Below are 72089 nucleotides of genomic sequence, written 5' to 3' on the forward strand. Positions count from 1 at the left end.
CCTCCAATTACTCTTTGAGAACATGCACTTTTATTTCTCCATTTTCTACAACAGGTATACATATTATCTATTTCAATATCAAAACTCTATTATCAGAATCCAACAGTTAATTCCTTTAAAGGATATGGAACCAAGAAAAACAAAGGTATTAAAATCAGAAGTTCAATTAGAAAATTTAACATGAAAAAATCATAATTTTGAGAATAAGAGATTTAATTAGATTTAATTCTCTTAAGATTTAATTAGAATTGATTCTGTACATGTTATTTAATTAAAACAATAGCATATGACAATTACAAAAAAGCATATGTACTCAGTGTTCATAATAATCAGAAAATTAGTAGACTTAGTAATTTTTAAAATTTTATTGTCAATCTCATTTTTTATTCCTTTAATAAGAGACCTCTATGTTGCCTGAGGACTGCTAATATTTTTAAAGATTGTTCTCTGAAATTTGAAAAAGGCTTAAATTTTGTTTACTCAAATTCAATTAAACCTTTATTTCTAAGTACTGTAGCACTTGCAGACTTAGTTGTAAAGTCTTAAAAACTCAAATTTAACTCCTATATTTATTAGGCACATCATCTTCTACAGTATCTATTGATTTAAAGAAATCCTTATAGTGAAAATGAAATGTTGACAAACACACTCTCTGATACTGATGATCACTGTTGAACATCGGCTAATTGATACTCTTAGTCAGCAACAAAAACACATTTATATGAGGATTCTTAAAATATCACAGCTACCAAAATAATGAGTGCATTTGACCTTTTTTTTTAGTCTGCATGTATTTTATTTTCATTTCATTCTCACAAAAGTCTTATAAAATGAGTAGAACAGGTAGTTGAAAGTTGAGTTTACCAAATAAACAATCAAGATCCAGATAATTTAAATCCCTCTAGTCAAAGCTAGTAAAGTGAGGAGTCCTATATTCAAACCTAGAGTTTCTAATAATGGGACCAGTCGGTCTCAGAGTATGGCACTCAACTAACAGAATCTGGGACTTTTTTTTTCCAGTATGAGTGCATTTGATCTTTAAGAAACATTTTAAATGACATTTCTAAATTAAGTATTAAAGTAGAAGAAGTCTTAAAGGCAAGTAAATTGGATATGCCTGAAAATTTACCCACTATGCACTTAAAGCAGGTACTCCCAAATCAAAAACAAACAACTGAACATAAAAATATTTTGAATAAAACTGATAATTATTACTTCTATGGATATTAAACCTTTACTTCAAACTAGACCACTTAACATTAAATTTGTCTTTACAATGGAGGCCAATTTAATAAACAAAATAGTAACAAAATATTAAGCTTTTACATAAAAAGTAAGAGTGAGACACAATTAGAAACAAAGAATATACCACAGCCTTGTATTGTTTGTAGTGTCTGGAGCTTTCAAAGCATATCATCAGTCATTATAACTTAGAAATGCAAAAATAAAAAGTTACTTGGATTTTGTTTGTTCAAAGCATGCTTTGTTAAAGCTACAGATTATCTTTTCAATACGTTGGTGTTACAATAGTATATGTGAATGATTAATTAGAAGTTCAATACCTGATTACAAAGAAAGAAAAACACAGCTTTAAAAAAAATTGAAAAAAAGACACTATGGGATTAGAAACGATGGTAGAGGGGCTGGGGTTGTGGCACAGTGGTAGAGCACTCGCCTCACATGTGCGAAGCCCTGGGTTCGATCCTCAGCACCACACATAAATAAATAAATTAAATAAAGACACTGTGTCCAACTATAACCAAAAAAATAAATATTTACAAAAAAAGAAAAAGAAACAATGGTAGAATGATTTGGCCATTACTAATGCATGGGCCCATATGATTACATGATTTTTGTAAATCTGCTTCATGGACAACCAGATGAAGGAGAAATTACACTTCACTGATTTGGGATGTGTCAAAGCGCATTCCACTGTCATGTGCAACTGATCAGAACAAATGAAGAATATATTTGAACAAATTAAAAAGCAGAAAGCAAGCTTACCAAAGTTCTGGGGCTGGTGTAAGTAGCAGATGCTCCTCTGCTGTCTGCATGTGTGGAAATTCTGGCTGGTGCGTGGGTCCTGGTCACAGGCGCTTGTGTCTTGATGCCAACAGCAATCCTTGTGAGCATGCAGGCATGTATGTGAACACGGACAGCAGCTTCCACTTCGAGGGTCCTGAGGGCCATAGGGCACCTTGCTGGGAGATGTGCATCAACGAGTGTCATTCAGAGCCCTACCAGATATATGTTCCCCATGATAAACAAAAACTAAATAATTTACAACTAGAATGCCCACACCACACAACATTCTCAACAAAATATTTCATGAGGATGAATTAAAAAAAAAAACAGGAAAGGGAGGATCTACACTAAATACATAGTCAACCAAACTAGAAACTAAGTCACATTAATAACCAGATATAAGTCAAAATGAGTAGGAACCCAGATCATATCTCAATAATAAACTTGAATATTAACAGCCTGAACTCATCAATCAGAATATGCAGACTGGTAGATTCATTTCATGGGGAAAGACATCCACAGGCTGAGGGTGAAAGGATGGGAAAAAAACATCACATTAATTGTGTAAACAAGCTGGGGTTTCCATGCTCATCTCAGATAAAGTAGACTTCAAGCCAAATTTAATTGGAAGAGACACAGAAGGATATTTCATACTTCTTAAAGGAAGTATATATGAGGAGGACATAACAATTATAAACATTTGTGTCCCAAACAATGGACGTCTGCATGTATCAAACAAATCCTTCTCAATTTCAATAGTAAAATAGACCATAACACAATAATACTGGGTGACTTTAACACACCTCTCTCACTACTAGACAGTCGTTCTAAAGAAAAACTCAATGAAAAAACTATAGAGGGGCTTGGGTTGTGGCTCCATGGTAGAGTACTTGCCTAGCATGTATGAGGCACTGGGATCAATTCTCAGCACAGCATATAAAATAAAAAAAATAAAGTTCTAAGAAGTAAAAATAAATATTTTTTAAAAAATAAACCATACAATAATACAATCAATAATTTATACTTAATAGAAATATATAGAATATTTCATCCATTAATGAGTAAATATACTTTCTTTTCAGCAGCACTTGTCTTCTTCTCTAAAATAGATCATATCTTACACCGCAAAACAATTCTTAGTAAATACAAAAAAAGCAAAGAAATTACCCTGCATTCTATCATATTAAAATGGAAGAAATTAGAAATCAGCGCTCAAGTAAAAAACAGAAGCTACTCTACCAAAGGGAGACTACATTATACATTAATTAATGAGGAATGGATAGTCAAATAAATCAAGGATGAAATAAAAAAATTGTTAGAGGTAAATGAGAATACTGATACAACATATCAAACTCTCTCGGACACTAGGAAGGCAGTACTAAGAGGAAAGTTTACTGCACTGTGCACGAATAAAGGACCTAACACTACATCTCAAAGCCTGAGAAAAAGAAGAATAAATCAATACCAAAAGCAATAGAAGACAGAAACTAATGAAAATCAGGAAAGGCAGCAGAATACAACAGACACTAGTATGGAAGTATGTAAAACGTGGATGTATAACCAATGTGATCCTGCAATCTGTACAAATGGTAAAAATAAGAATTCACAACCCACTTGAATCCAATGTATGAAATATGATAAGTCAAGATCATTGTAGTGTTTTGAGCAACCAATAAAAAAAAAAAAACCAGAGCCGAAATCAATGAACTCTAAAGGAAAAAAATTGAAAAATTGACAAAACAAAAAGTTGGTTCCTTGAAACAATAAATAAAATACATAAACCCTTGGCCATGCTAACAAAGAGAAAAAGAAAACTAAGATTACTGAAAAAGAAGATGAAGCAAGTAATATCACAACGGACAAGTCTAAAATGCAGAAGGAAATTAGAAACGACTTTGACAATTTGTACTCTAAAAAAATAGAAAATATAGAATACATAAACAAATTCCTAGAGTCATAAGACCTACTCAAACTGAATGAGGAGGTCATACACAATTTAAATAGATTAATTGCAAGTAATAAAATAGAAAACACCACCTAAAGCCTACCAATCAGTCTGGGGTTGTGTGGTAGAGTGCTTTCCTGGCATGTGTGAGGCACTGGGTTTGATTATCAGCATCACATAAAAAATAAACTAAAGGCATTGTGCCTATCTAAAACTAATAAAAATATATTAAAAAAAGCCTACCAACCAAGAAAAGTCCAGTACCAGACAGATTCTCTGCTAAATTCAACGAGACTTCCAAAGAAGAGTTAATACCATACTTCTCATAGTATTCCATGAAACAAGAGGGAAGCCTTCTAAACTCATTCTATGAGACTAACATCACCCTGATACCAAAACCAGACAAAGACCCTTTAAGAAAACAAAACTTCAGACCAATATCCCTGATGAACATACATGTAAAAATTCTCAATAAAATTCTGACAAATTGCATACAAAAAATATTAAAAACCTAGTTCACCATGATCAAGTGGGGTTCATTCCAAGGACCCAAGGTTGTTTTAACATGGAGAAATCAATAAATGTAAATCATCATATGAATAGACTTGAAAACAAGAATAATATAATCTCAATACATGCATTTGACACTTCTGTGAAGTGTCTTTTCATTCCTTTCCAATTTGTTGATTTTTTTGTTTTGGGTGTGGCTGACTTTCCAGCTTTCTCACCACACGTCAAGACTAGTTATGATAAAGACATAGGGATTTGCTAAGGGGATACATTCTAGATCTGAATAAGATTATTGTCGGTAGAATTATTTCTCAAATCAGAGCCAAAAGACAATATAATACTTCTGTTCAACTAAGAAATGTCATAATGCCCTTTTTAAGTAGTTGGCCAACTCTGTGTTAGTTTTTATGATGGGAAATATACCTTCTCTGGCACATAAATTCTATTCACCAGTTCAGAAAGTGAGTTTAAGCAAAACCAATTTAGAGATCACTGAAGCTATCTGATATTTTGGGGCACTGATTAAGCATAACTATCATTTAAGTAGATGATATTTAAAATGCTTACTAACAAATTACAGCATTGGAGGCATATTAAAAACAATTTAACTTTAAAAATGAGTACCTAAAAGAATAAGAAAACCCAGTTGCAGGTGCCCTCTGCTCTTTTTTGTAATACAAAGAACTTTGAACTTCTCAATGCAAGAAATTTGAAACAAAAACAGTATCAGAGTTTATATTTTCTTCAAGGACTAGAATTGTCAGAGAAATACCTGGATTTTTAATAGAAAAAATAAGGTTAAAGACTGGGCAGGGGAGTGGGTGTTCTTGGAATGAGTTTTTAGCAGGTAATTCTACCTCACTTACCTTTAAGACAAATCAGAAGGAACCACTCTACATTTTCTAATCCCTATGTGCTTTCTAATGTACGTGATTTTGTTTCTCATCCTTCCTTCCTCTCCAGATTATTTCAATCTTCTGAAAAACAGCAAGATGAATGAAATGAAAATGTTCTCTGTGGTTTACATAGACAGCAGAAAAGGAAAAAGGGTCATATCTATGTGGCATTTTGCAGCCAACAGAGGGAAAGTCAAACCCCCATAAAAGGTGGGGTGAGGGGCTGCTAAGAAGTCAACAGGCAGAATTCTATCAGATTTAGTCACTATCAAGCTCTCATATTACCTCACATGAGATAAAATATTGCATCCACCCAGGTGCAGAGAGTGATTCAAGTACTAAGGGACAAAAAGACTGACCTGATACCTCCAGAGCTCTCCAATGTCATCAGTCCTTTCAAAGCAAACAGGTTTTCCAAGACTTCATCCAGGCAGCCATTGACAAAACAGAGCCTACAGGCTCCACCCAATCACAGGGATTCTTTTCTTGTTCATGGTCTTCAAGGATCTTCACCTGGCTAGCGCAATGTCACTTGTCCTAAAGAAAGAGCAAGAGACAGAAAGCACAAACCTGTCAACAGTTCTTAAGAATGACAGCTGCCATAACACTCAAATAAATGCTGTAACAAGAGCTGACTGGGGAAGCCAGATTCGGTTGCCCTCTTTAGAAGAAATCCTCTGCACAGGATGGGGAAGCCCTGTGCCTGCAAGACCCAGAGCTGAGGAGCACCCTGGTGTCATCTTACTCTCTTTCCAGAAGCACCCATCTGATCCTTCAGCTGCAATATGGAAGTTACTCTGACTTTCTGCTGTAATAAAAGATAGATAAACTACAAAATATAAACAAAGACCCAGGCTTTGTAAGCTTAGGGTATGAGATGGCTTGGGGTTCTCATCAACACAGTGGAAGTGGACGGTCACAGAGAGTTCCTAAGGTTTCAATGTAGGTTGAATCATGAGGAACATTTTGGGTTCGTACAATTTCATTATTGAGCTAACCTACTCCCTATGTGAAAATCTGTCAGAAAAGCTAAATTCCAGCACTTGTAAACTCAAAAGCTCCAGGAACTAGCGAGGTTGATTATATAAAAGTTTTCAGGAGGGACAGAGAACAAAAGGTAAAACTGCAGTGACTAATTTGCAAAAGTATTCAATTACAAAGTAAAATTAAAAAAAAAAAAAAACCTGGGCACAATGGCACATGCTTGTTATCACAGCTACTAAAGAAGCTAATGCAAGAGGATCATGAATTTAAGCCCAGCTTTGGCAAATTAAACACATTAACCCCTACTCAATAAAGTAGAATAAAATAATATATAAAGGGATGGGGATGTAGCTCAGTAAGAGAGTGCTTGCCTAATATGTGCAAGATGTTGAGTTCACTCCCAGTAAGTATCACAAATGAACAAAAAAGGAAAACAAGAACTGCTCTGTCAAACAAGACACACAGGCAAATTTCAGGGCAGAGCCATCTACGATCTCTGACCTGTGTCCTCAAAGATTTATTTGAAAATATTTTATTGTGTGACCTTACCTTTAGTATTGAAAGGAAATGACAATTCTCAGAGGTGACTGGGCAAGAGTGCTGTAAAACACTTCTTGTGGTACTTGAATGTACACTCTCCTTGGTATATCTTCTCAGGCTCTTGGGTTCTCTGGGTTTTATATTTATTATGTAAATTTAATGCCTCAGAAATATAATTACATCATAGTCAAATGTAGTTTTTGGTTCTTGGAAAATAAAAACCCAAATTGCTTTCAACTCAGTGGAGGGCACTGACTTAATCCTAACCTTAGCCCAAAGGTTTAAGTTTATGTATGCAAGAAGAGTTCTCTACACATTTTCCCTTATGGTCACATCTTTTACTCAAGCTTCATATCTGACTCAGTAGATGCTGCCAGCTAGTATTCTATCGTAACCCAGTAAACCAAAGATATAGTGGATTCCACACATAATCTGTTCACTAAACTGTCCTTCAATCATGCTTGTTTGGCTTGGGGTTGAAGATGCTAAGAACTATCAAAGGCATGATTTGATTACTGTTAATGTTACTGAGTTGCTGTTGTTAGAGGACTTACCCTTTTGTTGAGGAATAAAACAGAATTAATGAAAGCATCATGATTGTATAACCTAAGCAAGGAATGAACAGAGTTGAGCTAGACTTCATTCTGGAAGTTAATGCTGATTCACTAGAAAATGTTGAACAAGTTTCCTAAATGTTCTGTGCCTTAGTTTGCTCATTGTTAAATGTCCTCTCTTTTCCCCAAGGTTTTAACAATCACAGGTCCTAGATTTTCAAAATGCTCCAAAAGGCCCTCAAACATTTAACAATACTTTTTTGTTTGTTTGTTTGTTTTGGTACTGAGGATTGAATCCAGGGGAGCTCAATCACTGACTCACATCTCCAGTATATTTTGTTTATTTGTTTTTATTTTTTTTGAGGAGCCTCATAGTATTTCCATAACTGCTCTATTAATTTACATAAACATAAGCACATTAATCATTTAAGGAATATTTGTCTACAACTGATAAATTACTTCCTTCAAGGCTGAAGACATCAAGGTCAGAAAAACTAAGATATTTTCTACAGACCGATTTCTTTTACTATGTCCTGTTCCAGGAACCTGGAGTGGTGCCCAGAAGTCTTCAGTCTTTACCCTACTTTTAGTACAGTTAGTCTGGGAGGTAGATCAACCCTGAAGAGATTGCCTTCTCTCAGCAGAAGCAATATAGGCCCATGGGAACTGAATAGGACATCCAGAATCACAGATCTAATAGATAAGTATCCTATGAAGCAAGTGGAAATTGCACAGGCGGCAGGGTCCCTTGGAGATTCTTCAGTTCCTCTACTTCCATGGTACCTTCCACGCTGCCTGGAGAGACATGCTGCACGCCCTAGGGAACACAGCCCTGTTCAGTGTCTCCTCTGAATGCCCAAACCACATGCAAGGATGCTACCAGTAAAAATGCATCTGGTGGAAGACAACCACAAGTCCAACATGGGCTCCTGGTTCATGGAAGCCATGGAGTAGGACTGTGCGGTGAAGGACTACTGCGGTCCAGGGATGGCGCACTGCTAGGAGGGCATCCTGTGCTCTGCTACCATCTGCTTGGCTTAGCAGATGATGAAGGAGCAGCTGAGGCTGGAGAAGGCCTTGAGCTGCATGGAGCAGCTGTCCCAGGTGCTGGCCACATCCTGCCCCTCCAGGCCTGCCAGCCCTTCAGGCCCCTTAGGGGTACTGCAAGTCCATCCCCATCCTTACCTCACAGTTTGTCTTCAGCTTCCCTATCTCCCTGGGTGTGCACTTGGCCCCCAGCAGACTGCAGGACCAGCACAACCCCAACCTTACCTCCCCCAGAACTCAGAGCCACTCACCTAACCCCTGGAACGAAGGTTGCTGCCAGCAAGGGATGTGAGAGCCTCTGTGGGACTGAACAATATATAAATTTGTATCAAGAGTATATAATGAGTCTAATGTCTACTATGGTAGATGTCTTTTTCTCCATTTATCATACCTTCTCCTACTGCATAGACTGATAACATATAAGTGCAGTTTCCCAGTCTCATCTGGAGTAAGGGTTCCAATTGGCATTGATTCTTCAATGAGATGAATTCATGTGAGACAAACTTACATGTGCATATGGATGATTCAGGGTAGGAATGGCATGTAGAAAATTTATGTTCTTGCGAAGACAGTGAGTATCCTGATCAAGCTCTGGAGTTGGGTTCCTGGCAGCAAGGTGTTAAGTGGCACAAGTTGGGGAGTAGTGTCCACTAGAATATTTCTGTGCTGTGTTTGGACCTTCCTCCTGGCTCCATTTTTTTCTAGCTGTGCAGCATCCAAACAGAGGTCTCTATCCTTCCTAGAAATTTTATAAATTATGGAAATATCTTGAATATATCCCTTAATGTAATATAATTGCATTTTATTATATATGTAATTAATTATGTAATATAATTACTAGAGTGAATTCTCCTCTCTACATATAAGGCCTTATTTGTGAAGATTGAGTTGATAGACCTAAAACACAACATAGCTATGTTAATGAGCTTTGATGAAAAATACCTGAAAGAATAACTTTTAGAGGAGAGATTTATTTTGGTTCACAATTTCAGAGTGTTCAGATCATCATTGGCTGGCTCCAAGGCAGAAATATTATGGTGGAAGGATATGATGGTGGAAAGCTGCTCAGCATATGGGAGCTGGGGAGCAGAGAGAGGGGAAGGGACCAGTACATATAGAACCCAAGGTCATGCTCCCTATGACCTTCTTCCTCCCATGATGACTCACCTGCTTACAGTTACCAACCAAGAGTTCATTCAAATTTTTAATTATCAAATGGATCAATGCAGTTGTTGTAATCCAACTGTTCCACCTTTGAACATGGTTGCCTTGTTTAACACTTGAGTACTTTAGGGGACATTTCTAGGTCCTTACTATAACAATTGACTTGCCCATGGTTAATGTTCAGTATATTTTTTCTATTATTATCACTACTGCTACACATACAGCAACTATCACAAGATGTGAAGGAAGAAAGGATCCATTCGTAATAGCAACAACAAAACAAATACTTAGACAAAAACATTAGATTAGACAAAAAACATTAGAAAGCTGTGCAAGATCTATTGGAAGGATAATTTAAAATGCTGTTATGCAGAAAAAGAGACTTGAATTGATTTTTCTTAGAAAGACTCAACATCATTCATTTTCGCTTCTGCCTACAAGATTCATAAGGGACTATAATTTCAACAGAAATAACATGATTTCTTCAATTTTAGAACAAGACAAGCTGATTTTAAAAAATCAGATTGACAAAGATTTGAAGAAAAAGCAAATTTACTTACTAATGACAATGTAAGACAAATTCATATTTAAAAGAATTGATACACAAAAGTGAATGAAAATGACAACCATACAATCAAAACCTTTGGTGGACTACCAATTTATAGGATGAAACATAAAATAACGTTTCATCAAGGAAAATTGTGTTTTTCCCCTTTTTTAAACAGCTTTTTAGTAGTAGATGGACACAATAGCTTTATTTTACTTATTTATTTTTATGTGTTGCTGAGGATCAAACCAGGGTCTCACACATGTCAGGCAAGCTCTCCACCACAGAGTCACAACCCCAGCCCCAAAGGATAATTACCTTTAGTTTAGTCAATATAGAGTGATATTATTGATAGTGAGTGTCACAATTGGTTTATTTAGAACACTATATATATGTGTGTGTGTGTGTGTGTGTGTGTGTGTGTGTGTGTGTATAAAGTTTTCTAAGTAGATTACACTATTTTCCTAAAGAAAATAGCAGTCACTGATATTGTCGAGTAAAGCAAAGGTAATTATCCTAAAGATACACTGTTTAGAATAGAACCTGATGTTACAGAATACATAGGGGTACCTTTTATATTTTTACATCTCTTTGATTTGGTTTTACTTTCACCTTGGGTGTCTTTTTTGCTTTCAGTATGGGGTGTTTTTTTTTTTTTTTTTTTTTTTTGGTTTTCTGATCTTTACTTATTGAAGATATTTTTCTATCCTTACCATTAAAAATACAAGGATTGCAGATAACAGCAAGAGAAGGAAACCAATAGAAGAATGAGGGGCACTGCTCTTTCTTGGACAGGTCCTCTCATCTCTCCTGCAGGCCCACTTGGACACTTCCTGAAAATGCCTGCTCCCCACAGAAAGGAGGACCCAGTCAATAGAAAAGTGGCAGTTTTTTTCTTATTGCAAATGCCTTGGCAGTTGCCCTTCTCAGCCGACTGTTAATTTAGAGCTCTGACTTCAACTCATCCCCAACACATATCAAGTCTACTACAAGAAGCACCACTTCCCACCTGCCCAAATCTGGAAATCCACAGGCTGTCAAGGACTCATGATACTCTGCCCCAGCACAGAACAGTTTTCTGCTTTCCAGTAACATGACCAGGCATGTCAGGATTGACCTAGACATCGACACACTGCATACTTCCATCTAAAGTATTTTCAGTTTTACTCATAGGAATGCAATAGGCATGATTTCAATGAACATTCAGGTAGTGGAACATGGGGAGGTTCCTGGAGAGTGGCATTCCTGGAGAGGGCAGGAAGCTCTGCACCTCTTCTCCCTTACCTGTGCTCTCTTTCATCTGGCTTCCCATCAATCTCCTCTGTAATATATTTTGTTGATAGACCAATAAATTTACAAACACAAGTGTATACCTGAGCTGCTCTAGAAAATTAAAGAAACCTAAGGAGGGGACTAGAATCCCCAATTTATAGCCTACCAGCTGTGTGTGTGTGTGTGTGTGTGTATAATAAAATATTGATTTATATTATATTACATATATTTCTTTTATAAGATGTTTATTTTATAAATAAACATTTTATAAAATAAAATGTAAATATACATAAATACACACACACACACACACTACATATATAGAAGCACAGGTCCTCTTTGGTGAACTACAAATTTATAGGAGTACCCCCTAAAATAAGGTTCTAGGCTTGCGTTTGGCATCCAAAGTGGACTGCAGCCTCATAAGATTCACCCTCAAACTGTGGAATCTAACCCTATTTTCTAGGAAGTGTCAGGATACCCCCAGAGGTATCTACTAGGGAACTGACTGACTGTTAGAGGATCAAATATCCACACACATTTTGGTAAACAAATGCAATTTTTTGTTTACTATAAGAAAAGAGAAAATACACTTTTTTCTATATTTTAGAGATGTTTGTCTGTATACATAGAGACTCTGCCTCTGCCAACTCAGATCTTAGGGACCAGCCATGAAAATAGTAACATAAATAAACAGCAACAGTGAAATGTGCAGTTGGTGATTTCTCAATTTGACACATGGGGAAAAGAACAGTTGGAGCCTTGGCCAGTTCATATTTCCCTTTTATATGGTTTGAAATGCTTTCTGCAGTAATAAAAATTGCCTTGGGTAACACAGTTTTCCTACACAATAATTTGTTACTATTTTCTCCAATATCTTGCAATTTTTTTCAGCATCACGTGAAACTTTAAGAGATTAATAATAACATACATTACCTCATGCTTTTATTTTATGCACCTCTTTTAAAAAATTGCTGTCAAATCCACAGTTATATTATTAGTAATTTTATAACATAATAAGATCTTACTTTGTATTTTTCATGATGTACTACTATTGTGAATTCCTCTGTAATTTTGTGGAGAATCTACACTTTCTGTTTTTACTCTGGTTATGGAACACTTTAAATTTAAACACTTTAAATTTCCACTGGGGTATGCCTTAGTGTGTGTGTGTGTGCGTGCGTGTGTGTGTGTGTGAGTGTGTGTATGTGTGTGTGTGTTTGTGTGTGTACATGTATGTGTGGTTTAAACTTTTCTTTAATGTTGTATATGTCTTTGGATCTGAAGACAAGCCAGGATATTTTTCTTATGTTTATGTTATTTTTTCATATCTGTGCTCCTCTAATGAGTTCTTTGTTTTTTGTTTGTTTTTGTTCTAGAAATCATATTGGAACTCATTTATCTTAGCTTCTCTTTTATACTTCTTTATCTTCTTGTTATAGATGCTGTTACCCCCTTGTTCTCTATTTAGAGAAAGACTTCAGCTTGGTCTCTTGGTGTGCTAATTCATTGTTTCTGCATTAGAAATAAAAGCTGCTCTAACCTTGGAGAAGAAAACTAAGATGAAAAAAATTCTGGCCTTGAATTTTTATGTTGGCAATGATTTCTTGTATTTGAGACAAAGAGGACAAACTATTAACGTAAAAAAGAGATAAATTAAACATTATTTGAATCTTAAACTTCTGCTGTTTGAAAGATTCCATCAAGAAAAAGAAAATGAAAAGATAAGTCACATATAATATTTATAATATTAATAATAATAATATATTTTATAGATTAACAGTATTCAGATATCTGACAAGATTTATGGTCATTGGAAATCTTCAAACTTGGCAATAGTCAGACAAACAAATTAAAGAAGGATCAAATATTTCACAAGATACTACACAAAGAAGAGAATGTAAACATCAATGAACAACTGCAAATTTGCTCAAGAGCATGAGCCATTAGGAAAACAAGAATGAAGACCAACTCACATCCATCACAATGTCTAAAATTCAAATGACTATGCCAAGTGTTGGCAAGGATTTAGAACAACTGCAGCTCCATCCTCTGTTATTGAGAGGAGTTCATGTTACAATCACTTTGAAAAACATTTTGGTAGCTGCTTATGAAGATAAGAATACACTTGTCATGTGACCTGTCAATGCTGTCACCAGACATAAAAGCACAAAACTAGAAAACTACATGTTCCCATGAACTTCAGAACTGCTATGCTCAGAGTAGTGCCCAAATGGAAGCAATCAAAATGTCCATGAACAAGTGCCTGGATAAAACAAGTTATCATAATCCTTGAAATGGAATAGTACTCAGCAATAAAAACATAAACTACTGATATGAGTAACAGCATGAAACAATCTTAGAAGTATTATGCTGAGCAAAAGGAGTCAGATAGCAAAGAATGTGTGACAAACTGTTCCATTTATATTTGGCTGCACAGGCACTTTCCTTCCTCTAAGGTGTTCTTGCTAGGTATTTTGGTCACAGTGACATAAAGCTGACTAAAACAATTCTATTCCTTCAATTTGAAAAATAGGATGATATTGGCATATAAACAAATAAGCTAATGATATATCAAGTCAGTGGAGAAAATGGTAACTTTTAAAAAAATAATCTCTTCTGGCCCAATTAGGTGTCCACCTAGAAAGAAATAATGCTGGAGCACTGACTCATCAGACAAAAAAAAAAAATTCTAAATGAATGTAAGCCCAAAATTTTTTTAAAAAAAAATTAACTTAAACACTAATTTCATGATAATTTTAAGAAGTATTTGTATAACATTGGCCTTGGAGAGAAGTTTTCAACTAACACTGGAAACTTAGCAGATGTAAAGAGAAGAATAACTTATTTGATAACATTAAAGTCTTCCAATTCTTCTCTGTGCAGGGTCTCTTCCTTTGTCAACACTTTTGTGTGTTTGTTCATTAACTTTTAATCCTATGACCCTGTCAATATCACAAAATAATAATAGCAATTTGAAGAAGATTTTTTAGGACTTTTTTTTCAAATGAAGGCAGTTTCTTATTTTCTTTTTTTTTTTTTTAAGAGAGAGAGAATTTTTTTTAATATTTATTTTTTTTAGTTTGTTTTCAGCGGACACAACATCTTTGTTTGTATGTGGTGCTGAGGTTCGAACCCGAGCCACATGCATGCCAGGCGAGCACACTACTGCTTGAGCCACATCCCCAGCCCAGCAGTTTCTTATTTTCATTTCCACACTTATTGCTCTCAGCTTGTCCTTATTTTTCCTTATTTTGTGGACTAAGATGTCCAGCATTAGAGTAAGTGAACATGGAGAGATATCCTCACCTTGTTCCTGAAGTTAGGTGGGAAACATTCAGCATTTCACTACTAAATGTATCAGTTGTTTGTTCTTCATAGACACATGTGTCAGGTGAGAAAAATTTCCTCCTATTCCTAGTTTTCCAAACAAACAAAAAAAATTGTTTCCCATTTCTACACCAGTCCCTAGAACAAGTGTTAAGAATAGAAAATAAAATAAGCCAAACCCCCAAAATGAAAGACATAATGTTTTCTCTGATAAGCAGATGCTGATCTATAAAGCGGGGTGGGGGAATGAAGGAACCTTGGATTGGACAGAGGGGAGGGAGGTAAAGAGAGGGGTGTGGAGGTGTGAAGGATTGTGTGCCTCCCACATAGCACTAGCATTTCCTCTTACCTCTTCTTGCCTCCCCCACCCCCATCTGCCTCTCCTCTCACACCAGACACAGCCATCTCCTGTCTGTGGCAGTCCTTCCTTCTCAAGGAGGCAGAGTGGAAGTTAGCCCCTTCCCAGCAGGCCCTGCGGTGGGAAATCAGATTCCTCCACCAGGCGCAGCTCCTGGAAACCTTGACCACTGCCATCCACATGCTATGGTCCTGCCAGGTTGCCCAACAGCTCTGCTCCAGCCCATTTTGTTCCTGGAATAAATGGTGGGAACTGGACCTGCCTGCCTAATGCCTCCAAGGAATTCCCTGAGGAGCCTCTGCTGCAGTTGGTAGTTTCAGAGTCAAGACTTCGCTTTGGTAGGCAGAGAGAGCTCAGAAATGCTGAGATTACTAAGGTCCCTTCTCGGCTTACAGATCAGAAAATTGAGGTTTTGAAGGGTTGGGTGGTCTTGCGATGCCAAATGGAATTTTCTGGCTCCTGCATTACGGTGGAATCCCTTTCTCTTCCTTTACAATTCCATCTCACTTGTATACATTGAGCATTTACTAAATACAGGGCCAGGGTTCAGTGCTACAGGGGGCCTCCACAGAAACAAGCCTGGTGGGTGGCAGTGCAGAGCAGAGGGGCCTGGGCTCCCGTGGAACCCAGGAACACAGTGAGGATGAGGTTAGGGAGGACCCTGTTCTGCTGAAGATATAAGGTGACCCCCAAAAGCTCATGTGTGAGACAATGCAAGAAGGTTTCGAGGAGAAACAGTTATGAGACCCAATCAGTGAACTAATCTCCTGAGAGGGATCAACTGAGTGGTGAGTGGGTGTGCCTGGAGGAGGTGGGCATTAGGGGCATGCTGTGGGAGGCTAAGCATCCTCTCTCAGCCTTGAGTGCGGGTGTGCTGGTTTGGCATTGCATGCTGTAGGCTGCATGATGCAGGTGACCTCCACCTTCGCTCGGCAAAGAGGTTTGTTCTAGCTCTGGACTTGGGTTCGACCCAATGGAATCCATGATGCCCCTTGAAACCTTATCCCCTGCCTTATTTGGTGAAGAACATTCTGTCGAAAATCCTTTGTCTCCTTTTTCCTATAAATAAAGGGCACTTGCTCTCTTCCCTTCCAGCGTGGAAGAGGACCCTTGAGGTTGCAGAGCAGTCCCACCCTCGATATGAAAATGACTTCTGTGTCCTGGGAAGCCAGCTCTTTTGAACCCAGTGTATCTCGTCAGTGCGGGTCGCTGGCAAGAGTGTGCCTTTGGTAGATACTTTGTATCTGGTGAGTGGAATGGACTCTCTCTGCTGCCTGATCATCATGTGAGCTGCTTCCCTCCATCACATTCTTCCACCACGATGTTCTGCCTCCCCTCCAGCCCTGAGGAATGGAGCTGGCTGACTATGGACTGAGACCTCTGAAACTGTGAGCCCCCCAATAAAGCTTTCCTCCTCTACTGTTGTTCTAGTCAGGTCTTTCAGTCACAGCAGTGAAAATCTGACTCAAACAGATCCTGAAAATGTGATTCAAAAGCAGACGCGGTGGCACAAGCCTGTAATCCCAGCCACTAAGGAGGCTGAGGTAGGAGGACCACAAGGCCAGCCTCAGGAACTTAGTGAGACCCTGTCTCAAAATAAAAGATCAAAAAAGGGCTGGGAATGTAGTAAAGTGTATCTGGTTTAATCTCCAGTATCAGAAAAAAAAAAAAAAATAACGGTGTCTCTCTCCCTGGGGCCATGAATGGTCTGGACCCAGGGCTTAGTGAGGAGGACCTGGCTAGCTGAGACCCAGTCCCATGTCACAGAAAAGACACTCAGTTGCATGGTGCAAAGGAGGTACTGATGCTGCACTGACGGGGGAGGGGGGATGGAGCTCTGCCAAACCTTGCACTTCTCATGCTGAAGGCAGGGTTTAGTTGAACCTGTCCCTCTACTATGCTCACTAGGGAGCCCAGCTGCAGAAGAGGGTTAGGTGATGACTCTAGGGCTCACCCGGTTAGGTCGTTAGTCCCCTGTGAGATCACAGGGCTCTGCAGAATTTTGTTTTTATTTTGTTTTGAGTGAGTGAGATCAGAGACCAGGGATTGAACTCAGGGGCACTTGACCACTGAGCCACATCCCCAGCCCTGTTTTGTATTTTATTTAGAGACAGGGTCTCACTGAGTTGCTTAGTGCCTTGCTTTTGCTGAGGCTGGCTTTGAACTCGCATCCTCGTGCCTCAGCCTCCGGAGCCACTGGGATTACAGGTGTGCTCCAGAGAGTCTTCAGGATGTCTCAATCACATCATCTGAGAGGAGACCGATGACCCTTCCCACTCCTAACATCTCAGGGAACCCAAAGCTTCACTGAGGGTAAATGGGCAGGGGTCATGTCCTCTGTGAGAGTCTGACCTGGGGCCCATCAGACCTCTGAGCCTCACTCACTGCCTGCCCCCAGCCAGCACACCTCCCGATCTTCTTCCCTCTATTCTCCACGCCACATCCTTCCCTTCTTTCCAGGATTCTTCCAGAACCACTTAATCCTGGAAAATTCCAGGCCTAACCCAGCCAATGCACCAACCCCAGTCCAGAGTAGATTCCTGTCCCCGTGGCATTCATATGACTTTCTAAGCAACAGACGTTCTCTGGGTATTATCAAAATGTTAATCATGGTGTCCTGGGGACAGTGGGCATTTCTTTTTCTTTTTTTTTTTTTAAATATCTGTATTTTCTAAAATATCTAAAACAAAAGTGTAATAGTTTGCCTTGAGGCAAAGCAGGTAGAGTGATACAGCATTTTGAAAAACTGCCCTGTTTGGGTTCTCTGCTCTATTACTTTAAAACCATGTGACTCCAGGGAATTTCCCTAGCTTTCCTCATCTATAAAATGGAAATACTGACTTCTTACTGTATTGATAAGGTTAAATGAGATAATCTACTTGGAAAATTATCTATAAACACATTAGGTATTGGAGCAATAGACTGTGGCAGGAACCCAGGTAGTTCCTTGGTCTTGTTGAGATTTTATTGTGTCCTAATCACCACCCTGCCATGGAGATTATTTTTCATATGTGACTACTGAGGAAACAGAGAGGTGATGTGATTTTCTGGGGTCACACCAAGGGGCAGGCTTCAAGCCCTGGTCTCCTGTCTCCAAACCCTGCCTCCCTGCAGGCTTCTAGAGGGCTGGCCCCGAGTCTGTCCCAAACCCAACTGCTCTGCTGGCCTCCTGGATGCTGACCGACAGCCTGGCTGAATGTGGGACACTGAACAGTTCTACCCCTTATCGGTGTCTCATCTTCCCCATGAGTGAGACAGAGATCACTGTCATCCTTCTTTTTCCAACACAATCCAAGGTGACACAGTTTCAAACTTATAACCATCCTTCTAAGTATTAATAAGCTGCATAGTCTTCAGAGTGCAAGATCTTCTCTTCCAAATGCAGTTTCTTATGAGAACCAAAAAGTGTCCCTCTGGGGTGGGGAGGGGGGCGGTGCAGCTGGAGTCCTCTGGCGGGGGAGGAAGGAGTGACAGAAAGACAAGTCAAACAGGGTAGAATTGGAGCAAGGTCCTCCCAGCTCCCCGGGGTGTGCCGGAACTGGCGTGTGTGCTGTGTGCGTGAGTGCGCTCATGTACCCACACGCCTGGGACTGCCAGGGGTCTGGCTCCAGCTGGCTGGACTCCAGGTGGACAGCAGGGACGGTGCTGAGATTCTCCTTTCCTATCTCATGCAAGAGGAAAGAGTTGAGCCAGAGTGACTCTGGCAAAGATTTCCCAAATAGGGTCGGGGGGTGGGGGGATATTTTTCCTTAGGGAACACTCACTCTCTTTAGAGAGTTGGGTATGTGCTCAGGCTTGGATGGGATTTGTAAAAAAAAAAAAAAAAAAGCCCTGTCAGCAGGACTTGGAATTATGAAGGCCTTCTCTCCTCCTTTTCCCCTGGCCTCTTTTTCTCCTCCAACCTATCAAAAAAGCCCAGAAACAGAAACAAGAACGTTAAGTCCTGGTGATTTCCTATTAAAGCCTCTGCAGAGCCCTGACCCTTCAGAATGGCCTGCCCTCCCAGGAGGCTACGGGCTCTGCACGCTCCTCACCTGAGTTTGCCTTTCTCCAGGGACCTCTGCGTGCTCAGTCCTGGGTCATCCTGGGCCCCTTGGCTCCTGCTCTGGCATTAATCTGACGTTTTGATCCTGGTGAGGGGCTGGGCGGGGCTCCTTACAGGATCTCTCTGAGAGGACTTTCAGGAGTGACTCAGCCGGGAGACACTTTGTGACAACGTGGAGGAGGCATTTTCAAGCGAGTGCCTCAAGTCACAAAGCCAGCTCTGTCCCCAGCTTCTCAAGGGAAAAGCATCTCACAGCTTTGTCAGGACACGTCACAGAGCTGCCTTCCTCTCTGGAAGTCGGACCACTCCTAGCACGGGCCCAGTGTGTCACCTGGATGAGTCCATCGAAGGCTCCCCGAAGGAGTGGGTTCTGTCTGCCCCACAGGGAAGGAGCCCCAAGCCAGTGCTCTGGCAGGCCTTCCTGGGGGCAGCAAGAGGCTCCAGAGAAGGCTGACCTGGTGGGGAGCCCCGTCTCTCCCCATGGGTTCCCCCCCGTAGGGTTTCCTCCTTGGTTTTGGCTTCCCTTCCATCCTGCCCTGCACCCTTAGTCAAACGTCGACGCTAGGGTGGACCCAACTCTTCCTCTAGGTTCCCCTCGCACCTCTGAAACAGCCTGGCAATGTAAATACCTCCTCTAAATACTACTGGTGACCCGGGGAATTGTACCAGGTGCCAGTCATGTAGCGGGGGCACCTTCACAGGCCCCTCCCTGGTTCTTCCGGGGGAGACTCTCTGCCCATTTCTGGGGAAGGGCACCCTTTCTTTCCCTGCATTGGAAAGCCTGTCTCCTTCCTGACAGAGACCCCACCCAGTCCTCCCACCTGGCAGGGGTCCCCTTGGCCTTATTCTGGTAGAAAGGACGGGTTCATTCCCAGCCGGCTGGAAGAACAGGGAGGTCACGGTGGAAAGCAGCTTCTTCCTTTTCCTCTGGGGGGGCAGCCCCCCAACATTTCCCCTGAAGAGAGGCCCTCCCTGCATATGCAGGGAGATGGCGCTTTATAGCACCACAGAATGACAATGGCCCCGCAAATTTTAGATAAGAGAAGACAAGTGTCATTAAACACCACAATTGCCTTCTACTGAGGGTAGAGGATGGACAGACAAGACAGTCCCCACTCCACTGCCCCTGAGGAAGATGGCCAGTTATTCTCCGAACACCTTGTGGCATTTGAATATGGAGGATGGGGCTGGAACTAAGCCTGGGCTGGGGCCAGAGAGAACTAAATGACCCTGAGCAATTTAAAGAGTGGCCTTGTATGTTTATTTGTTTGGTCTTGAGGTCTGGGCCTTGGGAAGGTGGAGAAGAGCCAACAGGGTAATGGAGGGGGCACTCTCTAGGGCCAGAGCCAGGGCAGTCCACCGTGACACCATGCAGTGGGTGCTGGTCCTAGCACATGGCCTAACATGTCACTTAGATGAGATAAACCCCATCTCCCATCACAACAGACCTTCGGATAGGTGCTGGGACTTACTGTGTGTGGCTTGGGGTGTGTGGCACTGGGCTTATATCCCCTGACTGGGTCAGTGAAGGAAGAGCCTTCTTCAGAGGCCAAGAAAATGATGACGTTTTGCAAGAAGCAGAAAATGGGAGCCGGAAGGGACTGGGAACATATGGGAACACCAGGCAGAGGCAGGAATCTTGGGAGAGCCTCTTAGCCAGCTCTCAAGAGGTGGAACAGAGCCCACCTCACAGAGCCAACTCGCCCCCGCTTTGACTCATGCCACCCTCATGCAAGGGTGGCCTGAATTGCCTCCTCTGGAAACTGGAGACCTTACCAAAACCTACCCTGTGGGGCGATGGCGAGGATTACACATAAATAATGGCAAGTGCAGCCTGGCACAGGCAGCCGAGCAGCCCCTGCTGACATCTTGCTCAACCAGTAATTGTCATTCTGCATACAAACTGTCATCTGTGTTTGTTCTCTCACCCCCTCCTGGTCTCACCTCCACTCCAACCACCCCAGATGCACTCAGGCGCCTGTGCTGTGTTGACAATATAGAACAGCTCCTGCAGAAACCAGTCCCCAAGTCCAGGATGTTGGTGAACTCCAAGCTGTGTCAAGTACAGACCGTCATCAGCAGGGTGGAACGCTAAGGTGACAGACATGGAAGTCTTCTGAGGTGACCATTGCTATTTCTCAGTCCTGCAAGACTAAGAGCAATACCAGTCTGGGCTGGCTAGAGAGGGGTAGAGGCTTCAACATCTTGCCTGGCCCCCTGTCCCAAGGGCTGCCGCCTATTCCAATTCCCTCGTCCCAAGGCCACGTGGACTCCATGGATATCTCTCTCTTCCCAGATTCTGATGCAGCCCTGGAGGGACCCTCAAGGTCTTGGGACTTTGTCCAGAAAGAAAGACATTAAATATTCATGGAGAATGAGTAGGTGTCAATTCAGACAGGAGAGGAAAATATGTCTAGAGGGGATGTCTGATGAGGATGAATGAGGGCCAGATGGGCCTGGGGTTGGCCGAGGAACTGGTGGAGAGGGGGACTGGCTGTCACACAAAACACATTTTTCTACATTGTTGCTGACACTAAAAACCACAGAAATATGCTGCTAAGTGGACAAGGTTGACCTAGAGTCTACAGCTCGCTTTGTCTCCTTCCTCCACCAAGGTATAAATATTTTTGTACAATGGGGAGGTTTTGAGTGGGGGGTTGGCTGGCTCGGTGTCGAGGCCCGTGATGAATGGCCTCTCTTTCCATCTTGCTTATCCTGCTGACGTTGCTTGTTCTTTGCCTATTTCCTGTTCTAGCAGACCTCACTTATGTGGAGCAGAGGGATGTAGAGTTGGCTCTGTAAAGGTTCTTTGGCACGTCAGCCCAGGGCTCCATTGGCCTCTCCTAAATAAGACAGAGGGGTAGATATGCGCCGCCCAAAATGAAGGCAGTGGCAGTGAATGTCGGGGTCCCTGGGAGGAATAAGGGAGTAAGTAAAAACAAAACAGGGCAGAAGAACACCTTCTAAAAGCCTAGGGCCAAAGCAGGCAGTACAAAGGGCACTGATTGGGACTCATGGGACCCAGGTCCAAGGTCCAAGTTTGCATCAAATCACTGAGCCACTTGGGCACGCTGTGTGACTTCTCTGCTCTTAACTCACTCATCTGTGGCAGGTAAAAATGTTGGACCTGATCATCTTTGAGGCCTGTTCTACCTCTGACCTTCTTCAGGTCCATGAAAACATGGATTCATAGCATTTGAGTCCAAGAACATGAGAAGCTCCTTGGGAAGGACCCAAGTGCTCCCAAGTCAGTTACTATTCTGGTCGCAGTTACCCCCCATGACCCTAGTCTCTCTGAATGCTGCTGATCTAGGGAATTCAGGACATTCCCTTCCTCCCCCCTCCCCCCACCATGAATCCTGGAGTTGAAATGTCCGTGACAGTGTCCAGAGGGGATATTGGGCTATTGCATCCCTTGGGACCAAATAATTTCTCTCCAGGAGAAAATGTCACTGCGAGTTATCAGGTGATGGAAGTCACAGACAGGTGCATGTGCTCTTGGGAGCGAGACGGGGGAAACACAGAAAGCGCACCCAGGCTGGAGCATAGATTCTCCTTGATGCATGAGCTTGTTGCCTTAATGATTTCATTCATTCTCTTGTAAGGGAAAGATTAGATATTTACGCCATAGAGAGGCACAGCAGGAGAAAGAAAGAGGGCACACTGGGCTGGGGGCAGGGCAGAGTGCACTTGCCCTGCCTGCTCCACCATGGCCAGCTGTGAGGGGAGGGGGAGGGGAGCCAGTGCTGGGGTCCAGTTGTCAGTGGGAGCCACATTCAGCAAGGAGCAGCTCCCGCAGGCAGTGGAGCTGTCTGAATGCTAAGGGACTCATCAAGGCCGAGTGGAGCTGTCTCCACTGTTCTGAGCCTCTGGCTGTTGTGCGGCCACTTCCTCTGAAGCTGAAGGGAAGGACCTATTGAGAAAGGCCAAGTTTAGAAACGACTTAAATAAGAACACCTACGGCCAGTGGAGTGGTTATCGAGCAACTCTGCTTCAGGCCAGGTCAGAGCCCTGTCTGGACCAATTAGCCTTGTTTTCCAACCCCACATGGGAAACATTTAACCCTATGTGCCCAAGGATGGTTACTGTCCCAAATGGCCCAAGTGAGGAGGTGTGGGTGCGTGGGTGCACATCCAGGGCTCTGCAGGAGGAAGAGCTCAGGGACGTGGAAACCCTTGCCTGTGGTGGGCACTCTGCTCTTGGAGTTGTGGCCCATCTTCTGAACCCACCCACCATGGCAGGGGGACCCTGGTGAAGGATGCTCATATGATGGAGCTTGGCCCCCACATCTCTTCTCTTTCCCTTTCTGGATTTTCAGAAACTCTTTTCTAGAAAAGGATTTCTTGGTCCCTTGGGCAGTCCCAGAAAAGTCAGGGTCCAGTTGGCTTTAGGAACTGGGGCTGGATGCAATGAGCCACTTTCCCAGGACCTGAGCTCTGAATTGCCAGGGGTGGAAGGAATACATGGTGGGGAGAGAGAGGGGTGCTGGAGGAAAGAAAAGCAATTCAGAGAATAATGAGGATAATGAGGCCAGGCCGGAGGGAGTAGGGGGGTAAATGAGCATCCAGCTAAGGCAATGGGCAGCCATCAGCTCCCGCTGAGCAGCAAGTAAACAAGGGGGAGTTGGAGTCCCATCCGTGACAGGGAGGCTTCTTCTGATTTTGAGGGTGGTGGGGAGCTAGGGGCTGGGTCTGGAGGGCCTCCGCCAGGCCTTGCTGGGTTGCTCAAAGAGCAGAGCTGGGCAGAGGTGGCCATCTGCATGCATTATTTAGTATGCTCTGGGTACAGGGCTGGGCCCTGGAGAGCAGTCTCCACAGCTCAGGGTTGGCCGCCCAGCCAGCTTTGCTCTCTGGGCACCTCCTGGGGCTCCCATTGACCCTGATTTCTCCTGCAGGCCTCTTTTGGAAAACTCTCTCTTTGCTTCAATTCTGGTATGGTCCTTCATGGGAGTCCAGGCACTTGGGAATTTAAGGTAGAATTCTAGGGATCCTGAGGTCTTGCTGCAAAATCCGCATGGAATGGGATATCTTGGCCTGAGTGGCTGTGACTGTGCTGGGGGTGCCCACTGTCCCTGTCTCCCCGGGGAATAGCCCATTCTTAGAAATGCCCCCGTTGGCACACTGCAACGTCAGCCTTCCTAGACCTTTCTGTCTTGTCTCAAAAGGCTGCCCGCTCCAGACTCTAGACTCTACATCCAGCTTCCTGCTTAACATCTCCACCTGGATGTCCAAAAGGTAGCTGAAATATAGCATGTCCAAACCTGAGCTCCTGACCTTCCTCCCCAAATGGGTTCTCTAGGATTTTCTTTTCTTTTCTTTTGGTATGAAGGATCGTACTCAGGGGCTCTTAACCACTGAGGCACATCCCCAGACCTTTTTTGTATTTTATTTAGAGACAGGGTCTCACAGAGTTTCTTAGGGCCTCACAAAGTTGCTGAAGCTGGCTTTGAACTCGCAATCCTCCTGCCTCAGCCTCCCAAGCTGCAGGGATTACAGGCATGCACCACTGCACCCAGTTCAATTTTCTAACCCCATGAACATCCATTCCATCTTGAGCTGCTCAGGCTGAAAAATCTTGATTCTTTTTCTCTTTCCCTGTACCTTAGACCCTATCTTCAATCTGTCAGCAAATCCTCCTGATTCTACTTTCAAAATATATTCCAGAAATCAGCCGCATCTCATACCTCTACCAGCATCTCTATTCCAGTCGCCCCCAGCTGAGTTCCTGCCTGTGAGTTCATTCCTCACTTGGCAGCTCGAGAGAGCTTTTTAAAGTTTTGGCTCTTCAGAGCCTTACAAACTCTCCTGCTCCCTTTCCCTTCTCACTTCATCTGTTACTCTCTCTCCTCCTCCACCCTTTTTGGCTTCAGCCATGCAGGTCCCCTGACTGATCTTTGAACATCCAAGTGCCCTCCCACCTCTGGGTCTTTGCACTTGTCTTTCTCTCTGCCTGGACCTCTGATGGCTCTCTACTCCCCGTCTTTCGGGTCTGCTCAAATGGCTCAAATGGCAGAAGCTCCATATGAGCAAGGGCCTTGCTTACTGCCACGTCCCCAGTGCCTGGGCTGTGCTCGGTCCCTAGAAGATGCTCAGAGAGCCCATTGTTGAATGAGTAGTTCTAAATTGTCACTTCCTTAACTCCCTCAGTTCCCTTTCCTCTTGGACTTCCTCCTGCTTGGTACCCTTTGCTGGCCACCCCTCTTCCTCCCTCTTCCTGACCATGGGTGTTCCTCCAAGCTCAGCTCTTGTTCCTGAATTCTCCTCCTGCCCTCTGTATCCCCCAGCCCACTCACTCCCTCTCCCAGATTTAGTAGTCACCTCTGTCTCCCCTTATTCCCTCTAATGTGATTTAAATGATTGTGTTCCTTTGATTATATTTTTGCTTGCTCTGAAAATTCTGTTCAAGGGGAAGCTTCTTGAGAGCAAGGACTAGGTATTGTGTCCCTTCAAGACCCAATTGCTCTAGGACCTGAGGGTGTTCTTTGAGGGTGCATGGAAGACATCCTGCTTCCCTCTTGCTTCCCCCTGGTCAGGAAAGACCTGGCAGTCTGAGATCTGCACAGAGCTCTTTAAAGGCACAGCATCAACTGCTGGTCGTTGAGAGCATCTGGGAGGCCTCATCCCAGAGTGATTCAGTGATTCCGGGTGATTCAGTCTCTGCTTGAAAACTCTTTCATGGCCACTCCTGGATCCCACTTGACTTATGTGGGTGTGAAAAGAGGAATATGGTAAAAGGGCAATTTCTCTCCAGGAGGTCTCCCTCCCTTTAGCATGATGGGGCAGTGAGGACCTGCCTGTCCCCAGCACAATGGAGCCACTTTCCCACTTTGCCCGTCAGACTGTGAGGCTGTGAAGACAGGACTGAAGTTGAAGACACTCTGTTCCCAGCCCGGTGCCTGGTACACAGTGATTACCTGGCAAGCAGTTTCTACACAATGAAAAGAAATCCAATCTTATGTGATAGAGGTGCTCTCTAGATCCTTCTCCTAAACCAAAGAAAATAGAGAAACATATTTCCCTATCTCTGTTCCCCATGTTTCTCTCTCTCTCTCTCTCTCTCTCTCTCTCTCTCTCTCTCTCTCTCTCTTTCCCCCCCTCGCCTTCACTGCCATTAAATCCTGCCCAAACACTTTCCTTCTCTAGAAACTTTTCCAGACCAATCTCATCTGACTGTTTCTTTTCTCCATTTCTTCTAAACACTCTGCACAGGGTATGGAGTATAGTCACTTGCGTTAACTAGGTTATAAGCACTTTGAATCTGTCTGCCTGAAAGCGTGTACTCCATGTCTGAGGGACCCAGAGGTCACTGAGCGTATTATACACTTCCTATTAGCCTGGGCCTTCTGCGATGGGGCTCTTTCTTTTCTGTTCTTTTCATAGCCTGGCCCACCATTCTTTATCCAACAAGTGTTCAATGATGCAACTGACCAGTACATAGTTGGCATTCAATAAATATTTGTTAAGAGAGAGGATTGAATGTTAAACCCAAGATGCACACAGAAAGAATGCTGGGAAACAGGTAAAGGAATACCAGTGTCAGCACAAATGCAGGTCCCTAAAATGACCCCATTTTGAGACAAATGAGGGAAGCTAACCAGCCACAAGGAAAACCCCAAATGTTCTTCTGAACCCTGCACAATTTCAGTATCTATTTTCTGTCCCAAGAGCAAAGTAACCATGCTGCCCTCTGGCCATGCAAGGGACTATTGAAGACCTGGGTTCAAATTTTGTCTCTAGAGCTCTCTGATGATACTGGCTATGTCACTTAACCTTGAACCTTCATTTCTGTATTTACATATAAGGGACAATTGTAAGTGTTTGGTGAGGATGAAACCTGATAAAGAGCATGCTCTTGGCACCTAGTAGGAGCTTAGTAAGTAATGACCCACATATTCCTGGCACATGGGGGATCTGAAAGGAGGCAGGTGGGAGGGGACTGAGCTCCAGTGTAGGACTGCCTCAGGGGGAAAAAAAAGCAAGTTTGTCGGGTGGGGACTCCCTTATGGGCGGAAACTTCTGGAGGACATTCCCCAAGGGCTCCAGGAGAGGACTGATTCACCAACACTGAAGCGGGGAGAGGATATGGCTAGAAATTCTGAACTGACAAGGAAAGTCAGGCCTGAGAGTGATAGAGAAGGGACCCACAGGCTGAGCCAGCAGGAAAGCACTGGGAGAACAGGGCTCAGCCAGCCCCTGGTCACCCCAGGTGGATTGAATATTACATCTTATGTACCCCATATAATCCACTGGTCTAGATACCATTATCATCTCCATTTCGTTGATGCTGAAACTAAGGCACAGTTCAGATAATATCCCGGGGTCTCAAACATAGACAACATAAAAGCTAGAATGCAGGGCAGGTGTGTCTTGTACCAAAGACTGGGCTCTTTCTACACTGTTCTGCTCATTCCCAGACCAGAATCTATTTCACCACTCAAGGCTTCTCTTCCTCCCTGCAGACCCTGAGTCTAGACTCTCAGGAAGTATACAGAGCGCTTTCCCACGCCCACAACCCCTACCGTACACAAACACACATACATGTGCACACACTCATGCACCTTCTAACCTGGGGTGGGGGGCATGGCAAGGCAGGAAGCTGGCTGAGTCCATTAGCACCACCAAGCACAACACATATTTATGGCACCAATTACAGCCTTCACCTCCCGCCGCAGTGAAGGCGCAGGAACGGCGACAGGAATAGTTGTGTGCACTGGGGTCTGAGGCCTCTGTAGCAATAACTACAAGATTACAGAGATAAATATGCAGCTTTATATAGAAATAATGAGATGGGGGAGGGGAAGATCAGGGTGATGTTAGCCAGTCAAGGCTCTGGTTGAAGAGACAGTGGCACCTTTCTGGAAATGTCCAGGTCACACCACCAGGGACCTTAGTCAAGCCAGGCAGGAGAGAGCGCAGCAGCTTCAGGGCAACCCTGCACAGGGCTGGAACAAGCGCCATGGATTCACTTATTTCCTTCTTAAGATGAGTGTCTTGATTCAGTGGAAGACCACAGGCCTCCAATCCGATCGCACCAGCAGACCCTGCTTGCCTGCTTTTCACCCGCTGGAGGGTGCTGTATGTTAATTAAGTGCTAGGCTGCCTGGGCTTCCCTCCAGAACAGCCTGAAGGTGGGGAGGCCAGGGTTCCTCCCTTGTGGCTTCAGATCTGCAATTAACAAAGAGCTAGACGACTCCTCACATGGTTACTTCCCCGTCCCTAGCCTTGAAGCTCAAAAATGTTCAGTGGCTGACAGAAACAAGACCAATGCAACTTCATACCAATGCCAGTACTAGGGCAGCGACCTGCCTGGATCCACATGCCGGGCTGAAGCTGGCTCTTGTGGCCCAGTTCTCACAGTGCCTCTCCTGGTCAGCTTGTGGGTCCTCTGTGTTGGTCCAGATTACCTGATCTTTGGCTAGTCCCTACCTAGCTAGTCTCTTTGCCACCCCGGGCAATCCCGTGCCTCCAAAGAGAGGCACAGGCAGGTTCCCTCCCCACCAAGCCTTGCTCTACCCATTTGTAAAGTACTACTGAGCCGCTCCTCCAGGAAGCTTCCCCAGGGTGATTCCACCGGGGTCCAGCTGCTTCTTCCTGATCCTCTTCTTGGACACCATTTTAACTGAACTAAGTGAGTCATCAGTCATTCAACAAGAGTGTGCTGAGTTCTTAGGCTCAGAGAACATACAAGAGAGAGCCAGAGCCATGCCTGAATCCTCCACGGGGACTCAGGTCTCCAAGACAGAGTATGATGGGGGTATATCCTTGGGACACAGAGGATACATAAGAGAGGTGGTGAGTGCAGGAGGCTACAGAGAGACTTTAAAAGGTGGAATGGTTTGGGCTGGACGGAGGTGGGGGATAGGTTGGCCTAACAGCGCCCTTGTGAGCAAGAGGCAAGAGGCAGGAATGATGGGCATGTTGAGGACCAGGCTGACTGAGGCAGAAGAGCTGCCATTCAGAGCTCAGGTCCAAAGTATAGCTCCAGGGACACAATCAGGTCCACAGAAGATATAGGAGCCCACTTTCTGTTGCATCCATTTGTCCCCCACAGCACTGGCTACAGGATTTCATACATACTTAGTGCTCACATCATTCCTAGTGACTGTGACTTGGGTCTCCCTGGTCCCAAAATAATTAAATTTTCACACTCTGCACCACAAAGCAGGTAAAAGTACCCGTGTATTAGTATCCTTTTCCCCAACTCTGCTGGAGTCCTCACCTGCCAGAGTTTGAGCCTATTCCTAAGGACAATGCTGGTGGGGCTGCAGGCGGGAGGGCCCAGGGGACTCACCTCAGGAGGAATCTCCAGCTCAGAAAGACTGCAAGCAAGATAGGCGTGTGAGCCTGGTCCCCTGCTCTGCAGCTCTGCAGATGGCTTGGCCTGGACTCAGCTCCTGACTGGAATGCATCCCTTTCTTCTTGGCCTATCAGGTTACTTATACTCATCTTTCTCTACCGATTATAATTCCCTCACCTGGGAGAACTCCCCAGGCTGCCATTACTCCCGGGGCTCTTGGAACCGTACACAATACACAGTATCTGCTGCTTTGCTCTGCCCGCTACCCAACGCACGTTACCTGTCTATAGTTAAATTCCCGCGGGTCAAAGAGGCTGTCTTCTATCACAGCCCCTCCTTCACCTCCTCAGGACCTCAAATGGTCTCAGGAGGAGGTCTCTAATGACACTGGCTGGGGAGGATGAGGTGGGGAAGATGTGTCCAGTGCCCTTTAGGTGATCTGTCTTTTTCTGAAGCTGGGCTGGGGAAGTTGGTTTGGGACAGTGACAAGGTTCCAGGATGCAGAAAGTTAGGTCCGTGCTTGAGCATGGACTGCCTACTCCAGGACGGAAGTTGCTACTCTTGTCTGGAGCAGGGAATAAGAAGGTGGGGACTCTGGCCGGGGTCAGAGGAGGCTCCTTGGAAGGTTGAGCAGAGACAGCTCCGCAGCCCCTGGACCTCACAGCCCTGGACATGGCCTCAGTGTGGGAAAATCCAGTTACTCTTCACCTGTCCATTCACCATAATGAAGCTGCCACCTTAGGAGACACGAGGGAGGAGCGGCACCAGATGTAGACTTCAAAGTGATTTATGTTGCTCCTGGGCCTGGGCAGGCGCACAGCCGCTGTTCAGCCAGCCCCATCTTCCGACCCGTCTGGCTGGCTCCTTGTGTGGGATATCATTTCAGTAAAGCTTACGTGGGGGATGCACAGGGACATTCGGTTGGACTGGTCAAAGTCAGCCCTGGCTATGAGAATGAAGTGTCCCCAGAGATCCTTCCTGGGGCGGAAGTGGAGTCCCCCACCCTATCTCTCAGAACCAATCAAGATTTGTGCCCTTGATCAATGACAACAGGGACTGATTTTCCCAGCCTTCCTCCTTACAAATTCAACAAAGATATCGAGTAAGGACTGTCCAAAGGCAGGGTCTGCAGACAGAGTACAGTCAGCCCTCTAAGTCAGATATGGCTCATCCAGGGAGACCCTCAACCAGGCAGAACTCAAGACATTGCATTTGAAGCCATGGGAGCTTGGCAAACATGCGCCTGCTCTCAGCCACCCAGGTGGGCTCCGGGGGGCATGTATTAGCTACACCCTCAGGACGTGGAACACAGCCTTATCAGCTCAGGGGACTGGAACATGCCATCCACACCAACTAGGGGCTCTGGGTATGCCCTCTCTAGTTCTCTGTGCCAAGTTTGTCCTCTGTGCTTTGAAAAACCAACTTGAACCTCAACTTTTTGAGACCTTCCCTGGTCAGTTCCAGTTGATTGTGAACAGCCCAGTGTCCACCCTAACATGTGGATTAGCCAACTGCCCCATCTCCCAGACCACAATGAGAGGATAATGCCGAAGACAAGGGAGTGCTGTGTGTAGTCATTAGTGTTGTTCGTTAGCATTTTCAGCTCTCCTTTTAGATACAGGGTGCGATTGCTTTGCTCCTACCTTTTTTAATAGTAAGAGTTGCCATATGAGGTTGGTACTGTGGCACATGCCTGTAATCCTGGTGACTCTGGAGATTGAGGTAGGAGAATTGCAAGTTCAAGGGCAGCCCAGGCAATTTATAAAGACCCTGAGCAACTTAGTTCAGGTGTCAAATTTTAAAAAAAGAAAGAAAGATAAGAAAAGGACTAGAGATGTAGCTCAGAGGTACAACACCCCTGGGTTCAATCCCCAATACAGTGTAAAGTGAAAAAAAAAAAAAGGGAGTGGGTTCTAAGTCTTGCTTTGGCTAATGACATATGCCACAGCTGCATGGAAGTCTTAAGGAATAATGCATGATTTGCCATATCCTCTTCCTCCTGATGTTTAAGTGTGGGAACACACATTGAGATGGAGCCTGGGTTGGCTTGGGTTCCTGAGTAAACTGGGTAGGGCCCCCAGCCAAACTGCAAAGTACACGTAATATGAATGAGAAATAAACGCCGGTCGTCTTAACTCACAAAATCCTGGGATTGTTTGTTGCTGCTGTATAACCTGGCTCATCCTGACTGATAACAACTTGTTCTTGATTGCCTGTTCCCAGCTTCTAATATACATCAGTAGCCTCAGTAGATGTTGCTGGGTGATTCAGTCCACAGGACTGGCCCAATTCTTACCTTTGATCAAGGAGGCATTTACAGTTTTCTAGATGGAAAACCTGAGGCTTAGCAAGTAGACAGAACCATCTCAGAACACATAATCGGAATCAAAAGATAAAAACTCCCTTCCCTTCCCACCTCATGGTAGCTCTTCTATCCCCCACCCCACCCAACCCAGAACTGTGAATGCACAATAGCCAAGGAACAGTGCTCTACTCACACTGGTGGCATACTGGATGTCCTTCCAGATGGAGGTTTCCCGGGACAGGTCGGAGGCCTCAAAGAGGTTGTCCAGGATGACCTCCCCAATCATGTCATGGCGGGAAAAGCAGTCGAAGTCAAAGACACTGAGATGCAGCTTACGGTCAGCCAGCTCCTCATAGGGGACAGGGAAGTGGAAGTTCTCATCAAAGGTGGGGTTCAGGGTCTTGCGATGCACCCGGGTCTGCAGCTTGCGTTTACGGTCAGGCAGGAGGTAGATCTTGACATAAGGGTCAGAGCTTCCACAAAAGTCCTTGGCAGGGAGGTCAAAGGCCTTCAGGATGCGCACGATCAGGGTCTCACTCTCGTAGTCGTAGCGTAGGCTAAAGTTGATCTTCCCACAGCTCTTTGCGGCCTCGGACTTGGCTTCGTCGCCGTCCACTGACTTCTGCTTGTAGAGCTCAGGCTTGATGTGGCCGATGCTGGTGGGCTGTTCCGCGCGGGTGGCAGCTCATTGCCATAGTCTACGCTGGAGACGTGCATCTGCCGTGGCAGGTGGCGCTTGAAGGACGTGTGCCTGGCGGAGGGGGGCAGAAGAGTGTGTCAGGGCTCAGGAGGAGGGGATTCTGACAGACCCAACTGTGTTGGCCCTGGCCCATCCTACCCCTGTGGCTCACCTTTCCTCCCTCTTGCGGATCCTACTTCCCCTCTGCACACACTCTGTGCACAAGGTTGGCTGTGAGCATTTCGTGTCTTAATGTATGTAAAGCAGTTGGAATGGTGCCTGGTGTACAGCAAGCTCAATGAACGTTAGCCATTGTTACCGTAATCATTTTCCCTGCTTTTCTGACGTCTGCTTTCTAGGTTTCTCTCCTAACTAGGCATAACTGTGGTTCCTCCAGGAAGCCATGACCCGGCCTTAGGACCTCTCCTCCTTCTCCTCCTCCTGATCCTCATCACCAGCAACACCATTTATGATTTACCATAGAGCAGGCAGTGGAGGGGTTAAAAGTATAGGCAGATTGCATCGGTTAATTTTGGCTCTGCTACTTTTCTAGCCATGTGACTTTGGGCAAGTTATTTAACCTCTCTGTATTATAAAAATAAGGATAATAAAAGTACCAATTATTTAGGATTGCTGTAAGGGTGAAATAGATTAACGTATAAAATGCTCAGGACAGGGCCAGGTGTAATAATCAATATATGCATTAGCTCTCATTAATATCACATGGATTCTTTAATGGACACCTCACAACAAACTTGGAAGAGTCCTTAGCCCTATTTTACAATTGGGGAAAGTGAGGTTTAGGGAAGGCGGCCAACTTGCCTGAGGCCATATGACAAACTCTGTCCCTGTGATTGCTAGCACTTTCATTCCTGCCCTCCAGTCTGAAGACCAGACTCCCTTTTCTTTTGGTTGGTCCCTGGGAGCCCGGAGAGACATTGCAGGAGCTCAGGAATCCACCAGAGCACTAAATTTGTGTGAATACAATTTCTTGTACATGTATGCACCGCATCTTTTAAAAATGCTTTCTGAATTTAGAGTAGGTTTTTAATCACTGTCTGTTGCCGGTATTGTTTTGAATTAAACGATGTCTTGTGTACAGTTGCTGTCATGCAAGGAGCTCTGGAGGATTTTAAAAGAATCTTCATTCTCAAAATGTTGGCCCTTGCTTTTACTCCCATGCACTGTGGACTGTAGCTATGGGGATTCACTGACATGGCTTCACACACCATGAATGCTCATGCCTCTGGACCTTTGCATGTTCTCTTCCCCCCTGCCTAAAGTTTTTCCTTCTCTTCAAACTCCCAACACCCTGCTACTCCACTCGTATTTCCCCCACATCCACACCTGTCCCAGGTGTGCACCACATCCACAGCACTCCACCTTGACATTTCCCCTTCAGTGACATCCTTCCCACATCTTCCTGGCATGGACCACACCCTTTGATTTAGTCTTTAGTCAAAGGACACATGCGATTACTCCTGGTCTCTGATCTTCACAGGCTGGAATCTCATGAATGCATCCAAAACAGGAAGCTGGCCATGTGAGGGTTAGAAAAGGAGGGGTGGCCCCTTCACCTGGTGGATGATGCTGGCTCTGTGGTCTGTCGCTGCAGCCGGGTGTGACGCATGATGTGCTCCTTAACTGACATTTGCACCTCCGCCGGGATATCTGGAGATGTGTGGCTGATCTTCACGGCCGCCTCCAGGAAGCCCAGGGTGCTGGGGTCCTTCAGCTTGTCCGCCATGTGGCCTCTGGAGCTGGGACTCTGGAGGGCCTCCAAAGGAGGGTTAGCAGCAGAGGGACTGGAGGCCTCCTTGTTCCTCCAGGGCATCCAGCACAGCTTCCAAAAGAGAAAGAGAAAAACTGCCACCAGGGCCACACCACACACAATAACTACCAAGGCGAGGAGGCTGACAGAGGTGCCTGCCCTCAGCAGGAGCCGGGCAGGGAGGGACAGAGACAGACAGGAAAGCAGGTGACAGTGTCGGAAGGGGGAGGGGGCACACAGAAGGGACAAAGACGGAAGAAGAGAAAAGAATGGTCATGAGAAAAGCTGCCAAGTCTGAGGGAGAGACGGTCTTAGGGTTGACTCCCGATGGTCCATTTTGTGAAATATCTGCAGCCTTAGGTTCACCTCCGTCTGGTTTCTCCAGGGTTATCCCCACCCCCCACCCTCCACCAGCTTGGGAGCACCTGGCTGCCTCTCCTACTGCCTACTGACATGTGCACAGGGAAGGCAAAGTGATTTAAATGGCAGTCTAAGCAAATGTGCAAATTCGTGAAGCGTGCATGTTTAGATGCCGTTGGAATTTCAATTAGAGATGTTACTACGGGCAGACTTTGAACAGTGATTTTTTTGTATACAGATCTCTTCCCCAACTGGCTGTGAAGCCCTGTGGGGTGGGGGGTGGAGGCTAGTTGACTCACCCTCCCCTCTTCTTTGTCCCACCCCCATTGGGCCCAAGGCTGGAGCTCATTGTGTTGACTTCAGGGAAATGGGGTCGAGCCTCATCTCCTTGAAGGCAGAGACTGGCTGCTTCTTCCCACAGCCCTGCATGCAGGAGGCCCCCATGAACACTCGTGTTGACGTAGAATCTGATCTATACAGTATGTCAAAGATAACCTCAAAATACAAATGATTCTGATAGCCCTCCTTCTCCATTTCTATGGCTCTTTGAGAGCTTTGCTGTAAAGCTGGTATTTTTAGGCATGGTGGTTGATTTGGAGGTGGACACCCACTGCCCCATGCCCAGCCCACTCCTGAACCAAGAGATGTCCATTATCTCAGGAGAGCTGTAGCGGGGTGCCTGCCTTTGTGAGAAATCACTCAGCAGACCTCTCATCCACTTCCCTCCCCAAACCCAGGAACGAAGCTCTGAACCTCAGGCCTCTTCTTGATTTGAGTAGAGAAGTCAGAAGGCTCTGAACCAATGGCTTGCTTGTGGGCCAAATGGTCAGCGAATAGAAACGGTCACTGTGGACAAGTCAGCAGAAGAGTTTTGTTTGGCTTGCAATATGACTGAAAAGTCACCAAATTACATACATCATCGCCCCAGATTTCTGACTTTTCTGGAAGAAGCTGATGACTTGGTAGCTGGACTTAGGTTCCGCAAAGTGGGAATTGGCGACTCCTTTGCGCTCCCTGCCAGCTCAACCTGGCACTCTCTGTTCCCCTGCGGCAGGCTGGTGGGTTTCAGTCACTGGATTAGTCTGCTTCAGTGCCAATCTTAGGACTGATGGTGAGGAATGACTCCACAGGTACCGAGGCCAGGCTGTACCTTTACAGATGGGAGCAGTGTCCCTGAGCAGAGATTTGCCTGCAGTTACAGGTTGGTCAGAATGCAGAACTCAGACCAGGGTCCAGATGCCCACTGCCCGGCCTGGCACTCTCTGCACTGTCCTGGTCTGTTTGTCCCTGGTGAAACCACAGGCTCCTGAAGGCTATGGTGATCTTGTTCTTTTCACATTGACTTGACTCATGAACTAGCATAGGAACTGGCACAGGAGAGTGAGCGAGTAAATGAATGGCATATAAAAGGGTGTAATTATCTCTCTCTCTCTTTTTAAAGGGTGTGATTATCTCTCATTTAAATTAAGTTTAACCAACATTTAGGGAGCATTTGGCATGTGCCAGGTTCTGAGCTAGGCTTGGGGTACAAAGATGCCCAGTCCTTCCTGGAGGGAGGCTGGGTACTTTCCCTGAATACAGGTTCAAGGAAAGCTGTCTCACATCCAAAGAGATCTGAGAAGGAGGTGAGAACTTCAGCCACACTCTCTGGGGAGCCAGCATTGCCTTTCAACTCCCTGTTGAGGGTAACTTCCCTAGATCCGCTACCAGGTACCTCCATGAAGAGGGAATAATAGCAGAGAATCTTCAAGTTCCTAGCCACGTACCACCGCCTCTGTCTCCTGCCCAGACCCTGCACAGAGACATCAGGGCCTTCCCCTGGCCAAGAGATGGGGCTGATCCTTCCTCTAGAGACTGCCAGGGACCAGAAAAATTGATTGATTCTAAGTTAAAGGTCTCTAGTGTGGTGAGCACATGCCTTGGGGCCACAGGAAAAGAGATCATTTTAATGCATATTTATTATCTCATATAAGAAATCAAAAATTTATATGCAGATTGATAGTAATAACAGCATTTTATTATTGGGTTTAGTCAATTTATTCAACATGACTATGTCCAAGGTTCAAAATGCTTTTTATATTCTTGTTCACTCAATCCTTTCCAATGAAATAGGTACAATATGATCCTGATTTTGTAGACATAGAAACTGACACAGAGAGTTACATAGATTTCCCAGGTCATGTAGCCCGTAAGGGGTAGAACTGAGCCATAACCCAGCCAGTCTGGCTCTTCAATTTCACTGCTATAGAACACGTATATAACCTGGGGACAAGTAAGCATCTATTGGAGGTACTAACTCAATATGTTTTTGTTATGCATTCATGATCTAAATGGCTTGGGGACTATTTTTCTAAGCCTTTATCCTCCTGGGATCATCAGGAAAACGACTACAGATGTATGTGTCCTTATTCTATGTGTCGGGCCATCTCCAGACCCTTCAAATCCATTCTGTTAACAGCTGTTCTGGATGCATCTTCTGCAATATGAGTCACCTTAAAACAAAAGGTATTTCTAGGGCCTTGCTTTCCTTTGATCATACATTTTGCTTGCTCTGGTAATAATTAGAATTTTAATGAGAAGGGGGGAATGAGGGGGAATCCAGAGAGCATAGAGTGCATTTAAATGTTCAGGCTGACAAAAAAAAAAAAAAAAAAAAAAAAAAAACCTGAATTCATAAATGAAAAGAGAGGTGGGTGAGGGGAGGGGCCAGGGGAATCAGTTTTTCCTCAGTGTGGTTGCTATTTTGATTGCTTCGCCACGTGACCCCCAGCTGTTGTTCCCTGGGAGCTGTGATTCCCTAATCACAGAGGCAGAGGATATGGATTATTGGGAATCAGCACCCAGCACTTGATACTGGTTATAAAAGGCCAGGAGGCCCATCCTATGCCTGGAGGATCTTCTTCCAGGAGAGCCTGGGCTTTTGACATCTCACAGGCAGTCAATGCAAGAAAAATTGGCTTTCAAACAGAGAGGATTCATCCATACAGGGTATGCAAGGTGGTGAGAGTGAACACGACAAAAAGAGCGGAATCAGGCCAGGGGGAGGAGATGATTATAGAGGATTTAACCCCTTTAAAAAATTAACACATATGGCCTTGAACTCAACCAGCCTTCACCCCCTGGTGTGTTAGTCCGATTTGCATCACTATAACACACACCTGAGATAATCAACTTATAAAGAGAAAAGGTTTATTTTAGCTCACAGTTTTAGAGGTTTTCATCTGTGTCAGTTGATCCTATTGTGACACATCATGGGGGGAACATGTGGCAGAACAAAACTGCTTTCCTCAGGCCAGGAAGTGAAACAGAGAAAGGTAGAGGGAGGTGCTGGGGTCTTGCTTTCTTCTTCAAGGGCACACACACTATAATCTGAAGACCTCCACCTTTTAATGCTTCCTCTACCTCCCAATAGTGCCACTCTGGGAAGCAACCTTCCAACAAATGCCTTTGGGGGACATCCCAGATCCAAACCAGAGCACCTGGAGAAAGGTACACTGAAGTTGGGAAGGGATGCAAGCTCCTCAAGTTGTGTACCTTCCTACCTTGGACTTTTGGGGCCAACACATCAGTACATGTCGCCTCCCTAGGAAATTACAGGTGACAAATGGCCTTCAAAACCCCTTTCCCACTCACAGCTTGTTTGAACTTCAGCCCCGGGAGGCAGATGGAATTCTGAGGGCACCTCTGGCCCCTCTCCGAGTTCTGACCCTGTGGTCTTCCTGTGTATACCTGGAGTAGCCCCTGGCCAAGAGGTAAGTCTCCAGTGACAGCACAGCAAAAAAGAAAGTACTTCCTAAGTATCTGTTTTCTTCCTCTGACTCTTCTTCTTACTCTCTCCTTCTGCTTAAAGAGAAAGAAGCCTTGCTCATGAAGCTCAGAAGACAGGGCTCATTGAAAGTCCATCTCCATTTTAAACTGTTTGACAAACTGTGTAACCTTTCTCAGCCTCAGTTTTCTCATCCATTAAATGGAACTACTATATTATTTACCTCATAGGGTCCTTGTGAAATTTAAATGGGGTCAAAAGTGTATCAAAAATGCTGAGGTCGGCGCTTAAGAAGGTAGCAAGTAGTAGAATAAACGTTAGGCTATTTTTTAACTAGAATTGCCTAGTTTTGAACATCCCTTAGTTTTGAGATTTGTTTAGTGGGCAGAACACCTGCAAACCATGAACGCTAATACAGATAGCTTTAACCTTATCATTACAAACCAAGAATAATCTTGCCCGCAGAAACAATATAACTATTTCCTACATTTCCAGGACCCTCTGTGCTTTGAGACATAGCACAGACCATGTTAAAGATCACACATCTCCAAGTTTCTGTTAATATCTGTTTGCTTGTTACTTTCCCCCTTGTTTTGTTGTTACCATTACCACCCAGCTGGTGAACAGGAGTTCCAAAGAGTTCCAAAGAATAAAATTGTGAAAGAAAAATGTACAATCAAGAACATCCTATGTTCTTGCCAAGTTTTCCTGGAAAAAAATTTTTTTTATACCAGGAATTGAACCCAGGGGCACTCAACCACTGAGCCACATCCCTAGTCCCTTTTATGCTTTATTTAGAGACAGGGTCTCACTGAGTTGCCTAGGGCCTCAATAAGTTGTTATGATTGGCTTTGAACTCAGATCCTCCTGCCTCAGCCTTCTGAGCTGCTGGGATTATAGGCATGCACCACCACACCTGGCAGTTTTTCTGGAAATTAAGGAAAAGAAGTCCATTCCTGTTCCAGTAGCCCTTGGGCTTCTGGTTTGGGGAAACAGAGTTGCCTATGGAAGAGAAAAAAGCTATGGGATTAGGCTTTGGAGACACACCCCAATGACATGGCACTGTACAGGTGCACATGGCTTTGAACGCTGGCTGGGGGACTGGACTTCACAGGTGCTCGGAAGCAGGGTAGACATCTCAGATGGGCACTCGTGCCAGAATGACCACAGAGCACATTTTATTCACATTACTTTCTAATTGTGTGACCCTGAACTAATCCTTTAACCTCTCCAAACTTTGGTTTTCTATTTTACTTAGTGAGGAATCTAATGACTCCTATCTCACAGGATCACTGTGAATATCACATAAGCTAACACTTTGAGCCCAGATGCTGGTATATGGTGAATACCCCCCAAAATGCAAGTTGCTGTTATTCATTGTGATTTGTGGGGTTTTTTGTTGTTGTCGTTGTTGTTGTTTTGTTGGGTTTTTTTTTTTTTTTTTTGGTTTGTTTTTTTGGTGGAGGACAATAGTTTACTGTGTACAGAACAGACCCAAAGGGAGGCCTTTGAGGAACAGAAAGGAGATACCAGATGAGATGGCAAAGCATCCGAGGGACCCCAGGACCCTCTTCTTTCCTGAAGTTAAGATCCCCCTGAAGGCCATCATGTTAAGACCTGCCTATTATCATCAATGAGACTGGGTGTCAGGGTGATGGCCCATGGCCTCCCTCCTCTTCCAGAAAATGCTATGCTATTAATTAGCAGCCCAGATCTTGCTTCTCACCCCTCTGACAATCCTTTCTCCAGAGACAGAGCCCTAGGCCCCCTCCCCTTCTCTCCCACCATAGTGCTCAGATTCCTCAGCCAGTTCTTATCGCTTGCTATTGTTCCAATTTTTCTAATGGGCTCCCATGTCAGGAAAATCCTTTTTGTAACAGTCACAGGCATTCTTGCTAACAGATCATAATTGAAAAGATAAACTGGGGGGAGGAATCGAGAAGAAAGGACCATTTTCCTGCTTTCCCCAGGGCCTGGAGCTGCTGGTGGACCCTCAGGAATGTAAGTGCTCAGACCCTGCAGAGCAGAAGCTGCCTTAGCCTAGCCGTCCTTCAGACACAGATGGAGCCATGGGCAAAGCACAGCCCAGGGACCAGAAAGCAAGTAAGACAGAGGCCCCAGAGTCTAAAGGAACAGTTTAGGCTGGGAAGTGAAGAGACTCTGGATAGATCCATTAATATTAATGATTTTATAGGCTATTTATGTCTACACAGTAAACACGTGCCCTTTACATTATCTCATTTAATCTTTACAGCTTCCCAGAGAAACTGGTGTTCACCTTTTAAAGATAAATAAACTAAGGATAGAGATGTTAGCTAAGTAACTTGTTCAGGGTACTCTGCATTAAGAAGAAGAGGTGGGATTTGAATCTAGGATTTTCTGATGCCAAGATCCAGGCTCTTGAATCAGGCATCTCAGGGCACTGGAGGTGCAACTAAAGAACTATAGGATCAAAGTTTGGACAGAGAAACTAAAAGGGGAAGCATTTCTAAGTTGTGATCAATAGAAGATGGTAAGCAGGGGGGGGGGGTATCCTCTAATCTTAGGCCTGAACCTTGAACTTGGGCAGACCCCTGCAGACTTGGATTATGACTGCCCCCCACAGCACCTCCAGCTTTCTTCTTCCCTGGAAAGTAAATATCTTGCAGTAAATATCCAGCCACCAGACAACTAACCAGTGGCCCCTGAAAAGTACCATACAGACATATGCCTGAGAGTGTGTGTGTGTGTGTGTGTGTGTGTGTGTGTGTGTGTCTGTTGGGAGAACAGACAGAGGCTATTCTGTGCTGAGACTCAGACATGGTACATTAATGATAAGCTCTGTTGTGGCTTGTAAATTCATTAGGAGAACTGGATTTAATTAAAATGCAGGGTTAGGGGAATGGGGAGTAGAGGGCCACTGTGTTCTTCCCTTCTTTAGAGATCCAAGACCGACTACCTATGGGGATAATTAGCAGAGTCCAAACAGAGAAGGAATTAATGTTCCTGGTAAACCTGTGAAGAGGGAAGACAATGCCAAGCTAATTACAGCCACACCAAGCTTTATGACTGGGTGCCCACTTCCACCATCATTAAGAAACTCAGAAATGTCCTGGAGACTAATGTTTCATAGCTAACAGAGCATTGTCACTAACTTAGCAATTATTAGTATTAGTATTTTGGCAGATGGTAACTGTACCTTTCTACCTGACTCATCAGGACATGTAGCCTCTCTGAATCCAAGATCTAGGCTGGAGTGATGGAGGGGAGGGGCAGAAAGAAAGCCATAGAGATTATTTTCTGTCTGTCCTCTTCTCTGTTTGTATGTGCAACTAGTGAAAGGAAAGCTCTGTGTGGGTCCTTGGGGAGCAGGAAAAAGAGTTTAGCACCCCAAAAGAAAAGGGAGAGATAAAGTGTCATTCTATCTAGAGTACCCAGATCAGGATGCCCTGCTCACTTCTGCTGTCACAGGTTCCTCTGACTGCAGAACCTGGTGGCTCAGTCCTTACAGGACCTTCTCCTCAGCAAGACTGGCAGAGATGCTACCTAGCTCAATCCAGACTTTCTCTTACCATGCTCTCCCCAACTTCAGACAACTCTACACAGACCCTAAAGAAAGCTGGCCTGATCCTAATGCCTCAATGCCAGTCCTAATTATTTGCAGCCATATGTTTTACCCTTGACTCTGTGGATGGTAAAAGACAGAGTAAAGTTGGAACAATTAGAAAAACATGCAGCTTTTGTACAGAGCTTAAAGGGATGATGCACATTGAAACTATCTTCCCCATTTGTAATTGCCACGTTCAGAGAGAGAAGAGAACCATCTAGGACTATAAGTGCGAGATACTAGACCTCACTTGAAGAAAACTAAAGCTTAAAAATACACGAGTTAGAACATCATCCCATGGGTGCTTCAGGATCGGGCATTGTTCCCTTCTTCAAAAACGGCAAAATTTGCAGGATTCTTTCCTTTCAGCAAGAAGAGTGAAGGAGTAGCTGATTATTCAATTGTAGAAACAGGACTCTGTTTTAATGAAATGTTGTACACTTAATTTGCCATCAAATTGTGCTCACCTAAATTCTTAAGGACCCAACATCACACAGGGAAAATATTCTCTGTGTTGCAAAAAACCAACTTCAAAGCCAGGTGGCTAAATCACAGACCATCTCCAGAGTCATTAGCAAAGTGAATAAACATCACATGCAGCTCAAGGCCAAGGGTAAGCTGGCTGTCAGTCTGGGAGGAGAGAGGCAGCTTGGGTCTCCCATTGAGTCCCTGCATTTTCTAGAATATCTCTGCTTACTACCTTGAGCCCAGAACTCACACTCCCCACACCTAACCCTCTGCAACTTGGCCTAAGGGAAGAGATCATTCATTTCTTCAAGGCACATGATACAGGAAAGGTGAAGAACTGCTTGTCACCCTAATCCTAACCCTAACCCTAACTTGGGTGGGTGTATTAAGGAGGAAAGCAGGCCCTTTGCCTTGAGAGTTTTTAAAAAGAAGGGTATTTGCTTTTAGCTCAAACAGTTAGGGCATGGGTGTTTTCAAGTCAGTGTCTAATTAACTGAGATTTTCCACGCAATTCCTAGCATTGATTCTGGCACATTGGGAGGGTCACGGTAAATGATAGTGGAGTCTGTATCTCAGAGTGTTACTAGAAATCCCATGAGTTAGAGACTCAGAACAGGAGGAAGGCAGGGGAAAGCGTTAAATGATAAAGGGAGCTGGGCATGCTCTACCCGCTTGCATTTTTCATAAAACTGCAAATGACAAGATCCAGCATTTCTCTGACTGGAGATTCTGGACTCAGGCAGTGGAGGTGAGATGTAGGGAGTAGGCTGGGAGGTGAGACACCTGGGGCTCTGGTCCTGAACTCTACACCATCTCCCCAGACACTGTGCTCACCTAAATTCTTAAGGACCCAAAGCTACTCTCAACCACTTTCTTTCTTGTGCTATGACCCAGGGTCTCCTCTCTACTTCTCCTATCCCTTTCAGTCTCCAAGCTTGGCTTTTGGGCTTCCTGGGGCTTGTGACTCAGCAACCAAAGTTCAAGTTCCCCAGGGCTGACAACTCAAACTTGCCTTTTGAATCAGCCTGCAGGGAAGGCATATTGATTCATCTGGACTGACTGACTCTTACCCCTCAGGCTTCTCTCACCCTCAACCTGGCTGTCCAGGTACCTATCATTCCAGACTAAAGGACATTTCTCTGGACAGAACACCAATGCCTCCCTACTGCCTGGATGTGCTACACACAAACACCCCAACAACCCCCATCCCCACCACCAGGATTTCTGCCCTGAACAGATAGGGGGAACCCCAGGTAGAATTCGACAGGTGTGTTCTCACCCTCTAGGCTATGAGGGGTCAGAACCAGCAGTAATGCCCCACTGGAGATGGGTCATTGGAGGAAAAGACAGAAGAGAGCTAGGTAATAAGGGGAGACAGGAAGTGACTTTGGCTTGAGGAAAATTCTCTGTCTGGTGGGTATGGGGAGTTGGGTGATGTAGAAGCAGATGACACCAGAGAACCAGAGTCTAATAATATTTGGGGAGCCTGATCTGTTCTGAGAATTTCCAAGGAGAACCAACTGCCCAGCCTTAATCATAGTACCATCCTCTAGAAGTTCTTCATGTCTATTCTCCATCCCTTCTGCTGCAGTAATCAACCCATTGATTAACTAGAGAGAGAGAGAGAGAGAGAGAGAGAGAGAGAGAGAGAGAGAGAATGCTAGAGCAGGGACCCCTACAACTCATACAGGTCAGAGGTGAGCTCCAAATCACCAAAAGGCTGGATATAGACCAGTCACACACACACACACAAAAGCCTCCCTTGGCTCTATTTCTAACCTGGAATACACCTCTATTTCCCACCCTTAACCTCAAATGAAACTAGGGCTCTGGAGCCTGCACCCCTGGGGAGCTTACCCCACCTGTACATGATCATGGAACCTCCACTTCCGACCCTGGCCTCTTGTCCCTGGAGAAGCGGGTGGGAGACTAAATGCCCACTTCTAGCGACCCCCTAAACCTCCTCTCTCTCTCCCATGCCAGCGGTGTGGAGCCACCGGGAGACTCCCGCATATCCCTTGGCCCAGCGTCAATGGGGTGGGGGGTTGAGGAACAAGGAGAGGTGGACTCTGCGGAGTCCCAAGGAACCCCAGCGCCTTGGTCCCTGCAGGATCTCCCCACCCTCACTCCGCATTCTTCCCAGCCGGTCCTCCGGAGGGGACGCGACCCTGTACATCCTCCCACCGGCACTCTCCACGCAACGGGACAAAGAAACCCCACTGCAGCCGGCAAGCGTGACCGCAGGGCACTGGTGCAGCAGGTAAATACCCAGGGCCAGCCTTTGGTCACACCACCGATCCTTCTGCGGCTCCCGCCGCCAGGGCGCGACAAGCCATTCCCGCTGTTGCGACTCCTGCGAGACGTCGCAGCTGCACTCCGGGCCCCGGCCCCGCGGGGCTCGGGCTCGGGACTCACCGGCTCCGGCGAGCTCGACTCGACTCGGGCTCCCGCCTGCACTCGGCGGCCGCCTGGGGCTGCGTCGGGCGCAGAGTCCGCGAGGCTTGGGCAGGAGGCGCCCTCTTGGCAAAGTCGGCGAGAGGCACCGGCTCAGTCGCGCACCCGCCGGGAGTCCGAGTGAGTCAGAGGGAGACCGAGGGAGCGAGTTATAGGGGCGAGGGGGGTGTGGGGGGAGGACGCCGCGACAGCCTCCCCCACTCCGCCTCCCGACCCCCGCCCCCATCGGAGACGCAGAAAGCCACTAGCAGCGGGAGAGACACCCGGACACAAAGACCTCGTGCCAGCCGCAGACCCAAGTTTCTCCCTAACCCAGGGGGCTCGGCGTTTACCGAGAGAACAACGGACGGTCACATCAACTGACGAACTCTAGCACCTGGACACTGCCAAAGGGGACAAGCTTTTTCTGTAGCCAGTACGTCCCTCGGCTCCTGCTGGACCCACTGACCCCTCCCCTGGCAGACAGCCTGTAGGGCGAGCCCAGAAACGCGAGGGAAACTGAGGCCCCGAGGGTGTCGTCTCCCGGGAGCTTTCCGCCGGGTTCCCACAATGGTCACCCGAGAGGGGCAGGGGGTTCTGTCTCTCCCGATTCCCTTCAGATGTCTCCTTGCCCTGCAGGAGATGGGCCAGGGGACGGTGTGAGGCTGGTTGCGAATCCACAAGCCCAGGCTGGAGTTCTCGCTCTATCTTCCCGGCTATTGGGGCGAGTGTTTGGGGCATGGGGACGGCCAAGATGAGCATCCAAGAGGGTAGGGGGTCCTGGGTCTCCCGTTACCTGCGTCGGCAGAGCTCGGACTCCTCTCCGGGGGCTGCAGTTCAAAGCTCCGACAAGTCTCCACGTCCAGCCCAAGAGGAGGCGGCCGGGCCCGGCACAGTGAGGCCAGGACCGCGAGCGCCGCCTGGCACCGAGGCCCTCCGGCCCCCCACACCCCGCTCATGCCCTGGACACCCAGGCCAGCAGAGCAGCCTCTCGAACCCTCACAGCTGCGGGACTGGGGCGGGGCAAGGCGGCCCCAAGAAGACCCTCCCCGCAGCGGCCCCCTGCGGCTCTGTTCTGCTTTTAATCACTTCCCCGCAGGGTCCCCGCCCCTCACGTGGCATCCCGCGGCAGCTGGCAAGTCTGGCGCCTCCTGGCCGCCCCCTCGACACTCAGGGACTGGCCTGAGTCCGGGCTGGTTCCAGCCCCGTTATCCCGCACCTTGAGGGGGTTGGTTGCAAGACCAGGGAAAGAGCCCGAGTCCCTCTCCGCATTCAGTATCGGTTGTGACCTTGGTCCTCTCTGAGCCTCAGTTTTTTTCTCCCGTAAAGAAGGTATAATGATTATGAGTGTTTCATGGGCCCCACGGGATATAAAGATAGTGCTTGTGGAAACGCTGGGTAAATAGCCACATGCCACACAAGTGGCAGCTAATAGATAACCCCATAATAGATGACGTGGCTGTGAGTGGGAGGACCTTGACAAGAGAAGTTAGTCAGACTTGCCTCAAGTCCCATCTTCGGAGATAGAAGACCCCAAGATTGCGGAGCGATGCAAACTGCAAGAAGACTTTCTGAGCCCCGCAATCCTGCGGTCCACAGTACCCGCACGTTGCTATGGCGACGGGAGACAGCGGCAGTCTCTCTCCATGGCAACGGGAGGGGAAAGTTTCTGGCGAATAGGAATGGGGGGCATTTCAAGAGGGTGCCCTATTCCCGCCAGACTCACCTCCCTGATCAGGTGCAATCCCACCAGAAACAATGTATCTTTTTCAATTAAGTATAACGAGGACCTGAAGGACTGAAAATTAAACCGTGGGATTGAGGCTAGACTTGAAAAGCAGAACTCTCAGGAACTGTGGAGTGAGGAGGCCCAGGAACAGGTTGTCTGGGGGGCTTTGAGGTGCCTCACTCAGTGCTAGAAATGTGTGGACCGTGGCGGTCACCGGATTAGGGCCCCGCAGAGCCCAGTCACTGGAGTCTCTGTCCTCTACCTGTCCGCGGTGCGGCCCCTCTCTACGTAGGACTCACCCGAAGCTCCTTCCCCGAGCTGGGACCGAAACTTTAGCTGGAGCCTCCGGAAGCCGCGGGGCTGGTGTGTGCTCGGGTGGGCGGTGGTGGAGGAGGGTCTTTCCTCCTAATTAACACTCTAATTGGAAGTGGCTCGGGCGGTGACTCACGTTCCGGAGGGAGGAGATTCCGAGCCCCAGCTCCTGGCGGTCTCTACCGTGCACCATCTGCGCTAGAAGAGCCACCCGGTCCTTGTACTTGCGAGCCCGGGGCAGCTGGTGCCCCAGGTACCGAGGACCAGGCGGCAGCCTGAGAGGACCCTGGCCTAGTTCTGCGGTCTTTCGGCCCGGGACGTTCCTGGCTCTGTCCAGGGTGCTGAAGAAATATTGCGTGGGCTCGGGCTAGGGGAGGGGGAAGGGCGCTGGGCGGGGGTGGGGGTGGGGGGGGACTGTCGTAGCTTCCACCCTGACCCCTGGCGTTTGTGATTTGAAAGATTTAGGAACTGGGGCGGGAGGTACGGAGCAAACACGATCCAGAGGATACTATGCAGTCCAGGCCACCTTCCTGCGGGTGGTGCTGGGTTGCTGTTCCAAGAACAGGTAAGGTTCTAGCGTCTCCCTTCACCTTCCGGTGCTTCTGAAATCCCACCTGAGGAGCCCGGAGGCCCCATAACCTTCTCCTCCACCCAATGCAGACCTCAACACCAGGAAGAGACAGGAGCTCGCAGGTCCCTGGCTACACGCTCATTAGCAGTTCCCAAAGCGGCGGGTTTGTGTTTATGTAAAACACAAATGGAGATAAACTGCTCTCTGCCCGTGTTTATGGCAACTCTGTCACTCCGCGGCGATATCTCCCTTCCCCTCTCGAGTTCCTGGGGAAATTCGCAGAACAAAGCGCCTTGTTTTGCCTTTGCAGAGAATGAAAAAAAAAAAAAAAGGAAAAAAAAACAAAAAACAAAACACAGGACGGGTCCAAGGGCCCAGGCCTGTGATGCAGGGAAATCAATATTTTGCTTACATCCGAGTAGGGGAATTTGCATCTAAACTGAAGGCAAAGGAGCCTGTTTGGAGCAGAGCAGGTGGCAGGAGCTGAGAATTAACAGATAATTTCTCATTGTTCCCGGATTCAGCCTCCACACTCGGCAGGCGGTTCTGTAGCCTCTCTGGTGCTCTAGGCAGCAGCTCCGGACCTGGCATTTCTCAATCTAACAAAGAGAAGGAGATTCTGACCTGACAGAGATACAGCAAGAGGCTGGAGCTCCCTGGCTCCTATTGAATTTGGAGTGCAGAAGTGAGAGTATTTGAGAGCTGCAGAGAGAATAAAACAGAGGCAGAGACCAGAGAAAAGACAGAGACAGAGGGGCAGAGAATGAGAGAGATACATACAGTGATAGAAGAAGACAGAGAGAACAGAAACAGAGACCAATGCACTTATAAAGGGACATATATATTCAGAAAGTGATATTAAAAACATTTTTCTTACATTATAAAGCCTCACCCTAGTTGTCTTCTTCAACCTGCCCCTCCACAGCAGTTGCTGATACCATGGTGGTCACATAACCAGATACAAAGCAGAAAAAATCCTCATGTAAAGATGTGAACTTTTTCTCTCCAGAACCCTTTTCCCCACAAGTCCAAACCCAAAACACATCTATGCTTCTTCCCACGTGAAGAGACAAAATTCAGACTCCCCACGTCCCACCCAAATACAGAAAGGGAAGAAAAGTAGGAATAAGTGGAGTTGTCCCTTCAACCTTATCTCTAGAGAAAGACCATTCTGTGTTTGGATTTGGAGTAGGGGCAGGAGAGAAGGCAATATGGGATAGGGCCAAAAAAGGGTATTAGATAGCCAATGTCCAGGGATGTAGGACCCATGCACCAAACCAGCCATGGGGACTTTGCATGTTCTGTAAGATAAGGTCAGTGTCCTTATCTGAAGTTGAATTAGGACTTCTTTGAAGCTGTTTCCAGCAATAACACTCTAGAAGGGATGGTTTTACCCATGTCCAAGTCACTTTTGTCTTCCCCTCCCCCACTGCTCATACAGCTATGGCTGGAACATCCTGAGTTTGGGGCCTTCAGGTCAGATTGCTCAGAAAAAGATAAGGGGACTGAAGTGGTGTGGGATATGAAGGTTGAAGGCAGAAATCAGGGGGCTCCCACCCCTATGCCCTCCTCTCCTCAGCAAAAGTTCATATTTCTACCCACCCACCCCTAAGTCTCTGCCCTTGGGCAGGCACCCACCCTGCTCTGACTAGCACTGTCTTGTTGAGTTATGCTGCAACTAAAATAAATTAAAACCAAATAATAATTTAAAAAAAAAAATTGAACCTTGGTAAGAAATTGCTAATGCTGTAGGCGTGAAGAGTGAGCTCCTTTGACATGAGCCGATGTGTCAGATTGTCTTTCCATCTCAATGCAATTTCTAAATGGGGAGCCCTCTTCCTATTCCCTCCTCCCTGTCAAGTCCCCAGCAGAGATGTAAAGGGAGCAGTCTGACGCTCTTAGTTGAATTGTCTGACGTGCAGGGAGAGACACAGGGAATCGACAAGTGCCACAGTTTTACCAAGTGAGTGGGAGCCAACAGGGACACTAACTCAACCTTGGAAACCCCCTGATCTCCTCTCTCTGCCTCCCTCATCCCCTGCTTACTGAGACATTTTTTTTTTTTTCTCAGATATAGAGGGACATCCAGCAGATACACAGAGGCAACCTGTACTCTTCCAGCGAGTAAGTCTCTGAAAATTGCCAAGAAGGATTTTATCTCATTTGAACCCTGAGAAGTAGAATCAGTGGATGCTAATGATCCATCTGGTAGATGAGAAAATTAAATGACTAGTCCCAGCCATACAAACTAGGAGATAGCAGAGAACTGGAACCCAGGCCTTCTGATCCCAGATCAGTTCCCCTTCCTTCTTCACTGTGCGGGGGAGGATGGTAGGGATGTGGGGGAAAAAATCATCTTTTCTTTAAAAGTTTATGATATTTAAAAATTGACTTTGTAAGAAATAAAATATTTGGAAATAAACTATAGAACAGTGAAAGAAAGATTTATTCCTATGCCTCTTTGCATTTAGCCATTCCAATTGCCTCTTGGACTCAATTGCTAGTCCAGAGAGAAGTTGGTGTCATTGATAAAATCCAGGGTTGGGGCCAGACAGCTTCACAGGTCAGGACTGGTTTGGTTGCTTTGCTTTTGGATGGGTGTCTGCTACAAGGGAGTCGCTGTTACACCTGAGTTGTGTCCGGTGTTCAGAGACCAGCTTCCAGGAAAGAGCCAAGCTGTAGTTCTTAGACAACCAAGACCTTAGTGACTATAATTCTCCCCAAGGAGCCTGGAGAGAGCTTGCAACCTCAGGACTCTGGCTGTTCCACTAATGAAAGGGAACCAGATAAAATGCCAAAACGAATTAAAGTGACAACTCCAAAAAGGCTCTGCCCAAATCAGGAGGTCTTAATCCTGGATTAAGAGAAGTCAGGAGGGAAGAATCCACTGAGCATGCTTTGGGTCAAGGGCTTGAAGCCCCCCTGTGGAATCAAGGTGGCTGGAGCACCTGGCGAGAACAAATCTGCTCACCATATTCTAGCTTTCATGTATTTGGTAAAACAAAAATCCTTTTCTTCCCTAGCCCCCAAGCCCTATCTGTATTTCTGCTGTTTGCTAAGGGCACAGGAACTGGTTTGAGTGAGTCAGCCCCCCCCGACCATTTGTAAAGTATTACACAGTTTATAATAACACTCTCATGTATGTTATCTCATTTCATACAACAGCCCTGAGAGGTGGGTATTATTACTCTCACCTCCCTGGTGAGGCCCTAGACAGGCTGAAAATAACTGGTTTGGGATTCTTTGCTGGAAAGTGGCAGAACTAGAACTCCAGCCTCTCTTTTCACATCATTCATTTACTTGTTTATTCATTTAGCATTTATTGAGGTCCTATTAAGAGCCAGTTTATGCCAGGAACACGGGACATGGTTGCTGTGCTGTGTCCTGTACCCAGTGGCCTTTAGCCACACAGCATGCAGAGCCCTGAGCATGGGGCCTCTGTCCTGAGGGAGTGCCCTTAATCATGGAGAGAGGCCACGTGTGAAATTGATTTAAAATGAGTTCTTTCACTTCTTTGCTGCACAGTTGCCCATGCCCACATCAGCTGTGAAACTCTTCTGTGACACACTTCTCTCTGGATTTTCCTTATTCTGAGTTCTCTACTCTCCTCTAACTCTGTCCTTCCAGGGTTCAGTTCTTATCCCTGAGATGAGGCGCTGAGTGGTCTCACCCACACCTGGGGCTTCAAATTTTAAATAATATTAAAATTAATAGTAGTAGTACTAAACACATACTGAGCTTTTTTTACCCTGATCCAGGCTCTGTGCTGCTTGGTTAATATGTATTCTATCATTTAATCCCCACAATGACCCTGTATTATCCTAAGTGTACCAAGTGACAGCCAGAACTGGAAACGACCCCAGGGCCCACACCTAAGGATCTCCCATTCTCTGTCCCATCCCTTTCTCCTTGATCCTACATGTGCGGTTCAGAAACTTCTGACCTCATAAATTCAACATGTCAAAGGCAGAGATTTCTACATTTTGCAAATCCGCTCTTCCTCCTTAAATTAGGACATAACCAAACTAGTTTCTTAAAGTAAAAACCTCAGAGGCCTCCTTGATGCTTCCTTCTCCATTGTGTACCTGCATTCAATCTCCATGTTTTTTTTTTTTTTTTTACTCCATACAATGGGTTGAGCTCCCTCCCCAACTCCATTCCCATTCTTGCATCCACTGTCACTGCCCTAACTCAGGTGCTCAATATTCCTCTTCAGGATCATGATGGTGACTTATATGACAGTGACTTATAGAATAATATGATTATGCCACCCTCGCTCTCACAAACCTTCAGAGACTGCTCCTGGGGCCTTTGGGATAAAGTTGGTACTCTCAGACCCGGCCTCCATCCACCTATGCAGACTCCTCCCCAGACGCTCTACAGTGGTGTCCCCTGTAGGCAGTCAGTGCTATGGCCACACAGCAATGATGCCTGTCTCTCCTCCTCACTGCCCACCCACCTTTCCTGCTTCCGCTGTTTGTTGTCTTCCATCTCTGCCCTCTCTAGGTCCTGGAACTTTGTAACACTTGTCTCTCTGTCCTGTGCATCTGTCTTCTTCCTCATTACCCGGCTGGCTTCTGGAGGGCGTGGTGGGGTGTGGAGGTGAAGAGGGTAGGCTTTGGAGCCAGAGTGCCTGCTTTCAAGTTTATACCCACAATCCAAATGAATGAATGACACAGCAGCTGCGCAACCTCGGGTGAGTTACTAAACCTCTATGGACCTTCATGTTCTTGTTTATAGAATGGAGATGATAGCAGTTGTCACTCTCTTATCAGTTTACTGAGACGCTTCAATGAGTTGATGTACATGAAGCACTAAGAACAGCCTGACTTCCAGAGTTGACTGGGATGTCCCCTTCCTTGACAGCCCACTGCACTCAAAGCTTTCCTTTGTCATGGAATTTAGCGAGGCAAGCCATTGATTGCAACCTGTGAGCTCCTTGAGCTGGGGTCTGTTTCTTTCTCATAATCTTAAGCTCAGTGTCTCACCAATGGATCCACGTTTAGCAAATGTCTATTGCTTTTAGGAGAAGGGAATGGGTGGAGGTAACACCATGCAGAGGGAGGAGCGAGTGCTGGAGGAATCCCTGAGTAGAAACATGGGCAGAATCAGGAGAGGCTTCCAGAAAGAGGAGAGTTTTGAGCATTGGGAGTTTGTTTTGTTTTGTCAGGCAGGGTTTAAACTGGAAGGAGTCAGGGGAGCATATTCATTCTAGACTGCAGGAACAACCCGAGACATCAGTTTTAAGCAAAGAATAAGTACTTTATGTGAAGGAGAAGACAGACTTTCATGGCCTGGGGCCAAGATGAAGGACAAGCTGAGAGAGGACCCTCGGTGCTAAGTATCCCCACATCCACCACTCGGAGGTTCAATCTCTCAGCTGGGTTTTTATCTAGAGCCCAGACTCTGCAGTCAGTCCAAAGGCTGGGCAAAGGGATACCGGACCCCAGCCCTCCAGGAGATGTCCTTGAACCTACAGGAAGCTGGGAGGCACCAGCTCAAAACTCTTCTGTAGCCAGGCATGGTAATCCCAGTTGCTCAGGAGGCTGAGGGAGGAGGACTGCAAGTTCAAAGCCAGCCTCAGCAATTTAGTGAGGACCTATCTCTAAATTAAAAATAAAAAGGGCTGGGGACATAGCTCAGTGGTAAAACACTCCTGGGTTCAATCCCCAGGACCAAAAACCAAACAAACAAACAACAACAAAATCCCTTCTGCAAACTCACGAGAGTTTGGGGCCTGAAAAGTTTCTTTCTGAGAAGAAATTCCTCATTTTTTTCTCAAGTGTCAAGCCATTGCTGTGAAGCAAGCATGTGTGTCTGCTGGGACAGCTGACTGTTTGCCAGGATAAATTTCTGATAATAACACACAGTCATTACTGCGCAATTAGCACTGCTAATGAGGAATGCAAAGTTCCCTTCCCACTCCTTCCCTCCCTCACTTTTTACCTCTTTCTGTCCTCTTCTCCCCCTTCACACACATTCTCCTCCATCCCCTCCATCCCAGAGCTGGCAGTGGGGGAAGGAGGGGCTCAGGGTGGGGCTGTCAGAAACCGGATTCTGACTCTCAATTCTCCGAAATTAACAAAGTGTCTGGAAAGCTGGGAGAGTGACAGAGAACAAAGGGATGTGGAGGAAGGAGAGGGAGAGTTTAGCCTTGGACATGAACATCAGTGACGTTTCAAAGGGAGGAAGCCAGGAGCCTATGGAGGCGGCCTACCCTTCAGGTAATGTGGCAGTGACCTGCCATCCTAGAGACCCTGGCTATTGTCCTGGTAATAGGGGGATTGAAGAGCTAGCCCGTGCTGAGGCCAGGTACCAGGGCGGTGGGTGGGTGTTGAGAGCCACAGTCAAAGGGGTCCCAGCAAACTTTCAGACTGCCAGCTGATGAGCTGAAGGGGCCCCAGCAAACTTTCAGACTGCCAGCTGATGATTGGCTCACAGCGGCCCCAGCAACATCTAGCTGATTGGCTCCTCTGCGGTGAAGCTCATTGGACTGTTTCCCTGCCCTTTCAGGCCACGGAGCTGCTCATTGGGGGACTTTTTGGCTCCACCCATGCGACCCAGCCAATCGGCCTCAAGAGGAAGAGGATTGTGGGAGGTGTGGAGGCTGGTGGTGGGGGAGTATGGCTTGTGAGAAGCCGGTGGTGGCAGTTGGGCTCTGAGGGTTTTTTCCTGAGGAGCTGTTTTGTTTGGCTTGTGTGGTTCTAAAAATAAAGTTAGTTTCTTTTGACAAGTGGCTCCTGAATTGTGCCCAGCCCGACTGCGGCAGGCGGGTGATGCTGTTTGTTTAGGCTGCTGGTAGGAATAGCAGCAAACTCAATGGTAACATATTTTGTTTCATTCTGAGTAATTATTCCCCTACACACACACACTCTCTCTCTCTCTCTCTCTCTCTCTCTCTCTCTCTCACACACACACAGAGGCATTAGCACGTTCAGACACATGCCACCAGAGGGGTTCTCAGCCATGCTCCTGAAAGCACATGATAGATTCCTCGTCACCTCTCCCCTCGGGTGACTATTGAGCTGTCAGGGAACCTCAGCAGCCTCTGTAGGATGGAGAGGGGCACGTTTAAAATCTGCCCAGAAAATCATGGAGGGGGCCCAGGGCCCAAGGAGGCTTCTGCTCCCAAGTGGGCTTCTTCACACCGGGTCGCGGAGTAGCCCCCTGACTGATGAGCAGAATCCATGGTGGCTGATGGGGTCCCACCCAGGAAGGAAGAGGAAAAGTGGTTAAGCTTCCAGCTCCAGCAGGTGGCCTCAGGGACAGGAGTTACCCAGGTGGGGCCTGGAAGTCCAAGACACTTGTGGGGAGAGCAGCAGGCCTGGGGGTGGCCCCAGGCCACAGCTCTAGCTGGGGAAGCTCCAGCCCCAGCAGGAGGCTGATTGGCTGGCCTGGCTTCTCTCCTGTCCAATTCTTGCTGATTCTGTGCTGTGAAAATTGCCAAAAACCAATTGTTTTCCTCACAGCTGTGCTCACCTGGGGGCAGGGCGGGGATGGCAGGAGACTTTCATTATTCATTGGACTAAACTGTTAGAGCCCAACAGCACAACAAAGGAAAGCAGCCTGCTTTGTTTGGAAGCTGGTCTAATTGTCATGGAGTTGGTCAGTGAGATGCTGAGTCCTGGGAGGCTCACAGTGGCTTCATGTGGCTTCATTCAGCCTGGGAGGTGCCGGGGTGGGGGAGGCAGAGAGATGATGAGCAGAACTTGGGCAGTGCTTTCCTGGGAGTTCCTGGGCCATGAAAGTCCCTCCTGTGAGCCCCCCCCCCTCAATTCTGATGCCCTTTTGTTCCCCCACAGGCCAGGCCAGAGCCGCAAACGCTGAGCCTTTTCTGTTTTGATATCTTTATTGGGAGGAGGGCTTCAGCATCCTTATCTGGGTTGGATTCCCTAGAGCCCTTTATTTCTGCAGTTTTAAATGTCCTCAGGTTTTAGGAAATTGCTAATTTAACTATCTCCAGGAACAGACAGGGACAAGATCCTAGGCAAAGGGAGGGCAAAATTGTGTCTGTTTCCCCCCCCCCTCCTTTGGCATTTCCAGCCTTTGCTATATAGTGTCTGTTACCTAGTAGGTGCTCAATAAAATTTAATTAGGTGGAATAACTGGGATGAGTATTTCGAAGTTTGTGGGGTGGGGAGTGGAGTTATTTTTAGTTTAATCAATTCCTCCCTGCCAGGGAGAGAAGGGAAAACCACCAAGTGTCTAAAAGCAAAGGGAATTTATGTTGAGCACAGAGTGGGAAAGGAACGTGTCCTCCTCTACCTGGGATTCCTCAAATCTAGCCACATGGTGAGAACTCCTGCCTTGAAGATCCCCCAGGTAAATGTTCATGTCCTTCCCGTAGATGGCAACCACCAGGACTGGGAGACACTGCCCCATCACGTCCCTCTGACCTCTGTGGCACTGGCACTAGGGTCCTCCAGAGCACCGCGGGGCAGCTCCTGACAGATCCTCTCCATGCCCTGGAACCTTCTTCCTTGAAACACTGGTGCAGTTTTCTTTCCCTCCCTTCCTCTAGGATCTGCTGTTGGTTCTGCTGCTGTCTCCACATTCTGCTCCTGGGATGCTCATCCACCACCTGTGCTCTCACCTGAGTGAAGACAAAACTCCTCTTCCTGGCTTTTCCTTGACATGCCACAGTGGGCCAGCAGTGGAAAGACCCTCAGAGCTACTGAGGAAGAAGGAGTTACAGATCCCATCAGTAAGTCGGGGTATCTGAGACTTATCACACTTCCACCAGAAAGAGCAAGTGCCAGGCCACGGGTACCTCGCCTGAATCCAACCCAGTAAGGTGGAGCCAGTAGGGATGGGGACAGTCAGTGGTCACCAAAGCATCAGTGGAAATGAGGGTTCTGACATTTATCCCAAGCTCTGTAGCAGCAGCCAAGTGGTCACTGTGCTGTACAAGAAAGAAGAAAGCTAACGGTCACCCAAAGTGGTGTGTGTGTGTGTGTGTGTGTGTGTGTGTGTGTGTATTGAACCCAGGGCCTCACACATGGCAAGCTCTTTACCATTGAGCTACATTTCCAGCCCTTTTTATTTTTACTTTGAGATAGCACCTCACTAAGTCGCCCAGGCTGGCCTCGATCTTGTGATCTTCCTGCCTCCGTCTCCCGAGTCACTGGGATTACAGGCATACACCACTGATCCCAGCTCTCGTAAAATCTTACAAAAAGACTACAGTGAACTGTCACCCAGAGAGTTGGACGACCCTGTGTTCAGTGCAAGACAATTCCAGGTGACAAGACATAGATTGTTTAAGAGGATGGGTCTTGGCGTTGGTCAGGGGTAGAGAATTTATTTAATATGCGTAATCTTCCCAAACATCTGTTTTCTCGTCTATAAAATGGGGGACAGTATGACCGCCTTTTGGAATTATCAAGAGAATTAAATATGTTCATTTCTGGAAAAATTCAATTCAATTGTTTCTAGAAAAAGAGTAAGTGGCCAATAAATTGTAGCTATGTGATTATTGTTTGGATTTGATGATGGCTTTAATGACTCATGTGAAAATCAGGACTGTGACTTTGATGATGGGTCATGGGTTGAGCACCTTGACTCAGGCAAGCAGTAATGCCCACCTAGCAGAACCTGCCCTCAGCTCCACAGAGTGATCTGCCCCAAAGCGGGAAACAGGTGTCTGCTCGTCTGAAAGCCTTCAGGTGGCCCCTTTCCTTCCACTGAGGTGGACACTAATGGGGGACGTGGTGAATGATGATTAAATTGAGCCCTTTAGACATGAATTATGAATCAGTGACCTTTCCTAGCTTAATTACTCCCATGGCTGGTCTGGGCTCTGGTGCTAGGCCCTGGGAGGCAAATTCTGCTCACAGTCAGCAGAGCCCAGGGCCTGGAGCTTCTGCTTTCATCAGCCTCAGTTCATGTGCTGCTTCTGCAGCAGGAAGATTCTCTCACTGTGATGAAGGTCATGGCCTCGTCTGGCGCGGGCCTCCTTTGGGCTCTCCTAATCCCTTGACCTTTGCAGAATGACCTTGTCCTTATTTAAAGCTTGCTGACATTCTTGCTGGCTTGTTTTTTTAAAAAGCTCAATCTGAGAGTTATTAATGAAACTATCATTCTAATAGATCTGTGGGTCCTTATTGATCTGACACAGAGAAAGAGCACAGGACACCTGCTGAAGGGGTGACTCTCTGGGGCCTGAAGGGGTACTGTCAATTTATAGCCCAAAGAGGGTAGAGACCAAGAGGTTGACTTTTGTTTGATAAAAAAAAAATTCAAACATATATAAAATAGAATAACAAAATTCCACATACTTATCACCTAACTTCAAAAATTATCAACATATCCCCCGATATTATTTTATCTCTTGCCCCCAATGCTTTTTTTTTCTAAAGTGTTTTAAGGCAAATTCCAGATATATTATTTCATCTGTCAATTATTCTGCATATACTTCTGACAAATACATATGACTTTGCCAATATTATCCCTAGCAAAACTAACAAAATAATAATTCTCAACATATTCAGATTACCCACTTGTCTAGTATGTCTTTTTGTAGCTGGTATATTTTGATCCATCATGGTTGGGTTTTAGTAGTAGCTTCTAACTTCCTACATCCAAAGTGGGTGACCGAATGAAATGACCTAGTCAGCCGCTGAGCCGGGTCAGTCATTAGTGGAGATGTTGGGGTAGGGACAGGAGGAAAATCCCAGTTTCCCAAGATAGGGCCCGGGCAAAAAAGAAAACTCTGTTTTAAGCTTGGGCTTCTTGGGGATGTATGTTGGAGTCTGGGGTGCAGAGGTTTCCCGTTGTTTTATTATAATTTCCATCCTTTGGGAAAGGCCTCTCATGGTCACTATAAAACCAGGCAGGAGTCTTTACGTTGCCCTGTCTCAGAAGTTGTAGTTTTCTGTTTCTTCCTGGATTTTCTAAACACTTATGTTTAGGTGCCTGTCCTGAGCTGAAATTTGGGGAAGACAGATAAGGAACAGGCCGGACACAACAGAAACTTGCTGTCTGGTGCCATGATAACCCAGACAATCTCTTAAGCCCTTTGTTAAATGTGAGCAAAATCATGCAGCCAGAGGAGGGAGCCACTGAGTCTGCAGGAACCAGGGAGGGCTTCCGAAAAGGGGACATTTTGAATCAATTCTGGAGGTGTGGAGGTCTCTGAGGCGCCCATGAGTCACGGCTCCAGATTCCAGAGCAGAAGTAGACAGAAATCAGAGATCAAATATATGTTTTATTACAGGTGAAACTGAAAAGGAGAAAACAGCTTTGATGATTCAAGGCCCAAAGGATTCCCTGCTCTCCATCATGAGAAATTTTAAATGAAATGTGATGGGTGCACAGAGAATGTGGACACGAGAGAGAGACATTAAACAACGCTGCACAGGTTGTCAAATGGTATTGTTAATGGGTTAGAGCTTCATTCGTGTGGACTCTGGTGATATTGAGGAGTTTATCTTATAGAGTTTGGGCCAGTTGTGAGCAGCTGTAGTTCAGTTCACTTCTGGATGGCTGTCTGTCTTGGGTTTCTATTGTACGCCCACAGTTTTTCACATAGGTGCTCACTTGTGGCAAAAGCCTCTTTCATTAACGGATGTATTTAACTAAGGACGAAATCATCAACAATCACCAACTAAGCATAAGAGATACAGTACTGAGAAAAATCAGACTCCCAGCCTTCCCGAAACTTATCAGCTCATGGTGGATGGTGGAGGTGGGTGAAGAGCAAGTGTCAGGTAGTAATAAATGCCAAGATGAAAATTTAAGCAAGAGACAGAAGATGGAGAGCAAGAGATGATGTCTCAGTGGGTAGAGTGCTCAGAAATTATTTCTATGAAGAGATGACATTTGACCAAAGTGAAGTGAGGAAAATATTTGAGTGTCTGGAAGTAAATTCTAGATAAAGAGAAGTGCAGTGGCCATGAGGTGAGAATGTGCTGGAAATGTTTGAGGAGCTTTGGGAGGACAATGTGGCTTGAGTTGAGGGAAAGAAGGGGAAAGGTTAGGAGGCAAAGTCATGGAGATTGTGTAGGTTGTGCTGTCAAATGTAAATAACTATGTGTGGCTATTTAAATCAGAGTGGAATAAAATTTCAAGTTCAGATTCTCAGTTGTTGTAGCCACATTTCAAGTGTTCAATAGCCATGTGTGGCTACCATTTTGGATAGCACCAGAAACAGGACATTGCCATCATTGCAGGAAGCTATTAGACGGAGCTGATAAAGAGCTTTGTAGACTCCAGTAAGGATCAAGGATTTTATTCCAAGAATGATGGGGAGTTCTGGAAGGGTTTTGGAAAAAAGTGTTTTGATCTGGTTTGCATCTTTAAGAGCTCATTCTGGCTCTGTGGAGAATATGGTGCAGGAAAACAAGTATGGAATTAGTGATGTTGGTTAGGGGAATGATACAATAATCCCTGAGAGAGATAGATGGCAGCTTGAACCTGGATGGAAGCAGTGGAGGTGGTAGGGATTTTGGATATGCAGAGGTTCTTTTACTTACAACGGGCTTTTATTCCAATAGGGTTTCATAAATTGAAAATATTGCAAGTCAATGATACATTTGATACACTTAACTTACTAAACCTCAGAGCTCAGCAACACAGTATACAGTGGAATCTCAGTTGTTTTTCACTCATGATTGTGTGGTTGACTGGGAGCTGTGGCTCACTTCTACCACAAGACAGCATCTTACCACATATCCTAGACCTGAGAAGACATCAAAATTCAAAATTCAAAGTGTTATTTCTACTGACTGTGTATTGATTTTGCATCATTGTAGTCAGGAACTTGTAAGGGGAACCACCATCACCAGTAAGGGGCTGTTTTAATCAGTCATCACTGTGACCAAAAGACCCAACAAAAACAATTTCAGAGGAGGAAAAGTTTATTTTGGGTTCATGGTTTCAGAGGTCTCAGTCTGTAGACAGCCGATTCCATTGCTTGGGGCCTGAGGTGAGGCAGAACAGCCTAGTGCAAGTTCATGGCAAAGGAAAGCAGCTAATGACATGGGAACCAGGGAACAGAGAAAGAGCTCCACTCACCAAAATATTAACCCCAAATGCACACCCCCAGGGACTGATTTCCCCCAGCCCCACCTGACCTGCCTATAGTTACCACCCAATTAATCCATATCAGTGGATTAATGCACTCATTAGGTCATACCTCTCATAATCTAATCATTTTACCTCTTATTGTTTTATTATTTTATTGTTTCACTTGTAAGCTTTTGAAGAACACCTCATATCTCAACCATAACAGAGACTATCTGCATTTTAAAGGTAGAACTGAAAGATTGCCAATGGATTAGAGATGTGGGATGTGTGTGTGTGAGAGAAAAGTCATCAATGACTCACAGATTTTGATCTGAGAGACTGCATGAACTGTGGTACCATTTACTGGGTCAAAGATTCCTGGGGAAGAGAAGTTTTGGTGGTGGTGAGGCCGATATGGAAATCAGGCATCCAGCTTGCAGGTTAAGTTTGAGGTGTCTATTAGCCATTTAGAGATAGAAGGAAGCAGTTGAATATTCAAGTCTGGAATACAGGGGAGAGGTCAGCGTTGGAGATAAATATCTGGGTGATGCTTTTTAAAGCTGTGAGAATGAGTGAGCTCATCCAAGTTATCATGGCCTGAATTTGTGTCCACCCCCAAATTCATATGTTGAAATCCTAACCCCCAAGGTGATGATCTAAGTAGAGGACCTTTGAGAGTGATTTGATTACGAGGAATCTACTCTCATAAACGGAATTAGAGCCCTTATAGAAGAGACCCCAGAGAACTAGCCCGCCCCTTTCACCACGTGAAAACATAGCGAGAATGCATTATCTATGAGGAACAGTTGGTTATCACCACATACCAAACCTCTTGGCCCATAATCATGGACTTGCCAGCCTCTAGGACTTTGAGAAACAAAATTTGTTGTTTATAAGCCACCAGTTAATAGTGTTTCCTTTCAGCTGCCTGAAGACTGAAATGAGAGAATGAGAGAGAGAGAGAGAGAGAGAGAGAGAGAGAGAGAGAGAGGAGATAAGGTCCCAATGCTGAGCCCTGAAACCTGCACCGTTTAGATGCTAGAAAGAAGAGAACCCAGAAGTAATTGGGAAGGCACAGCCAGGGAGGTGGGAGATCAGGAGAGTGTGGGGTACCTTGGAAGCCAAGTGAAATCATTGTTTTAAAAGGATAAATCATGCCAAAAGCAGCTCAAGCATCCAATAACAGGAGAACTGAGAGCTACATGCTGGGTTTGACAGCTGGGGGACCTTGAAAGTAGCTCTACCTTGGGTTAGGAGGAAAACATGATTGGAGAGCTAGAGAGAGAGAATAGTAGGGGAGATGGTACAGATATGCTTTAAAAGCGGCACAAGGAAATGAGGAGAGGATTGTGGGGTCAAGGGATGACTTTATTTTTAAGATGAGAGAGATTACAGCGCGTTTGGGTGCTGATAAGCAAGGTGAAAGTGATGATGCAGAAGAAAGAGAAGTTAGTTCGGGAGCCATGGCCTTGAGGAAGGAAGGGGAGGGATTGGGACGAAGCGGAGGATTTGGCCTTGGATGGAGGCACTGGGCACTGCATTCCTTGTAATAGGAGGGAGATGCCCTGTGTGGATCCAGGGAGCAAGCGGGTTGAAGGACATAGTGGTCATTTCTATTTTCTCAGTGAAAAGGCCTGCAAGGTCATCAGCTGAGAGTGAGAAGGGGGATCACAGGCAGGGGCGGGAGTGGTCCAGGAGGAAGTATGCGGCAGTCCTCCTGGAGAGTTAGAGAGTGAATCAACTAGGTGTGTGTGGGAACACTGCCCGGCAGCATTGAGGGCTCACTTGAGGTTTGTGGTCATGAATTTAAAACGAGACAAATCAATATGGGTGTGTGTTTTTCCCAGCCATGATTGCAGGTGAGGAATAGGCAGAGAGTTGGATTTAATCAGGGTTGGAATTTTGCCAGGCAAACACCAAGCATGAGAAGGGGCAAGATAGTTGATTATAATGAGGCAAAGCAGTGATTATATCAGCGGCTGTGGGAGTCTAAACTGGGTAAGGAGGGAGGGAAGACATGTGTAGGAGAACCGGGTGAGTAATAATGTGATGGTTTGGAGGTCCTTCATATGTATGTAATGACACCACAGGCAAAGAAATGGGAGCCAGAGGGACAGAGGCTAAGAGGAGGAGGAGGAGTGTAGGATTAGGGCAGGGAGCAGGCCAAGGAATGGAAAGGCCAGCGATGTTTACTTATATGGCTACAGAGTGACAAGTGTCGTGACAAATAGAAACAGTGTCTCAGGTGATGAAGCAATCATGAGTGGGGTGTTCTGGGGGACAGTAGATGATTGCAAAAAGGGAGGAAACTAGATGGTATAATCCTATTGCCTGTTCTTCGAAGCACTGAAGAATTCAAAGAGGGGAAAAATAGGGTAAGGGGCAAAGAGGAGTGAGGGTGCTGACCCCAGGCCCAGGTCCAGCGGCAGATATTGATTCCTGATGCTGAGAATGAGCTTCAAACCAGACAGACAAGGACCGTGGTTTTATGGAGATTATACTTCATTCAAGAAAGTAAATAAATAAATAAACAAGATACTATCAGATAATGAGAAATGTTAGGAGGAAAATGGAAAGTGATGTTATTGATGGTGTCCAGCCCTGGGATTGGGGGTTGGGCGGTTTTAGTTCAGTTGGTCCAGAGGAGATGGTTTTCAGGGTGGGATGTTGCAGGGGGAGAAAAAAATAAAGCGCAATGGCAAGTCCCAAAGCATAGTCTGCTTAAAGAAACAACAGGAAAGATCAGGATTTATCTAGATTTAGGGGCCTGTTCTGAAAGATTAGGACTCCAAGTCTGAAAAAGGAACAGTGCTGAGCAAAGCCTTCAAGAAACAAAGATCCGAACTTTAATTGTTTATTTGACAGTGCCTAAGGATGGATTAGCACAGAAAACAACATTCTAGATGAACCCCTCTTTGCAGCTCAGAAAAGTTACAGTATTCCCAATACCTGCTTTTCATTAAGTGCTATATTTTTTTTTTCTATTGCCCTTAACTAAATCCCTTTTCCTTTGTCTAAAATCGAAGAACATTTTAATTCTGTTTGCATTGTTGGCTGAACATTAAAATTGCTTCGTTGGATTTCTCTCTCACTTGTTCTTATTTTTTATTTTATTGTTATTCAGTGCAAAACAAAAAGCTGTGATCAGGAAAAGACAATAGAGGGATGGCTGGAGGAAGCTTATCAAAATAACCTCCTGCTTTGTGGTTTTGCTTTTGCACTTGCCCAAGATTCTCATATGCATAAAAAGGCCAGGAATTTATCATAAATGGCAGAAAATTGCATTCCATTAATTTCAGAGTCTTTGACTCTGACAGCTCAATCTTCAAGAGCAAGTAACTGCTCTTGATCATCAAGAATATTCAAAAAAGAGAATAAAAGGTATTTTGCTGATCTGTTTCATATTTTAGGAGAATATATTTCACTGCATTATCCAAAGAGATTTTGCTCAAAACCTCATCAGTTTGTTTAGAGTCAGCTTGTCTGCCCAAGCCCTCCACTTCAACATGGAGATAAAAGCTTAGAAACTAGGAGTGAGGTTGGTGACAGGGGATCTCTTACAGGAATCAAATTAAGAAAAGTGAGATGATTTTTGAAATGAACTGGATTATTTGAGAAGCAGAGACTGAAAAGAAAACTCAGAACCTGGAATCATTCTTACCTCTCTATCTCTGATATTTGTTCATTCAGTCTTGGCTTGAATTCCTCTAGTAGCAAGGAACTCACTATTTTCCTCTAAGACAGTTCATTCCATTTTTAAGCAGCTTAACTGAAGAAAAAAAAAAATGCTTCCCCTATAAGAGCAGAAACTAATTCCCTGTAACATTCACCTATTGATACCAGTTCCACCTTTCAAAGGCTCTAGCACACACAAATCTTCCTGTATCACAAAGCCTCTTTCCTGCCTGCCTTGGGTTCAACATGCCTGATTGCATTACCTTGAGATTGCTGTTTCAGGTATTTTTAAAATCAAAACAGGAGGATTCCAATGTTGCCACTCAATTTCAGACATACTTTTGATCTCATTGTATTTAAGAAATGTTGAGCAGAGTGGTACATAATCAGCTGAGGCTGAGGGACTGGAAGCAACTGTCTTCCACTCAGTATTTCCAGCAGACAGCTGGTGCCACCGTGCAAGACCAGAGCTTACACCCATTCCTCCTCCATAAGGGCCAAGGCCAAACATTATACAAGCACATGAATCTTTAATGCTTTTCTGGATCATAAATCATTTTTGAAAAACCGATAAAATCTAGGGGTGTCCTCTCCAGAAAAAATGATCATCACATAAAATATGTGTTCAGTTTCATCAAATTTATGTGTTCTTCTCTGCATCCCTTGTGTGGACTGCACCCCACTCCCACAAGGTCCAGAGGCTCCAGGTTAAGAATCTCTGCTATAAACAAAACCACACACCTATGCACCAAATCCTCCAACAGCATTTCAAAGGGTTTTCACTTGAGGGCTTGGAACAAGTCAATCCATCCGCCCATCTTTTCAAATAAACCCAGTGTGCATTATGTGTCTCACACACCAGGACTATGGCTCTGAGCAAGACACTGTCTCATTCTCTGGGAGCTCATGGTCTAGTGGGCAGAGAGCAGGTAAGCAATTACCATCACATAATTACCCTATTATAATGACAGCATTATAACAGGTATAAAGACATGCACGGAGGTGAGGCATCTCACCCAGCCTTGAGGGTTTCCAGGAGGTCATTACAGAAAAAGCTTGCCAAGTCCTGAAAAGGTTTTGTAATAGATTTTTTTTTAAAAAAAAAAGAATTAATTTTTCTAAATCCCAACTTTAATACTAATTTAATAGGCCCAACTGGCTCCATTCTCAGAGCAACAGAGTGCCTCATGTCAAAGACTCCCTTGTTCCTTTGCTGTCCCCCGCCCCCAGCCTCACAGTAAATGCTCTGAGAAGCCATTCTCCTTGCCCCATGGCCACCTCCTCCCTGGGCACATGGCACTGATTTCCCACAGCTGCTGCTTCTTCCAAACATCTCCGGCCCCCAGGCGGGCAAAATTGGGACACAGCTCCTGGTCGCTAATGAGGAGATGATGTTCCTCTAATGAAAACAGGACATGGTGCTGGGAGCCCACCACGGATGAATAATTACAGCCTAATTAAACGCTGCCTTTTGTTTCCCACTCATTTATTTAGTAGTAAATGTGAATGAAGTTTGCTTCATGCAAAACTCAGCTCTGACACATTCCCATGGGGTCCCCAAGAAGGTATGTCTCCCATGGTTCTTAGGATCTATCACATGGTGCTCTTTTTTAAAAATCAGGATGTATCTGTGCCTTTGAAGGTGAAAAATGTCTAAATTCTCTTCATACAGATGATCCGCTCTGATTTTTTTTTGTTTTTTCTAAGTGAGCTTTGCTTTTCAAATCTCTTTGGCATAGTCCTCCCCATGATTAAATCCATTCTTCAATGGGGTAATCACCAACCCTGTTTACTCTTGATGCCCACTGTAGCCAGGAAGGGAGAGTGAGAAAAGATCTCAGCCCAGGTCTTAGCCTTAGACTAAGAGGGGAATATTATCATTTCCTGGCACAAAACAGGGTTGATTTGGGAGAGAAGGCAATTCCTCAAGGGCTTGTAGATGACTTCTTCATAGTTTGGCTTTCTTATCTGTTCAGAAGCTTTGCCATTTCTCTGAATGTTAAATACGTTCGTATTCATATGCATGTCCAAGCCTAGGCAGGTTTTTTTTCTGCACTGAAGAGGCTAATCTAGGGTAGCTTCCTCTGGCATGAAGCATCCAGGGCCATCTGTATTTTGTAATGATCATGACCCCAGTTGGACAGGAGACAGGCCAACTGGTTAAGAAAGAGAACCAGGTGGGAATCAGGAGACATGGCAGCGATTAGTTCTGTGTGCCAAGAAGGCACTTTCTGGTCTCGGACACTTGGGCCCATTGGCTAGTTTGGGTCAATGAATGGTAAACAAACAAAAGTGACATTTTCAAACCAGGGCATTTAATTGCTAATGTGAGGGCCTCCACAATATTCAAGCTGGTGACACTCCATCAGCATGGACCCTTGAGTGACTGTGATGAGCAGACCTGCTCCCTCTAAGCGTGGATGTATGAATACAGGGGTACTTAAACACTGAGCCACATCTCCAGCCCTTTTTATATAAAATAAATGTGCATACATGTGTTATCATAGTTCACCATACCTCATGCTCTTTAGGGTGACATTCATCCCTAATAAAAATAAACATAACTCATGTCAAAAGAGTTTCTCATAATTTCTTTCTTTCTTTCTCTTTTTTTTTTGGGGGGGGGCAATGTCTTGTCAGAACAGACTAGATCGTCATAGTTTTAGCACCTAATGTGTCAGAGGCAGAACTCATATCAGGAGTAGACACATCATTTCTACCTCTTTCTGATTGCTCACTCAGCGTATTACTAGTGTTAACTCCAAACCACAGGGATCCTTGCAACCCATTTGTCTATTTTTTATGAGAACTATTTGTTTAAGCTAGGTTGTATAATCTCTAACTCAGTAAAAACTAAAAATTCTAGAAATAAAAAAAAAAGTGTGCTAACAAGTGAGGATTTCACTTTAATCCTTCCTTGTATGGGACCCCCACTTGGGCCTCTGCATCTCTCTGGGTCATACATGATTCAGAACCATCCAACACATGGCCTAGTAGGGTCTCCTGTATCAGTTCTTAGAATAAACAGTGATAAGTATCAATATTTTTAGTCTTTTTTTAAGTGCTGGGGATTGAATCCAGGGGTACTTAACCACTAAACCACATCTTCAGCCCTTTTTATATTTTATTTTGAGACAAGGTCTTGCTATGTTGCCCAGGGCCTTCACCAAGTTGCTGAGGCTGGCTTTGAACTTATGATCCTCCTGCCTTAGCCTTCTGAGCCACTGGGATTACACAGATGTGTGCCACCACACCCAGCTTTTCTTATTTTTTTAATAACAAAATTCAGGTACTACATTTTACTGATTGAAAAAAGTACATTTTTTACATATTAAATTTTCAAAAATTAGGATGTGTCTTACCTCAATAGCATGCCATCATTTAATTTTTTTAAGTAAAACATTCTTCCTAATGTACAAAAAATAATGTTAATTGGTGGTATCTTTGATAAATAAAATGTAGTAGATACAAATTTGGGGACCTTCTCTTTTTGACCCAAATGTATTGTTTGGTGACTGCTTGTTGAGATAGGTGCTGTAGTCTTACTACTTAAAATGTGGTTTTTGGAGCCATATCATGGTTGTCACTGGAGATTTGTTAGAAGACCAGACTCTCAGGTCCTGCCCCCCTGAATCAGCTGTACATTTTAAGGAGCTCCCCAGGTGATTTGTGTGCCCAGATAAGCTTGAGAAGCCCTGCTCTGAAGGCATTGAAATTTGGGACTTGTCCAGTGGGAGCGTACCTGTGTTTGGTGAGAACAGACAGACTTCAAAGGCAAATGCCTAGCCACCTAGCTAATGTCTAATCTTTCAATACTTAGCTCTGTGGGTACCTTGTCAGTGGTGGGCTGGTTCAAGTTTAACAACTGGCTTTCTGGGAAAGAAACACACACACATATGTACAGACTGATTTATCACATTTTCCAACTTCTTTTTTTTTTAATATTTATTTTTTAGTTTTCGGCAGACACAACATCTTTGTTTTTATGTGGTGCTGAGGATCGAACCCGGGCCGCACGCATGCCAGGCGAGCGCACTACCGCTTGAGCCACATCCCCAGCCCCACATTTTCCAATTTCTGTGGCATACATATACCTCCCATGCCACCAGCAGATGTTAGGGGTGGCATTTCTGGATACTTGGTCATGGGCTCTGTACAGCAGGTGAGAGCCACCTCCAGCATACCTCCACACACACACACACACCCATAGTCTGTGGGAAGTTCTTCCTGACACTTGCCCTCTCTCTTTCCAAGATTGAGTCATAACCACCTTACCTATGTGTATGTCCTTCTAGGTAGAGCCACCTGTGCAACTTAATCTTAGTCACGGTCTTTAAAGTAGCCAGAATTGTGTCCACCCCCCTCCTTCCACCCAAAGATGTCCTTGTCCTAATCCCCAGACTGTCTAAATGTTATGTTGCATTACTAATCAGCTGATCTTCAGAAGAGATTATCCTTGATTGTCTGGGTTGGCTGATTGTGATCTCTAGGGTCCTGACAAATCAAAAAGGAAGGCAAGAGAGCTGTTCCATTGATGCCGTATGACAAAGACTCCATCAGAGTGAGGGAGAGGCCAGAGGCCAAGAACCCAGCACCGTCTAACACAGGAAGAGGCCAGAAAATTGATTCTCCCTTGGATCCCCTAGAGGGAACACAGCCCTGCCTACACCTTTATTTTAGTGATATTGAATTAGCAAGACCTGTTTCAAACTTCTTATCTCCAGAACTGTAATATAACAAATTTGTGGTGTTTTTTTTTTTTTGTAACTAAGTGGCAGTTTGTTATGAATACAGTTTGTCTCTGTAGATTGGTGGTTTTAAATCTTACCGCACATTAGCGTCATTAAGAATATGTAAAAATGACAGATGCCTCGGTACCTGCAGGAGAGATTCTGATTTCATCATGGTCGGGACATTGGGATTTTTTTAAAGCACAGAGAGAGAGGGAGCCTGGGGCTCTTAATTCCACTTGATAACTCACACTGTAAAACTTTGCAATACCTTGTTAGGAACCTAGAATTTGGGTCCTAACTTGATCTGAAGAATCAAAGTCTGCCTTTAACCAAAATCCCCAGGTCATTTGGAATTCCACCGAATCTGAGGAGTGCCACACTAGCTCCTGGGCATTTGGAGCTGGGTTCCTCATCTCATATCTCCAGCACAAGTAGTGCCTAGCACAGAATGGGCACTAAGGGACTATTAAGTAAATGGATAACTGACTTTTGGAACACCTGGAAAGCGCAGATGCTACAGGGATAGAGAAGTAAACTTATGGTTTCACAAAGTTCCAAGATGATGATAGTTTTTAAACTCCTTTTTCTTCTTTAAATATTTTATTTGAATACCAAAGACATAAAAGTGGCATCAGCAGTTCCCCCCTGCTCAGCCTGTCCCCTGCATGTGTGATAGCTTCACATCCAAAGAACATGCAGAAAACTCTCGCTGGAGGAGAGAACAGGGAGGGCCTAGGACACAAGATGCTGAGCACAGGAGGTCCACAGCAAGAGCAGGCAATTGGGTGGGGTCACTGCCAGGGTCACAGCAAAGGTCACTCCCGTGGTGCAAGTGTACAGGAGTTCAAGGGTGAGGCCTAATCACACCACACAAGCCCAGTGCCAAGTAAGCCAGGGTCAAGATCCAAAGGTGAGTACTGGGCAGGGGTAGGAAGGAAGACCAGAGTCCTAATATCCAGGCTGGGTTCAGACAAGGCAAAAGAGAGCAGGCAGGCCTGCGTGCCTTCTGTCACCTGGTCATTTCCATCTATGTGGCACTGTATTCCAGATTCCGAATCAGAAAAAGAGAGTCCAAGCGGCCTAACTTGGGGCCCATGCCTCACCACCTCAGGGAGGACAGTTTACCTCCATTTACAATCCTGCCAAAATTGTGCTCAGCAAAAATGCAGTGATTCCCTCAGAGGAAACCAAAGTGCTGGTAGGAAAGGGTAGTAGTAATGCTCATTTTTTAAGACAAGAAGTTGAGGTTTAGACTAATTAGAGACCTTGCTCTATGTTTGCATAGATAGAAAGTAATTCCCCTGGGGTTTGAACCCAGGGCGGTCTGATGCAGAAGCTGCCACTTTCAGGACTGGACTGAGACATCTGGACAGGCAAGACCAGCAGCAGCACCATTGATGGGCCAGCTCAGGGGTTCCTGTGCTCCTTCTTCCCAGGAAAGAATCAGGGCTAAGCCCACAGATGGAGGCTGAGAGGGGCAGCAGGGAGGAGCCAGACAAGTCAACACAAGACACGGAGGACCATCCTCATCAGTGGGTAACCCGACTGATCCTAACCAGGGCGGCTGCCTCCTTCCTGGGTTAAACCTCTATATTAGTTTGCTGGGACTGCAGTAACAAAGTGCCATCAAACTTGTGGCTTATAAATAGAGACTTACTGTCTTATAGCTCTTGAGGTTGGGTGTCCAAAATCAAGGTGTTGGGAGTATTGGTTCCTTCTGGAGGCAGTGGAGAAAGGATCTCTTGTCCCAGGCCTCTCTTCCCAGGTCATAGATGGCCACCTTCTCCTGATCTCTTCACAACATCTCCCCCTATGCATGTCCATCTCTGAGTGCAAAGTTTCCCTATTGGTTTAGGACCCATACTAATGCCCTTATTTTAACCTCTGTTTTAAAACAACAACAACAACAATTTATTTTCAAATAAGTTCACATTTTAAGGTACCAGGCATTAGGAAGTCAACATATGAATTTTGGAGGGAGACAATTCAACCTGTAACAGCTCCTTTCCAGTGCCAAGAGAAAATTACTGGCTACCATGTGCTCATCCCTGACCCAAGGCAGGACTATACATGGTGTGTGTTATTTCCAGAAGCTTTGGAGTATCGTGTGCTTGGCATTAAATCTCAGCCCTCACAGGGCTTGCAGGCTAGTGAGGGAGAAAGACTTGTGAATGGATGAGTCTACAAAGCATTTGATGCCATGGTAGGTGCAGTTTACATAGTGGTGAAGAACTCAGAATCTGTGACCAGTTTGCTGGGTTTGAAGTCTGACCCAGCTACTTACAAGCTGTGTGACCTTGAATAGGTGACCCATCCTTTCTCTGTCTTTGTTTTCACATCTATAAAATCGACATGAGAACAGTAACTGCCTAATTGGTTGTTAGGAGGATTCAGTGAATAAAGATATCTAAAAGTGCTTAGCCAATACTATGTAAGTGTTTGTTAAATATGATCATTAAAAGTGAACCAAGGGTGCGAAGGAAACAGGAGACACCTAACTTAGATTTAGAAGGCTTAGGGGACCATTAGGGAAGCTTCCTGGAGCCAGTGTAGTTTTAATTCCTTGGGTTCCCCAGGGGCATGTTATTACCTGTACAAGAGTTAGGGAATGGTGGCTTCTCAACTCTGGAATATATCCCCTACTTTTCCTCCAGGCAGGGCAGATTTGTCCAACTCAGCCACAGAGTCGATCTTGGAAGAAAAAAGATCAACAAAAATCACAACCCAACAACCTGAACCTTCGAACTGACTGGAAGTAGGATGGGCTTCTCTCTCATGAAACCTACAAGTCAGTCAGTTTCAAGGTCTGAATCCAAGTCCAGCTCCTTGCCATTACCAAATGCATGTCTGAGTTGCCCCAACATATGAGTCTATGTACATCCAAGAGCTTAAACAAAAAGGAGAAACTAACACGCTAAGATGGAGTCAAAACCCAGTGTTTAACTCTATTCCACTGCTACTCCCACCACCAAAGCTGCTTTTAATCATCTCAGAGGTTTCTACAGTCGCCAGTCATTTCTAGAGAAATTGTAGTTTTAAAAATTGCCCATGTCCCAAGGGCTCCACCCCAAGAGCATGGATCATTAAAGACAATCCGATTCCTACAAATGGCAACTAGAGCCACCTTTGATGTGAGCCTCAAAAGCGCTAATGAGCTCCTTTGCTGACAGGTGGAGAGAGGAC

The 72089-nt window shown here is 45.5% G+C and overlaps 2 pseudogenes; one reads left to right on the forward strand and one right to left on the reverse strand.

The window, feature by feature from the left end:
- The first annotated feature begins 5901 nt into the window (after positions 1-5901).
- Positions 5902-8793, forward strand: LOC143404071 (dual specificity protein phosphatase 4 pseudogene; annotated as a pseudogene).
- A 14036-nt stretch (positions 8794-22829) lies between these two features.
- Positions 22830-45840, reverse strand: LOC143404073 (synaptotagmin-6-like; annotated as a pseudogene).
- Positions 45841-72089: the final 26249 nt, after the last annotated feature.

The sequence above is a fragment of the Callospermophilus lateralis genome, chromosome 7, assembly GCF_048772815.1.
Source record: "Callospermophilus lateralis isolate mCalLat2 chromosome 7, mCalLat2.hap1, whole genome shotgun sequence".
Classification (NCBI taxonomy): domain Eukaryota; kingdom Metazoa; phylum Chordata; class Mammalia; order Rodentia; family Sciuridae; genus Callospermophilus; species Callospermophilus lateralis.